This window comes from Quercus robur, chromosome 3 (assembly GCF_932294415.1).
Source record: "Quercus robur chromosome 3, dhQueRobu3.1, whole genome shotgun sequence".
Classification (NCBI taxonomy): Eukaryota; Viridiplantae; Streptophyta; class Magnoliopsida; order Fagales; family Fagaceae; genus Quercus; species Quercus robur.
The window spans coordinates 68760286-68832374 of NC_065536.1; the positions used below are offsets into that span (position 1 = coordinate 68760286).

At 36.4% G+C, this 72089-nt stretch overlaps 4 protein-coding genes across 20 annotated transcripts; 2 read left to right on the top strand and 2 right to left on the bottom strand.

Annotated features, from left to right (window-relative positions):
- Positions 1-8586: 8586 nt before the first annotated feature.
- LOC126719092 (uncharacterized) lies at positions 8587-11030 on the bottom strand. The gene is made up of 5 exons (XM_050421665.1): positions 10484-11030; positions 9835-9892; positions 9666-9749; positions 9394-9535; positions 8587-9294 (listed from the first exon to the last, which is right to left on the bottom strand). The coding sequence occupies exons 1-5, from the start codon at positions 10842-10844 to the stop codon at positions 9016-9018; spliced, it is 924 nt and encodes a 307-aa protein (XP_050277622.1). The 5' UTR covers positions 10845-11030; the 3' UTR covers positions 8587-9015.
- A 17961-nt stretch (positions 11031-28991) lies between these two features.
- LOC126719093 (putative pentatricopeptide repeat-containing protein At1g13630) lies at positions 28992-38842 on the top strand. Of its 17 annotated transcripts, none has more exons than XM_050421674.1 (12): positions 28996-29729; positions 29988-31711; positions 32606-32853; positions 33036-33362; positions 33454-33618; positions 33737-34386; positions 34527-34588; positions 35281-35335; positions 37148-37207; positions 37334-37567; positions 37906-38277; positions 38456-38842. In XM_050421674.1, the coding sequence occupies exons 1-3, from the start codon at positions 29408-29410 to the stop codon at positions 32678-32680; spliced, it is 2121 nt and encodes a 706-aa protein (XP_050277631.1). In that variant the 5' UTR covers positions 28996-29407; the 3' UTR covers positions 32681-32853; positions 33036-33362; positions 33454-33618; positions 33737-34386; positions 34527-34588; positions 35281-35335; positions 37148-37207; positions 37334-37567; positions 37906-38277; positions 38456-38842. The 17 variants fall into 17 exon arrangements, with proteins under 17 accessions (XP_050277624.1, XP_050277623.1, XP_050277640.1 ...); XM_050421678.1 differs by having other exon boundaries at positions 38206-38277; positions 38438-38842; XM_050421679.1 differs by having other exon boundaries at positions 38206-38277.
- A 977-nt stretch (positions 38843-39819) lies between these two features.
- On the top strand, positions 39820-41564 carry LOC126719095 (UDP-glycosyltransferase 89A2-like). The gene has a single exon (XM_050421684.1). The coding sequence runs from the start codon at positions 39920-39922 to the stop codon at positions 41336-41338; it is 1419 nt and encodes a 472-aa protein (XP_050277641.1). The 5' UTR covers positions 39820-39919; the 3' UTR covers positions 41339-41564.
- Positions 41565-56730: 15166 nt separating this feature from the next.
- Positions 56731-57531, bottom strand: LOC126716466 (uncharacterized). Its single transcript, XM_050417293.1, has 3 exons — positions 57377-57531; positions 57221-57264; positions 56731-57121 (listed from the first exon to the last, which is right to left on the bottom strand). Exons 1-3 carry the CDS (start codon positions 57453-57455, stop codon positions 56813-56815), a joined length of 432 nt encoding a protein of 143 aa, XP_050273250.1. The 5' UTR covers positions 57456-57531; the 3' UTR covers positions 56731-56812.
- Between the last annotated feature and the right edge of the window lie 14558 nt (positions 57532-72089).

A 72089-nucleotide genomic window follows, 5' to 3' on the forward strand; every position in this document is an offset into this window, starting at 1 on the left:
AAGTTTCACTTGGGCAGACTTTCTTGTGACCTAGTTTATCTACTTCTTATCAAGTGAATTCATAGACAAGATGAAACGTACATAGAGAAAAGAAGTCAAAAAGGAAAGACAAAGTTAAGGGCAAGGCACTTACTCAAAGCATATATTGGGAAAGCTGAAATGTATGTATTATTCTGTATGTGAAGAAAAAAGATCAAAAGGAACAGAAGAATTTTGCATGTGCATTTGACCATGAAAGTGAGTAAAGATGTACTTTTGCGGAATAGATTATAGAAAGCATAAGAAACATGGATCGAGTAATGTAATATCTGTGATTGAGGGGATTTGTGTGTTGATTTGGACTGCGAGGCATTGCACGAGCGTGTGTTAAGTTCCATATCAAATATGTACTAATTTAATATAGGCAGAAGCAAATTACGGAGAGTCCAATTATGACTAGTCATTTTGCGTATAGTGAAAATATAGACTAATATTTTCTCAAGTCATGGCTAATGGAATCATGGCCAAAATGATAATGTCATGTGACTCGAAGGTATCAGCATGTGGACCTTGACAAGGACATTAGGGATTTGAGTGAAGAAAGTATAATACCTTTTATTATTACTATTCTTTTCAAGCATAATGTAGATATGGCTAGTGTTTGCTCGAGTTATGACAGGAAGATGAAGGTGAAAAGGTTCTTGCCATCAATCACGCTTGGCAGGATCATTTAATTTATGAGAGAAGGGAGCCAAAGCTGGTCCAAAGTTGTAGGCCTGATGTATCAAACATCGAGGAATTTGGCTTTAAGTCATGGCTTTAACATAGTTTTTTACTAGTTTTAAAAATGGCAACGCATATATGTGCTACAACTACAACACCAGTGGTGCAAAAGTTACAACTCCACAAAAACACATCTCACACATGATAAGTGATAAATAGGATAACCTGCACAGATCTACAGAAGTCTGCAAATACATCATCATCCAGTAATTTCCACGTGGTAATTTGAGACATCATATCATATCATATCTCGTTTGGATTCCTATGTAATCAACACAAGTGCACCTACCATTCTTTGAAGGAATCCAAAAAAAGTGTACCTCTCTCAGTCAGTGTAACATTGCACCTTGAAACTAGGAAGCTGCAACACGCTTTGAGTCATACAAAACTCTATGCCCATATATAAAATAATAAAAGTGGACATTCTTCAGGGTGCCAATGATCATGCCAAAGAAAGACGCAATCTCCTTTTCCTACTTTGAAATATCCTTAATTGCAGAATTTTTCTCCACCTCATGCACTGTCATGTGGGACGGATAAATCCCAAAAACTCCTTCCTCGAAACACATATTCCTTAATCCAAACAACGCATATCCGACTAGCCTTCCCAGAAAGAACCCAAATTTCTCCTATAAAAACGTGGGTGACTCATCTTTTTGCTACTATATGATTTTGTTAGGTCTGACCATTCACAAACTGCCATTAATTAAAAAATGGCAAGTGTGACCCACAAGATAGGATGTCCAGACTGAAGACAACGTCCAGTGGTAGAGCTATAGATCGTGAGCAGAGTCTAGTGCCTATATGCTTGTTAAAAGTTATGCTAATCAACCTAGGCTTATATTAAGCTACATCAACAATCATATCATTCATCTATTCTCAACTATCTTTCTCTTTTTTTTAACTCTTTTTTTTTTTTTTATAATTAATTCCAAACTTATTGCTATATTTTCTCCAATATTTTTCATCGCTTCTACATTTTCATCTCCTTACTAATGTCTACCTTAATATCACTATTCTTCTATCTTTTTATCTTATTTTATTTTTGGCTTTACTAATTCTCATTTTCTTCCTATAAATTTGCAGTTTTCTTGCATTTTATGCATTGTTTTCTCTCACAAAAAAGGTTATCCATCTCTCTCTCAATTATTTTTTCATGTTTTGGTCGATTTTGTTTTTGCTTCTCTTCTTTAGGTTGATTAATTTTTGTGTTCATTAGAAATCTAATTTAGGTTGATGTAATTTATTTTTGTATTTTTAAGTTATTATCTTTTTTTTTTCTTTAATCTCATAGATATTATTCTATTGCATTAAATATAATACTATTTTATTAATGTTGTTTTATTAAGCCACATTAAAGGCCACGTCATCCTTTTTGTCCTCTCTCCTTTTTATTTTATTTTATTTTTAGAACCTTAGCATTATTTATTATAATTGGACTTCCTGTTTTCTTTCTTGATTTTTCCCCTCTATTTATCGTTTCTTTTCAATGTCCTTCCGTGTCCCCTTAAGTTTCTCCTACCAAATAGATCGACTTGAGAGTGTAAAACCATTGAAAAGTCTACCAAATAAATCGACTTGAGAGTGTAAAACCATTGAAAATTCAATGTTATGACAGGGAGGTTTAGATGACAGTAACTCTAAAGGAATTTGAATTTTAAGAGTTGGTTTGTGTTCATCTCCCATAATTGTAGCACAACGTGGCATTGTTCCACTTTCAACCAGTATCATATATTTAGAAGTGGGTTGAACTCAATTTCATGGAGAGGATTGGGTGGAATTGCTCAGGAAATGAAAAGAGATTTGAGGGGAATTAAGGCATTTAATTGTAAGGATAGCAATAGATTTTCCTATTGTGCAGAATAAGGGTCCGTTTGGATACCGCTTATTTTGTTGAAAACTGAAAATAATAAAAAAGTTACTGTTCACACGCGGGTTACTGTACATTTGTCTAAATGCATTGTTCATGTCCCATGAATAGTGCAAGAGGTGCTGGTTTAAAAAAAAAAAAAAAAAAAAAAAGGCAAACACAACAGGAATAATCTGAATCCAAATGCTCACTAAATAAAAAAAAAAATCCCATTAATTCTAATAGTCTTTAACATTAGCTATTTATCTTACACATGGTAGATGTGCAGAATAAAGAATTGTATAATGTTTTGATAATGACAGTATAAGATTGATTGACATGTGGAATGTTGAAAAGAACTTTGGTAATTTCCATCACCAGGGGTTGTTTGGTTTTAAAAAAATCATCACTCCTCACTCAATTTTCATTATTTATCACTCATCACTTAAAATATCCCAATTCCTTAAACCCCACACGTTTGGCACTCATCACTTAGTTATGTTTTCAACCAAAAAAGCTAAAAAAATGGGACCCACACACTGACCCATGTCATAAGACTTTTCTCTCTCCTTTTTTTTTTTTTTGGTTTTTTCTTTTTCCCCTGACTCTCATCTTTCTTTGCCTCTCCCCTTCGTTTTTCTTTGCCTATCCTCTTCGTTTTTCCCCTTGTTATTCTCCTAAACCCCTCCACAAACCTAGCGACAGAAATCAAGGTCTGTGAGGGTGACGACGTGCTCTGACCCGAAGAAGGCTTGAGAGTAGCAAAGCATAACTCATTTCCTTTTTCTTTCTTTTCGTAGTGATTTGTATGGATTTTGGACCTCTCTTTCTCTACATCTCTGCTATCTGTTGTTCTTGTTTTCATCTCTGCTATTTGGACTAATTTTGTGATTGGGTAACCCCAATTTGGGTTCCGAAGTTTGTTGATTTTGGGTTTGGGGTTTGTAAAATGAAAGGTCTTTTGGGTATGATTGTTTGGCCATGGGTTTGAGGGTGCTAGTGGTCTGGTGGTGTAGCTTCTCTCCCTATTTGACTCTATCTCTATTTCTTCTCTTTTGTACTTTTGGTGTTTGATTTTTGTGCAGTTGGGGTTGTGTTTATTTTGGGTTGAGGTTTGTTTTGGAGATTGTTTAAATTGAAAATTTTGTGGGTATTGTTTGTGGGTATTGTTTGAATTGAAAAGTTTGTTTCTTGATTTTGGAAGGATGGAGAAGATGGTGGGTCTGAGCTCTGATCGGTGCTGGTATAGTTTACCAAAAAAAAAAAAATGGTGGTATAGTTTACCAGAAAGAAAAAAGAAAAAAAGAAGAAGAAGATGGTGGGTCTGAGCTCTGATCGGTGGTGGTATAAAGATGGTGGTATAGTTTACCAAAAAAAAAAAGAAGAAGACGGTGGTATGAAGATGGAGGAGTGATCTAGCTCCCATTGATGAAGAGAGCCATTGCAAGTAGTATCAAAAGGTGCGCTGGTGTGATGTTGCTCTGACCGTGAGTCCCTTGTATGTGTGTTTAATTACCAAAATGCCATGAAAACTCAGTTTTGATAGCTTAAAAACACCTAAAATGTGTTTTCAGTTTCCATAACTCATCACTTAAAAATCAGAGAATTGAGTGATGAAAACAAAAACTGAAAACAAATCCAAACAAACCATTCAGCCATGGGACCCACCAGTTTTGAGTTATGGGTGATAGCAAACAACAAATCCAAACAGCCGCTATATATCTACAATGTTGCATGATCAATGTTTCAACCTAGATTGAATCAGATGGTTGCACCACAATAGGCCATGACCTAGTTTCTCCTAATGACTGGAAGCAGTAGCATAAAATTTCCCTTTTGTTTTTTTATGGTTGGTAAAGCTTGGAGATTGATGGAAATATCAATAGATTCAATAGATTCAATACCCAATCTTAGTGAAGCTCCAAGTAAAGTGATTAAAACATTACTTGTAGTGCAAGTATTCAAGCTTTAGGTTAGTCTATGGTTAATTTAGGATTTAATATATTATAAAAACGTTTTAACAGGCTAACGTTCATTCTAAAATGTAGATTTCAATTGTAAATATATAGCCATCAAAAGTTTTCTCTTGTAAATGTCATGATGGACAACGTAAATTTCTTACATTCTCTATTTATCATCTTTATTTTCTCCTTTGTATTTTCTTATACACTTTATCATGGTATCAGAATTATGTCTTGAAATTTACTAATATGATATCAAAGTTATGTTTTATCTTTTCTAATATGGTATTAGAGCAAAACTTTTGTGGCCTCTATTAATTCATATCTTAATCACAAAATCCCATCTAACTTCCTTCTCTCATCACAATTTTTAGTCATTTTGTAGACTTATCCTTATCAATGGCAGCGTTATTTCTCTCACTATCCCTGCCGGCCACTCTATAGGCTCATTCTAATAAATTCCTTATCATAGATAGCATCTTAACAACCTCATATGCGTCTTTCTCAAATTTGATATTTTCTTACAAGATTATCTTAATGATTTTCTTTCCAGTCACCCCTTTGTTTCATGTTTAGGTTGCATTACTCAAACCATGCCTCTAATTAGTAACTATTATTGGCTCTCTTTGGTCACACATCTCTATCATTTTTAATTAGAGTTTTTTTCAAATGACACCTTTGATTGGTAGCTTCCACTAGTATGATAAGTATTTACACCTCATTCACGTGTGCATCCAGCAGCTTGTCGTCTATGCCATTTAATTTGGTTTTTCTTGGTTCACTCCACATCTAATTTGGTCATGATTTCTTTCAAGGTCTCACTCTCTTTCCAAACTCAAGTTGTATTCAAGTTTCCATCTTGAGTTTGAGTAGATGTTAGAGATATCAAGGCCTAATCCTAGTTAAGGCTCAAGTCTGTTATATAATTCTAGCATATGTTCATTGTATCTAATTGTGTAAGAGCATTCTTAGCTCTCTCACTGTACTCTTCTTTCTTTTTCTCTCACCAGTGTCACTTCTTCTCTCATTTCTTCTTTCTTTTCTTCTTTCCTTTTCTCTCATTGGTCTCACTTCTTTTCTCTTTTCTTCATTCACCGGCATCCACAATTGAAAACCACGGTGGTAGTGGTGGTGTTGAAGATTTTTTTTTTTTTTTCTTTCTTTCTAGTGGTGGTGGTCTTTAGGGACGGCAATGGGGCGGGGTAGGTTCGAAGGATGGGGTCTTCACCCCCACCCCACAAGATTTTTTCTTGCCCCATCCTTGCCTCGCCCTGTATGACGGGGGAAAATTTTCTTACCCCATCCCCACCTTTTGGGGCCCCGCGAAGCCCCGCCCCACCCCTTAAAACTCTATTTTTTATTAATTTACCCTACAACTAGTACAAAATTTTTAATGAAACCTATTTCATTAATAAAAATATATTTGAAATTACAACTAAATTTATCCCATTAAATCAAATTAATTTTTAGAAAAAATTGAATAATATATCTAAGCGTTTAATAAGACAATCATATAAAAATAAAATAAAATAAAACTCATAGTATAACACATGACAAAATAAAGGCAGAGAACCACATTGGGTAGAATAAAATAAGCTAATATTAATATGTTTGTTTAAATAGTAGAGTTTTAGGGTATGAAAATTTTATAATTATAACCCTTAGCAACGTTGGGCTAGGCGGGGACGAGAAGGGGCGGGGTGGGGTCGGTCTAAAAAGTCTAAACCTATCCCCACCCCACCTTGTGCTGCGGGGCTAAAATATTGTCCAATCCCCACCCTACCATCTTTGCGGGGCGAAGCAGGGAGGAGCAGGTTAAGCGGGACAGAGAAAAATTGCCATCCCTAGTGGTCTTGGTGGATTGTTTGGGTTTTGTTGTTGTTTGGTGGTTGCTTTGGCTGGTGGTGTTGGTTTATTTTAATGGGTTTTGTGGTGTGTTATTGATGACGGTGGTTGTTGTGGTGGTGGTGGTTTTGTTTTGGGTTTTTTTTGCCATGGGTTGTGGCTGCCACAATGGTGGTGGTGGTGGCTAATGGTGGTTGTTTTGGGTTTTTTATGGTGGGTTGTGGCTACCACGGTGGTGCTAGTGGTGGTTCTAGTTTGTGAGTTTTTGGTGGTCCAATTTGTATTTTTTTTTTCCTCTATTTGTGGTGGCTGGTTGCAGGGGTTGTTGGCAATGGATGTGGGTTCTAATCGGAGTTATGGCAATAATGTAGTGGTGGTTGAATGAGTTATGTAGCTAGTGGGTTGTGGTGGATGGTGGGATTTTTTGTTTTTTGTTTTTTGTTTTTTTTTTTTTTTTTTGTGTTTTAGGTGGTGGTGGCTGGCGGTGGCTAGTGGTGGGTGTGACTGTGGGTTTGCTGGGTTGAGGGATGAGAAAGAAAGATGTGATGTGAGTGGATTGCTTCAGGAGGAGAGAGAGACATAAAAAATTAATATTTTAATGAAGTAATAAAAAATATAAAATTTTTGATGTTGGGTGTATTGTAAAATGAGGTGTTAAAATTGATAAAGTAGGTTTTTGAGATGGTAAATGCTAAATTTTTTAAAAGTTTTGAAGAGAACGCTCTAAGCAAAGTAATCCTAATCCTACTTGTATTGCAAGTATTACAATCCTAGTTTAGTCTATGATTAGCTAGTCTAGAATTTAGCCTACAATATACATAGATCTCAATAGTACCAAAGACCTTATAGCTGAATTGACACTTTTCCATGCACAAAGTGCTTGAGGGTCTAGGGCGGAAAGGGTTCCAGCTGCCAGGTTAGCAGCAAATTGTAATTATCTCTCAAAAAAAAAAAAAAAAAATCTCAATAGTAAAAATGTAACGGTCAATGACGTTGGTGTGTTCTTCTACATTCTCATTCCCTCTATCATCTTTATTTTCTTTTTTATATTTTTCCATACAATTTATCAATCATAGGATCTTTGATCTGCCCCAGTTCTCGAACCCAAGATATGGCACTAGTTATTTGTAACCAAACCATTGTGCTACTATGAGAACCGGTATCAATCATAGGATCAAAGTTATGTTTTACCGTTTTCTAATAAAACAATCATATAGAAGTTTTGCCATGCAAGTCATCCTCAATTTCATTATCACTCATGCGTCTTTACCTTAAACAAAATATGCATCAAATTCAACATACATTTCATTCATTGCTGCAGCTTACATGGCATAGCCTTTGCCAATCACTGGGCTAGTATGGATATGCTATGATAAAACTACTTGCCAAACGTATAGGGCTTATGGAATGGGCTACGTACAGACCTGATTTCAGTTGCGCATCACCTAACTTTATGCATCTACAATCTACTGCCTCAATAATAACTAAGTTGGATCTGATGGACTTTGCTGGGAACAATTTTGGGCTTTGTGTACAAAACATTTTACGAGCGTCCCTACTCAATTTAGAGTTTTTTTTTTTTTTTTTCTTAATTATTTTTTGAATTGTTTGATTCCCCAATGAACGTTAATTATTTATTTACAAGGAGTGAGAGAGGGTGGAGCTAAATCCAAATCTTCTCATTAGAAGAATCAGACAATACCACTAAATTATGGGTCCCTGGAGTTTTCGGGATGTCTCATTTCTAATAGATATCATTTGTTACTTATAACCCCACCAATCAGTGCAGGTTCCTCCTATTCATGACTTTGTTTGGGCTTTAGGGAGAGTTTCTGGACCATATTGGATGAAGAACATAAGATTTTGGTTTTGATATCAATAAAGTCCACTAGACTAGATAAAGGGCTTTCAGCCTGTCAAGCTAGGCCTTTGAGTTAGAGATGCAGCGAGTCTGGAGTGGAGGAGAGGCCGATTTACTAATTTGTCTTTGAGAATCGTTGACTTCCGTGGATTCTCTCTTGCTCTCAAACAAGCATTTGTATATTGCTACTTTGAGAATTAGGTACACAAATTAGTTGGCATAAGAATCTGCAATTTTATTATCAATGAAAACTTAATTAAACAGATACATTTGTGCATGCCTGTGTGAGAGAGAGAAACAAACCAAAATAACCAAACGGCTGTCCTAATAATCAATCTGAATCACCAGAACTTATTCAACTTACAAAGCTTTACCATACAAAAAAGGATCTATGATTGTTGGTTATTATTAAGGCATTACCATATGGTCCATATTCACCACCCTTGTCATTCTCGTAAGTACAACCGAATTATCTTGTAACAAAACAAGCGCTCAGATCCTCTACATGTTGCCACTTGCAAGTACACAACGTAATAATTACTATTTGCTTCTTCTTTTAAAGAATTAGTACATATCCATATGATAAATTACTAGTTGTTCCACAAAGCTTAAGCTTTTAAATAGGAAGTAAAGTGGAAACATGATTCCAACTCAGACCACATACTGTAATAAATTACCAATTATCCCAAAAGGTTAACTGTTAGGAAATGGTAAATATAATTAACCCCATATCCATGTTAGATGTGCCTCCAAGGTCTTTCGGCAAGGCTTACACATTCACTGTATCTATAACAATCAACAAGATGATCAATCGTCAATCCAGCAGCTTGCATGAAGGAATACACAATCACTGGCCCAACCAACCGAAATCCATGCTTTATTAATTCCTTGCTGACAGCTTCTGCTTTTGGAGTCCTCAGAGGAACATTTCTTGGGTATCTATACCGGTTGATCACTGGTTTGTGATTCACTTGACCCCACATATAGCTACCAAAAGATCCAAATTCCCTCACAATCTACATTTGAGGTCATAATTGAGCACAATGAGCAACCTATCAAGTACTATATTAACCAGCTGAGGAAATATGCAAACGAGTCAAAAATTTTAAGCTTGCCTTCAATATGCATTTGGCATTGTCTAGAATGCACCTCACTCTGCACTCTGTTAACATGATAGCCTTGTTGGAAGCTATATCTGTAATCTCTTTCTCCCCCATTTTGGCAACAAAGTTAGGATCAAATCCGCCAAAAGCTTCCCTATGTTACAGAACAAATCAATATTTTCAATCCCACATTGTTCAAAATTATATTAACATTGCTTTTCAATTTGTAAAACAAGTAATTTTAAGCTGCGCAAGTTTAATTCAAGTGGTACAAACACTGTTACCTGAACAGTTCCCTTCTTTTCAGGATTTCAGTCCAATTGTAGTCCATCAACATACCAGACATTGCAAGTAGCTCAAACAATTGGCTGTTGATAATTTACCACTTTAAAATTGGCAAACCACTCCATAATTAGTAGTAGACTTCCATTAAAAAAATTACTAAGGACTTACTTGTCATCATAAACTGGAACTCCCCAGCACTCATCGTGAAATGCCACGTAAACTTTATCTGTATAAAACATAATCAGTTCTAAGCAGAATTTCTTTATTTTGTACCTAGAATGCTAAATAAAGAATTGCCATAAAAGCCATGATTTCAACTCATGGAGTTTTAAATTTATAATTTCAACAGAAGAATTACCATAATATGCTAAATAGTTCCCTTCTTAATTTATGATGAAAGCTAGGTGACTTTCTTCTTTGTGAAACAAGTTTGAGTATTCTTTTCTTTTTAAGCAAATTCCACATCCCAAATGCTATGACAATGTTGAAGCGATTGAGCAATAGGCTCAGGAGATTATAGAAACAAGAGCACAAGTATTTTAGTTTAGGAGCAAAATTATAGCCTTCAAATTCGTTTGACACGAATGTTTATCACATGCCATACACAGATACACTCTACAGACACTGCAAGAAGCTGTATCAGTTTGACATGAACGTTTATCACATGCCATACAGTCTACAGACACTGCAAGCTATATATATATATATATATATATATAGATTCTTACATGCTTAACAAAGCCATATCCATTCCATAATGCTAGAAAAGTAAATCAAATGTTATTGGAAATTGATAAATTAGTATTCTAAAGCTTACCACTATTCTTTGTAATCCAGTTGCACCTCCTCAATTCCCCAGTACTAGTATCCTGACTTTGCTGCTGCACGGTTTTTGCCCAGGGGGCTTCTCTTCTTTCAGACGGTGCAATCAGTCTTAATGCTAAAGAAATCTTCTGGTTCAGTGGAGTAGTAGAATCTGTAAGCGAAGAGTCATTCGAGTTCTGTGACAAAGACAACGATAAGGATGATAGGGAGGATAACGATGAACCGCTTCTCTGAAGCCCAATTGGGTAAATTCTCTTAAGGTGTTTGGACAAAATGCTTTGGCTTGGCTTCTCTTTTTCTTTCGAGAGTTTGTTCCTCTCCAAATCATGTCTTCTTGTGTTTGCTTTAGACATGCTTGGAGAAGATGAAAGTTTATGGTTTAATTAGGATAGATGTAAAGGTGGGTCGAGAGGGGTTTTAAAAGGAGTTGGTGCCATGATGAGCAGTACTTAAACGTTGGTTGGTGAAATGTGAGTTTCACAATTATGGATTACCACTTGCTCCTTAGGTTTTAAGCAAAATTTGTAAGAGTATACACAATTGGAAACACATCAGTTTTTTTGGGGAAAGCATAGTTTTTAAGCAGAGTATAGCAGGCTCCAATTGTATGCATGTACCCTGACAGACTGGACTCATATATGGACCAAATGAGCCATCTTTTTTCTTCTTTCTATTTTGTATTAATGGTAAGGTACACTCATCCTCAAATATCTTATTTAAAAATTAGTTTTTTTTTTGAAAATTAGTTAGGTGAATAAAAAACTTCATGTTTACATCACACATCCAAATATTTAGGCCAATAAATGGTTCTCTGTAATTATTACTGGAATGTTTCTTTTTTCGCATGAAGACACAGAAATCACAACCAACCCTACCCTTTTTAACAAAAGGAATATGGTGAAAATGGAGGTGGACTTGTAGCTGTAGTGCTATTGGTAGTCCCCAAATCAAAGGAAATTAACTCTAATAATAACCCTTTTAGTTGTGGTGTTTGTCTCATTGTAAGTGTAATGGGTCCAGTTTATTCTTAACTCCTACTCTTTTTCTTGTGTCCTTAAGGTTTGAGGCATACCTGTTGCCTGTATAGACAAAGATATGCCATCCTTTTTTTTTTTTTTTTTTTTGGATGAAACAAAGATATGCCATCTATTATTCTTAGAACTGTTCACCATTTTATTTTATTAAAATATTTATGGGGTTATTTGGTAGCAAGGCCATGTATTCAAGGTGCAAAGGGGTCACTAATGTGCCCTGCGCTTCAATTTGCAGTGAAGATATTTTGAAACTCTAACTAATCTCTATACACAAACAATCTCTTCAAAATGCACTTTTTTTATTTATTTATTTTACAAACGGGGTATCCAAGACCTCTTCATTGCTCTTGTCCTACACACACCAAATTATTACTGATTACAGGAAAAAATTAAAAGGTTTCGAACTCAAAATTTTATATATCTGCCATAATATTCGAACTCTGAGCATAACTTTCTGAGATGTTAAACACTAAGTCTTAAAAATTACAAAGACTAAGTAAATTTTAGCACTCCCTTGTCCCCCCCCCCCCCCCCCTATGAAAATTTGTAGACCAAACGCATTTTGGATGAAACAAAAAAAAAAAAAAAAAAAAGTTTTATAAGATATCTAGTATCAAAGGATGACTGCAAGTGTAGGGCAGTTTTTAACATACGTTATCAACCTAAGATTAAGAATATTTTTGAAAGATAATTGTGTTTATTTTGCTAATTTAAAATATGCATAATTTTGCAAAGCTTCATTTGTTGCATGTGGGGTGGAGGGAGTTTTAATGATATCAATTGATGATGCAATTGATTATAGTCAGATTAAATGACAAACGCTTACAATAAATCACTTTATTGAAATGACATCAGTGTGGTGCCAAGGCCCCTTTGATGTTCAAGTCAAAAATAACTTTTTTTCTAAGACAAAACTCAAGGAATTTGAAAGCATTCACTCTCTCTTACCTAAATCAATGCATGAGATCTTGACTTATGCTAGGTTTTCGTGGTGTATTGTTATGAAACTTTTTTTGATTTTTAACTGTTGTGTTCATGACGGAGGTGAGATAAATGTCATGCCTTAGGAGAGAATTTTGATATTGATAATTGTTGCATACTCTTGATTGCTTGGGTTGATTAGGAGTCAAGTGGCCTTGTCAACCCTATCTATATCATTAACTATCAAAAAAAGAAAAAGAGAAGTGAAACTAATAATTATATTTCGACCCTCACTCTTTTCCCATCATTTGTTTTATTTCATTTTCAATCTTTCATTGGGGGGTTCATATGATATACCCAAGCGTATAGCAATGTCCGCTTCTTTTATTCTAGTTCTAAAAAAGCCAAACGATTATTAGTTTAATCAAATTTCTTGATTGATCGAGGTTTTCTGAGTTTTATCATAAAATAATTTATTAAGTTTCAAAACTAATCTAAAGTATGGTTCAAATCTACATCTTCTATTGTTGTAATTATCTCATAATTGTTAAAGATCTTGTAACTTAACTAATATCTTTTAATGTATAAATTTTTTTTTTTTTGAATCGGAACTTGATATTTCATTTAATGTATAGTTAAACTTTTACGATTCAAATTCCTTAGTGTGTGTCTATATTTATGTATATATATATATATATATATATATATATATTAGGTGGGTTGATTAGCCCCTTACATTCGAACCAGCCTAGTAGTTTTTTTAGTCAAATTTGATCTACAAAACTATTTTAACTAATTGTTCGTGGTACGGTAAGTTTAGCTCTTAGTTCTAGAGAGTCAATCAGGTTGTGCAAGCCTTACCAAAGCTCATTATTATTATTATTATTTTCTAAAAGCCGTGAGTCCTTGACCAAATATTTTGCAAGAAAAGAAATCCTATGAGTTTTTTCAAGCTTTTTCTGAGGTATTTTTTTATTTTTTATTTTCTTCATTTGGTAGACTTGGTTAATTGGTTTTATGAAGAGCAAACTGAGAGTAAATCACTTAAAGTTATTTGTAATAAATAAAAGAGAGAAACATAAAATATGCTAGATTAATTAGGATATTTGAGGTGTACTTTGTTTTTTTAACTGTTAAATTTCATACTATATATATATATATATATATTATATATAGACACACACGTGTGTAAAAAAACTCTAAATATGAAACCAAAAGTTAATTCTAAGGTTGTAATTGTCACAACTAATTTATAAAACAAGAGGATAATCTATAATGGGAGGACTAAACAAGTAAAAATCAAAGCATGAACGAACACTTTTCTGATTAATAAACACAAATATATTGTTGCCGAGGTTACAAGCAAGTTTCGACAGATACAAATAGTCTCTAGAAACTCTTACACTATCTCTTCTCAATTTTTCTAATCCCATCTAAGTGTAGGGGAAGACCCTATTTATGCACTTAGTTCATCCCCCAATAGTGGGTTACCATGCTAGATGTTAGAAGGTGTTTGTCTCATCAAGCGTCTCCTCCTTTCTCTTAACTAGTCGCGGACCCATGCGTTGCACATGATAATTTTTTATTTTATGATAGTGTTATTATTTTGAATATTTTTCAATGTATTACTACTTAAGTTGCATTATATATGTATGACCAATATATTGTAGGATTCATGATGATAGGAGGTTTTGGTCTTGGAATTAGATGCGGAAAGTTTCGGCAATGATGCCTTAAGCTTTAAATACCGGAATCCTAAATTACATCATACTATTTGAGTTTAGATTTTTATTACTTAATATAAGGTAACAAATGAGCGTAGATAATGATTTATATCTTGCACATGTACTTGCAAATTTGTTTATTACTGAATGTTATTAAAAACAGTCATTGGAGTACAAAGGATGCAACTATAATTTATTCATTTCAATTCGGCATGCTCTTAACCATAGCCCTTACTTAGTTGCCATACTCGGCCTTGTAGTCACTCTAGAGCTAATCAACCGTCTTCCCAAGCTAATAAAATTTAATTCACTTCAAAATAGATAGATAGGATTTTATAAATTTCAAGTTAGAGTCATGCTAGGTAAAAACTTTAGAGGACTGTAATTAAGTCCTTGTAAGTCTTTTTAAATAAAAAAAAAAAAAAAAAAAAAAAAAAAAAAAAAAAAAAAGAGATCTATTCTTTTGAAGATAGAGAGTAGTATTATGAATAGGATGAAGAAATTTTATTGTATTCTTTTTTTTGGCAACATAATTTCTACCAAACTCGGTTGGTTAATTTGTACATTTCCAAGTCAATTGAACACATTTTGCATATTACATGTAATTCTTTGTTTCCATAAGGTAAGGGCATTCACGATCCCAATGACCCACTCCATTTTTCTTGCATGCTTGGTTTTTTGGGATACGAAATGTGTTTGTTCCAAAAGTTGTATGTTGAAGGATTTGTCAATAGTTTTGTAGCAATTGTTTTCCATTTGGTTGATTTAGAATTGATAATAGTAGTTGTATTCCCTCATCATTTGATTCGCATAACAACGTAGTTGCCAGTCCATACTTTACATTTTTGTCTCCTTCTATGTTTGCTTGAAGAAGGATTTCTTTTCCTGCTTTAGTTTGATCTTGTACAAAATATTTGTGAGCTTTAACCCAAAATAGTGCTTGTTTGTTTCCAGCCCTAAAGCATTGATGAATGAGTTTTCTTCATCGTTTTGAAGGAATATAGAATTTTGGAGCAATCCAGTTAGATTGATGTGGTGAAGAACTTTTTTCTTTTTGGTTAGCCGATTGAATCGCTTGCAGCTATTTTTTAAAAACGAAAACCCATATTAAGAAACTAATGTGTTAAAAAAAAAAAATCAATTGGTGACAAAACCTGACAATAACCATATACTAAGGATTACACGTGAACATTATTATCATCACAATTGCAATATTTGATTGATGAAGCTAAAAAAAAAAAAAAAAAAATTCTTTCAAAAATATAACAACTCTAGAATTGTGCAAAACTTCATAGTATAAAGTTAATAAAAAGAGAAATTATAGGACTACAATATTTTGTGCCACAATTTCAGACGTGGTAGATTGTGGCGATTGCCTAAATATTTTGGCGATTGTCTTCCAACATTGGAAAATATTTCAAGCAATAATTCTATTGGTAATTCATGTTGCATGCTCATTTTTGTGATTGTGGAGAGAGTATTTTTATGATATTTTTGGTGTGTATTTTTGAAGTTGTTTTGTTTTGTAATTTATAGTGTTTTGATTGTTGTATGGATGAGTGATTGTTTAATTTATTAGCAATTATTTTTAATTGTTTTTTCGTGAATAGAAGCCTTTCATTGTTTAATTTATATATATGTATATATATATATATATAAATTGTAAATTATGTTTGACTGTTCAATGTTCATTTGGTTTAATTTATCTTTTGTGGCATATATATGTGTGTGTGTGTGTACAATTTTTATTTGTTGTGTTTAATTGATAAATTTATTTTTTTCTTAAGATTAAACATTTCAACAATATTTTTTAATAAGAAAGGGATATATCAACAACTTCACTCATTCCACATGATAAAACGATTGATTTTGAAAGATACAAGGAATAACTTGATGCAAAAGATTCATTGAAAATGAACATGATATTTTGGTGATAGGTTTAGGAACCAAAGGTATATTTCAATACAATTACTTACAAGCCTAAAAGAAATTGCACGTGAGCATTCTTAGCAATTGCTTAATTAAGTTGTATTTTCGATCACATGATGCCAGGCATAGTCTTGCTAGGAAATTAAGAAAACTCTTGTCCGTTACTTTTATTAATTAATGGTAAAATAACAGTTGTGGACATGTAACCTATTCAATAAATAGCCTGTTTATGTTGACAAACCTATGCCATACAACCACAAACTTGCTTTTCAGTTGTTTAAAGCAGTGTAGAAAATGTGAGAAGATAGAAGTTCACCTACAACATATGTATTGATGATAGTCCAATCATTAAATATTGCAAGCAAAAACCAAAAGAGAGCTGTCCAAAAACAAAAGCTACATAAGTTGTATCAATATATAAATAAATTATTAATAAATTTGAAATAGCTAAAAAATCTTTGATATCCATTTTAATTACTGAAGAAAAAGTTAATAACTTTCGTGATTGTCATGGCAAAATAGATTGATATTCCCCTTTTAGTTTTGTAGAAAGCATTAATATTCCCCTTCTAAAGAAGGGTAGAGGGAGGCCAAGAGAGCTAATTTAGGTGCCATTATACAATGTAATACCATAAACACATGGTTCCTCAATGAAATTAAATCCTCAATTATATGTGCATTTAATTATATGGTAAATTTATCCTATACTTCAACCAGTACATATTTTATATGCGAGATGACCTGAACTAATTTTCTATGTTTACGATTAATCTTCTACTATCTTATAGAAAGATTATAATAGGAATAACATTTATATATATATTATATGCTATGGATACAAATTTTTATAATCTCAAGAATGTTCTATATGACAAGAGAGAACATTCAAAGCATTTAAATAGAATTTTAATCAATGTTTTCTGCTAGTGGGTGGCTTAAGATTCATAAATCACATACAAATTAAAATAAAAACAAAAACTTTGAACAAATAGTCTGCTCTTGGGATCAAAAGAAAGAAGACTAAACATTGCCAGGTCTTTAGTTTTTCCCTTCAAAATCATATACTTCCTTAAAACACCTTCCCTCTAGAACCCAGCCTTCTCTAGCACCCTTTGGGAGCCCACATGTTCTACATCTACTATAGCTTCAAGGCTTTCCAAGTGTGGTTATTCAACAAATATAGTATTAGCCACCTGCTTAACTACTTTAGTTGCAATCCCCCTATGTCAGTACTTGGAACCCAAAACATAGCCAAGTTCACCTCTACACTTATCATTGTCTGAATTTTTGGTCACTGAAATGGCACCAATGGTCTGACCATTAAGGCAAATTGCCTTGAACCATGGGTGAGGAATAACTTTGGTATTGATAAAGTTGACTGCATCTTCTTTGTTAGTGTAAGGTTCCCATGTGCAGAAGCGGGTCCAATCGACATTGAGATCAGATTACACGGGAGTTTTCTGGAATCTAGTACGTTTTGTTTGGTAATCCTTAGCATGTATAGGCTAGATTCGGTACTGATATTGGGGTCTTGTTAATGAAATGCTAGGCAATGTTACATATCACAGCTCTTAATTAACTTATCAGCAAGTAACTTAAAATAAAATTAAAAAAAAAAAAAAAAAAACTAAAGCATTCATAGATCCAAGATGGTATTTAACATCAAGAAGACTTCAAATTAAAAAACTTCCCAAATTGAAATATAAGAATTGCTACATCCCATAACACAGCCAACAAAAAATAAACTCCAATCATTGAGATCAGATATTTGATACAATTTATTTAAATTTAAATATGTACACAGAGGAGATCTACTACAATATTTGGCATTGTAATAAACGCACAGAAAATTGTTTCAGCTGCAACAATATTGCCTTATTTTGCACAGACTACACAAACTAATCTAAGTCATATCACAATACTCAAGAGGCAGTAGACAGTAACAAAATTTAAGTAGGGAATAAAAAACATCAAGCAATCAAACAAAAAGAATAGAGCAGAAAAGAGACTGAGATTTAGAGATACCTAAATTGAAGCATCTAGTTTCTGTCACTATATAGGAAAGAAGTAAGGAAGATAAAGAGGCTACCGTTAGAAGGTGGGGAAGGGGAGGAACATGTGAGAAACAAAAGGGAAGAAAATCAAGAAGTTGTTGATGACGTCGAAAAATCATCACCAATGGGTCACACCGTACTCGCGACTCGAATCGAACCTGCACGACAAAACAATCGAAAGAATCCTTCAGAGATCACCGGTGTGGTGCCGGCCAAAGGCTCTCCGACGGTCAAGTTAGAATTCCTCTGTTTTACTTAGTGCGTTAGAGAGGGTTCATTAAAAGCGTACCTCGATTTCTGTGGGTATTAGGCCTTTTATAGTGATAAAGGGTTGACTTTTCCTTTTTGGTTTCCACATCTTTTCAATGTGGGACTCTACTCCCAATTCTTCTAGGCGTGGTGAACAAGGATTCCCATTTCCAGATCTTAGGGTTTTTCTGGGCTATGGACGTTTCGGATCATGGGCCCTTACTGTGTCAGTCAGTGATGGGCCTTCAAAGCTGGGACCATCTTCACACAGGCCCAAGAGACCCAATCCGTCAGGCCCATTAAGGTAAACCCATCAGGCCCAATATTTTATCATCTTCAGTTGCCCCCTTCACCCCAATGGTCCGTCGCCTTTTAGGTCAAAGGATCAATGGGGTGACGGTCCTTACGTATGGGCATGACGGTCATTTCATGACGGATTCACGCAAGATAGGACGACGGTTCCAGATGGATCAACCTGTCATAGGAAGATTCATCAAGTTGACGGTCACAAATTTGTTGGTACGTAATGACAGGTTGTCAGCATTTATTAAGCATGCCACGTGTCACTCTCTGAATGGTCGTTGTATAGGATCGAAGCGTCGCTTCGTCTTCCGTGCACCTCCTATATATATAAGGCGCCTCACTCTTTCATTTTTCACTTTTCACTCAGAAAACATTTGTCAGAGCGAAGCCGTCAACCTTGTCAGAGCAATCCGTCGAGGACGCATATCTACTGATTACACCAACCGTCACCTATCCTCTGCCAAGTTTGGTAAGTGCTTCTAATTTACTATAGTAAAGTTACATTTCCGTCCATGCATTGTTGTTAGGCTTTCCATACCCGTCAACACTTTCAAACCCGTCGGTCTTAGGTTTCATTGTCAATTGTAGGAAATGTCTAGTGCGTCAAGTAACCAGTCGGTGGTTTGTGATGGGACGGAATACGAGGATGTATACCCGTCCGGTCATAAAGACTAAGAGAGCCCCGGCGAAGATAGGAGTCCGTCTGCCTCCTCTTCATCCTCAACAAATGAGGATGTGGAGGTAGTTGAAATAGAGGGTTCCGATGACGACGGGGATCAAGCACTGGAGTCCGTTGTAGGTGCTGATGGACTAAGGCAGTTCATCATGTTGCCAGAGTGGACGGTGCATAGGTTTACATCCGTCATCAGAGAGAAACACTTCAGCACCTTCAGAACTAACTTCCAAATCCCTGACTATGTTTCCATCCGTCTACCTTACGCGTCGGAGAAGTGTTACTATGAAGGGGTAGACGGTGTCGGAGTGTATGAGCAGGCGTTGAAGGCTGGACTTCGATTCCCGCTTTCTACACTTCACAGGGAACTCTTACAATATCTGGGGTTGTCCGTCACCCAGATATCCCCTAACGCCTGGAGGGTCTTCATAGCCATGGAGATTCTTTACGGTGCAATGTCAGACGGGGAAAGGAAATTGACGGTCCGTGAATTTCTTCACTGTTACCGTCCAGACGAGATTTCTGGATCAAGGGGGATGTATAGTTTCGCTAGTCGGAGCCCCTTGTTGAAGGTGATCTTTGAGACCCCAGACTCAAATAGAGACTGGAAGAGTCGATACTTCTTCCTGGAGGGTGACAGATGGATGAACCATCCAGGGGAGACGGAGTACATGCCCGTCGACACAACTTGGGCAGTGATAAATCAGACACGTATGCATCCGTCTTAATTTTGTACTGCTTTTCATATCCGTCCAGTTTTATGTGTATATCTTGATCATCTTTCTCTGCAGGTAGATGGCGCCCACAAGTCAGCCTTGAGGAGTTTAGCTTCCTTGAAAAGATTTGCAGGAAAACTACGCCGGAGGAAAGGACTTGGGCTAAGCTGGTGAACCCGAGGACCATACATTGGTACTGTGACGGTCCTGAGCCCACCCAGGAGGCAATTAGATACGACGAACGAGTTCATAGACGTAAGCCCGTCAACTTTACTTTGCCATTTAACTGCCCTTACTTAGTTTTAATTTTATCCGTCACTATTTGCAGAGATGGACGACGCAAAAAGGAGAGCTTTGATCAAATCCCAAGCCGTCAAGAAAAGGGAATCCGGCGAAGTGGTTCCTAAGGTGTCGGCTTCAGCCCTTAAGAGGAATCCGACATCAAAATCGGACCGTCCATTTAAGCAACCAAAGGTCTCTCTTGAACCTGTGGTTGGTTTAATGGCAGAGGGTAACAAGACCGTCACCCCAGCGAAGCAGGGGAAGGGTAAAGGACTGATGACGGCCCCAGACAGTAAGCAAGAGAGACCTCCTTCCCTTCTCCGTGATGACTCCAAGTATGCTTTGGAGAAGCTGTCGTCCATTATCACGGCAGAAGACTATGAAGATCTGGGAAACCATTCGACGGAGGCCATGGGGGAGACGGGCCTCTTTGCCGTCGCTCAGGTTGGTTATGTCCGTCGAATAAGTTTATTTTCCTTTCTCGTTGTTATTTACATTATGTGACGGTCTCTTTTCTATTCGCAGTCCTTGGTCATGATGAAGGGACTACTGGACCGGTGTCTTAACCGTAAGAGTACCTTGGACCGGGTGCGCGCGAAGGCGGAGCAGACGGAGGAAGAGCTCGGACAACTTCATAAATGGAGGTCCAAGATGGAGAAGAAGCTGGAGCTTTCTGAGCAGGCGAGGAAGGAGCTGGAGGAGAAGACGGCCTCTGCGCTGACGGCCATAGAGAAAAAAGAGGCGGAGATCAAAGAACTCAAGGAAGAGATCCGTCATGCTAAAGAGGTAGCCGTCGAGGAGTACCGATGCTCGGAGACCTGTTTGGGCGAGCTGTCGGATTCCTTCCTTCAAGGCTTCGATGATTCTCTCCGTCAAGTCAAGAAGGCCTATCCAGAGCTGGATCTGTCAATGGTCAAACTTGAGGACCAAGCCCAGACTTCTGCCCTCCCCGTCGCCTCCGAAAATACGGAGGACCTCTTTGGCTACGGTGCTGCTCAAGGAGACGGAGAGTCCGTCCCGTCGAAGGAAGTCCAAGTTGCTGAACAGAAGGAAGGCTAACGTCTATGTAATTCATTTAGAGGACAATCCGTCCATTCTCTCTTTTTTTTTTTTTTTTTTTTTTTTTTTTTTTTTTTTTTTACATTTCAAGACAATCCGTCCTTTTTAATTGTATTAAACATTTGCCTTTGGGGCTTTTGGCTTAATGTTCACATATATGCTTTTTATAATTGTTTGGTACTCTGTTTAAAGCTCCGTCCTCCTTCTTGAGGAAGGATTTTTGCGAGAATATTTGTTTATCTGTGATACTCCGTCCGCATTGCAGACTTGTTACCTTGTGTTGATTGAGCAATTACATCCGTGAGGTTCGTTATGAGGAACCGTCTGCTTTGTAACGTACATCACTTTTTAAATGTAATGCCTATTTAATGGACTTGTAAAAAAATTTTAACGTAGTTAGTTGTCCGTCCACTTTTCGTACACGCTCTTCTATTATTTCCGTCCACCTTGGGACTTGAGCATTCGTCCCTGTAAGACGTTAATATCCCTGTAGGACAGTCCGTCCATCTCATGGACTTTATTTCATGTATTTCAACATCTTAGTGATCCGTCCACTTTGTGGACTTGTATTTCATCACCTTAGTGATCCGTCCACTTTGTGGACCTATTTCATCACCTTAGTGTTCCGTCCACTTTGTGGACTCATGTTTCATCACCTTAGTGATCCGTCCACTTTGTGGACTTATATTTCATCACCTTAGTGATCCGTCCGCTTTGTGGACTTATTTCATCACCTTAGTGATCCGTCCACTTTTTGGACTTATTTCATCACCTTAGTGATCCGTCCACTTTTTGGACTTGTATTTCATCACCTTAGTGATCCGTCCACTTTGTGGACTCATGTTTCATCACCTTAGTGATCCGTCCGCTTTGTGGACTTATTTCATCACCTTAGTGATCCGTCCACTTTTTGGACTTGTATTTCATCACCTTAGTGATCCGTCCACTTTGTGGACTCATGTTTCATCACCTTAGTGATCCGTCCACTTTGTGGAAGTGATAATCTTTGTAGGCTTCTCCGTCCATCTTGTGGACTTAATTCTGTATCCGTCCATCTTGTGGACTTCAAGTGATCATCCTTTAGAAGGATCCGTCCATCTTATGGACTTTATTTTGCATCCGTACATTTGGTGGACCTCGGTTATTTTGTGGGCAATTGTAATGACATCCAAGTAGAAAATCAAAGTTGATAGAAATGCGTATAGGAAAAGTACCTGCCCCCCCGGGCTTAAAAAGGCACAACAAGATTGTAGCAAAAATAGTTAAACAGTTAAAAGAAAAGCTAATAATGCCAAAAAGTCTTAAAAGAAAAACTGGTTGTCGTGTCACTATTACTGGTAATATTTCCTCAAATGCTCGGCATTCCATGGATGCGATAGCTTCTTTCCGTCTGTTGTCTCCAGGTGATATGTTCATTTCCTTTTCCACGACGTAACTCTGTAAGGTCCTTCCCAGTTGGGACCGAGTTTTCCCTGTGTAGGGTCTCTAGTTGCGCCCATGACCCTCCTGAGTACGAGGTCTCCTACTTGGAAGTTTCTGTGTCGGACCCGGGAGTTGAAGTGTCTGGACATGCGATCCTGGTATCTAGCGATCCTTTGCTCTGCTGCCGACCTAACCTCATCTATCAGGTCCAGCTGTAGCCTCATGGATTCGTCATTCCTGCTCTCTTCATGGTTGTGAACCCTGTAGCTTGTGAGCCCAACTTCTGCTGGGATGACTGCCTTGCTCCCGTATGTCAGTCGAAATGGCGTCTCTCCTGTTGGAGTCCTCGCCGTTGTCCTGTATGCCCACAGTATGCTCGGCAATTCTTCCGGCCATATACCCTTTGCCCCCTCGAGCCGAGTCTTGATAATCTTTAACAGGGATCGGTTCGTGACTTCAACCTGGCCGTTAGCCTGAGGATGGGCGGGTGATGAGTAGTGGTTTTTTATTCCTAGCTGTGTGCAGAAATCCCGGAAGTGGCCGTTTTCGAACTGCCTCCCGTTATCTGAGACAAGAACTCTAGGAATACCAAACCTACATACGATGCTCCGCCAGACAAAGCTTCTAATGTTCTTTTCTGTAATGGTGGCCAAAGCTTCCGCTTCTACCCATTTTGTGAAGTAGTCAATACCCACTACCAAGAACTTTAGCTGCCTTATCGCCGTTGGGAAAGGTCCCATGATGTCTAGTCCCCACTGAGCGAACGACCATGGAGCCGTTATAGGGGTTAGTTCTTCAGCTGGCTGTCCGATAAAATTGCTGAACCTCTGGCATTTGTCACAGCTTTTAACGTAGGATTCGGCATCCTTCTGCATGGTTGGCCAGTAATACCCAGCTCGTACCAGTTTGTGCACTAACGACCGCGATCCAGAATGGTTCCCGCATATCCCTTCATGTACTTCCCTCATCACGTAGTCTGCCTCTTCAGCCCCCAGACATCTAAGATAAGGACAGGAGAAACCTCTTTTGTAAAGAATATCCTTTATTAAGACGAATCTCGCCGCTTGGACTTTTAGCTTTCTTGCTGCCTCCTTTTCTTCTGGCAGTAACCCGTCCTTTAAGTATGAAGTTATCTGCGTAGTCCAGTTTCTTTCGGAGCGTATCTCCTGCATGTTGCCGGGGTCTATTAGCGGAAAGATTTGAACAAAGGAAAGAACATTACCCGGTGCCGTCATGTGTTCTGCTGAAGCGGCTTTGGCTAGCCGATCGGCGAGCTCGTTTTCTCCCCTGGGGATCTGGACGAACATTGCTTTTAGCCTGTCAACTCTCGCCCTTACTTGATCAAGATATCTCTTCAACCTTTCCCCTTTGCATTCATAATCTCCGTTTACTTGATTGGTGACGACTTGAGAGTCGCAATGCACGACCACACTTTCAGCTCCGGCGGCTTTGGCTAGGTCGAGCCCTGCTGCCACCGCTTCGTATTCTGCTTCATTATTGGTGATGGGGAAGTCGAGACGGACCATACATTCAATCTTGTCTCCTTCAGGTGACAGCAATACTATGCCGGCTCCTCCGACTCGCATATTAGATGATCCGTCGGTGTAGATGTTCCACTGGGGTGGTTCTTCTGCCCCCTTGTCCGCGTCCCGCGTAAACTCTGCTATGAAGTCGGCTATAGCTTGTCCTTTAATGGCCACACGTGGTCGGTACTTGATGTCAAACTCACTCAATTCTATTGCCCACAGCGTCAGTCGACCCGCGGCTTCAGGATTACTCAGTGCCTTTCGCAAGGGCTTGTCGGTCATTACGTTCACGGTATGGGCTTGAAAGTAGGGCTTGAGCTTGCGAGCCGCTGTGACCAACGCAAAGGCGAGTTTCTCCATAGGTTGGTATCTTTCCTCCGCACCGCAGAGCGCCCGGCTGGCGTAGTATACGGGCTTCTGTGCCCTGTCCTCCTCTCTGATTAAGGCAGCGCTGACGGCCACCGGGGAGACTGCCAAATAGAGGAAGAGTTCCTCTCCTGGTTGCGAGGGGCTCAGTAGAGGTGGTGAAGATAGATAGGTTTTTAACTCCTCGAAGGCTCGCTGACACTCCTCCGTCCACTCGAATGACTTTTTCAATGTTCGAAAGAAGGGTAAACACTTGTCCGTCGCTCTCGACACGAATCTATTCAATGCCGCTACCTTGCCGTTAAGGCTCTGTACTTCCTTCACGTTTCTCGGGGGGGCCATCTCCATTATGGCTCAGATTTTGTCCGGGTTAGCTTCAATCCCCCTTTGAGATACCATGAATCCTAGGAATTTGCCTGCCGTTACACCGAACGCGCACTTTCCCGGGTTGAGTTTCATTTTGTAGGATCGAAGCGTGCCGAATGTTTCCTTGAGATCTTCCAAGTGGTCTTCCTCCTTCCGGCTCTTCACCAGCATGTCGTCGACATAGACTTGGACATTCCTCCCGATTTGGTGTGCGAACATCTTGTTCATTAGTCTCTGGTATGTTGCCCCTGCATTCTTCAGGCCGAATGGCATTACTTTGTAACAGAAGAGTCCTTGACTGGTTACAAACGAAGTCTTCTCCTGATCGTTCTTGTGCATGCGGATCTGGTTATAACCCGAGAAAGCATCCATGAAGCTTAGCAATTGGTGTTGAGCCGTCGAGTCTACTAGGATGTCGACCCTTGGAAGGGGATAGCTATCTTTGGGGCATGCTTTGTTAAGATCGGTGAAGTCCACGCACATCCGCCATTTGCCGCTCGTTTTCTTCACCATTACCACATTCGCCAGCCAATCGGGGTAGTAGACTTCCCTGATGAAGCTTGCCTCTTCGAGTTTGCGGACCTCTTCCGCTATTGCTTGGTCTCGTTCCGGGGCGAATACTCTCTTCTTTTGTCGGACGGGTGGAAACGAGGGCAACACATTCAACTTGTGTACCATGACCGAGGGATCGATTCCTGGCATATCGTCATGGCTCCAGGCGAACACATCCTTATTGCTCCTCAAGAATGCTACGAGTTCTTGACAGATTTCGGGTTTGGCAAGCGTTCCGATCTTGGTGGTTCGATCTGGATTGGAACTGTCGAGAGTTATCTCCTCTAGCTTCTCTGTAGGTTCTGCCGTTGTTCGGTGTTCTTCTATGTTCAAGGCCTGGATCTGGTCTTCCACCTCCATCATAGCTACGTAGCATTCTCGTGCGGCAATTTGACTTCCGCGTAGCTCTCCTACCCCATATTCCGTTGGGAACTTGATCATCAGGTGGTAAGTTGATGTTGCCGCCTTCCACGAGTTGAGCGTGGGTCGTCCAATAATAGCATTGTAGGCTGACGAGCAATCGACCACCAAGAATGTTACGTCCTTGGTGATTTGTTGGGGGTAATCTCCTACTGTCACCGATAACGTGACTGCGCCCAAAGGGAATATTCTACTCCCTCCGAAACCAACAAGCGGGGCGTTTGTCGGTATTAGCTGCTCCCTATCAATCCTTATTTGTTGGAACGCCGGATAATACAAGATGTCGGCCGAACTACCGTTGTCGACCAACACTCGGTGGATGTTGTAGTCGCCTGCCCGTAAGGTGACGACGAGGGCATCGTCGTGTGGATGGTGTAGGCGTCTTGCATCCTCTTCCGAGAACCCGATAATGGGGCCTTCCCTTCTTGCCAACTTTGGCACTGTACCCGCCAACTGGACATTCTGTATCATCCGAAGGTATGTTTTGCGGGCTTTTTTCGACGATCCGGCCGCGGTTGTTCCTCCAATTATCATCCTTATTTCTCCTAATGGGGGCCTTGGTCGCTCGTTTTCTCGACGGGGGTGTTGTTCTTGTGGGTGTTGCTCCGTTCTCTCCTTGCTGACGAACTTCTTCAGCTTCCCTTGTCGGATAAGGGTTTCGATTTGTTGCTTCAAGTCGTAGCAATTGGCCGTGTCGTGACCATGGTCACGGTGGAAGCGGCAATATTTGTCTCTGGACCTTTTGTTGGGATCACTCTTCAGCTTTCCCGGAAACGTCAGGGATCCTTCGTCCTTAATCTGCATTAGGACTTGGTCTATCGGAGCGGTCAACGGAGTGAAACTTGTGAACCTTCCGCCCATTGGTTTTGGACGTCTCTCCTCCCTCCGATCTCCCATCCGTCCTTTCTTCCGCCCCTGGTCCTGTCGGGGGTCCTCTTGTCTGTCTCTTTTCTTGGGTCTGTCTTCTCGGGCTAATAGTGCGTCTTCAGCATTCATATACTTGGTAGCCCTGTAAAGCACCTCCGACATGGTTTTTGGGTCGTTTTTGTATAGGGAAAACAAAAACTTACCCCCCTTCAGCCCGTTTGTGAACGCTGCCACTAGTATCTTGTCATCGGCTTCGTCGATCGAGAGCGCTTCTTTATTGAAGCGTGATATGTAGGCCCGTAACGTCTCCTCCTCTCTCTGCTTAATGTTCATTAAACAAGCTGTGGATTTCTTATACCGATATCCTCCGATGAAGTGCGTAGTGAATTGAGCGCTCAGCTCCTTGAAGGTGCCGATGGAGTTTGGTGTTAGCCGGCTGAACCAGATCCTTGCTGCGCCCTTTAGGGTTGTAGGGAACGCCCTACACATAATTGCGTCTGCCACTCCCTGAAGGCGCATCAGTGTCTTGAAGGTCTCTAGGTGATCGAGAGGGTCCTTGATTCCGTCATAACTATCCATACTTGGCATGCGAAATTTACTTGGCAGGGGAAAGGAATTGACGGATGCCGTAAATGGCGAGTCTGTCCGGTTGACAAGGTCGTCAAGATCACTGGACACTCGCCCCTTGAGAGCGTTCATCAGTACTTCCATCTGTTCCTTCATTGCCTGCATCTCCGCGATGATGGGTTGTGGAGCTGTATCCGTCACTGAAGGGATGCTAGCGTCCCGTCGCACTTGTTTGCTTGGGGCGTTACTCTCTTGTGGTCCGTCATTATTTCTCCTTTCCCCACTGTTTCCTTCCTGATCTTCTCCTTGGCTATTCACCGCCGCACTCTTTTGATTCAGCTGCTCTACCAGGTCGTGGTTTCGTTTGGTGAGGCGCTCCACGGCTGCGGCGAGCGTCTTGACCTGTCTCTCAAGGGCAGTCGTGGGGGCTTCTTCTTGGACATCATTTGTGGTTGCCATCGAGCGTGTGAGTACCATGTAACTCTTTTGTCTAGGAAGAGATAATGTTACCGTACCCGTTTCCCACAGACGGCGCCAACTGATGACGTCGAAAAATCGTCACCAATGGGTCACACCGTACTCGCGACTCGAATCGAACCTGCACGACAAAACAATCGAAAGAATCCTTCAGAGAGCACCGGTGTGGTGCCGGCCAAAGGCTCTCCGACGGTCAAGTTAGAATTCCTCTGTTTTACTTAGTGCGTTAGAGAGGGTTCATTAAAAGCGTACCTCGATTTCTGTGGGTATTAGGCCTTTTATAGTGATAAAGGGTTGACTTTTCCTTTTTGGTTTCCACATCTTTTCAATGTGGGACTCTACTCCCAATTCTTCTAGGCGTGGTGAACAAGGATTCCCATTTCCGGATCTTAGGGTTTTTCTGGGCTATGGACGTTTCGGATCATGGGCCCTTACTGTGTCAGTCAGTGATGGGCCTTCAAAGCTGGGACCATCTTCACACAGGCCCAAGAGACCCAATCCGTCAGGCCCATTAAGGTAAACCCATCAGGCCCAATATTTTATCATCTTCAGTTGTAACCGTGGGTTTCTAAGGGTTTTTAGTTTAGAAGACTTGGGTTTAGGCTTTAAGTTAGAATTAAATTTAGAAAAAGTGGGCTTTATGGTGGAAATAGGTTGGAAATAACTTTAGTTTTATTAGTATTTTTAAATTGAGAAAACTAATTTAAAATTGTAGGATAAATTTAGAAAAAAAAAAAAAAAAAAAAAGAATGACATGGTTGCTGATGTGGTTGCATCTTCAGCTTTTAGTAATAATTTATATTTATATAGTTATAGATGATGAAAATGGACTTTTGGGATGTAAAGAATTTTTGATTGGTCATTCAATATTTAATGCAGCTTATAATATATTGGAGCATCTAATTAATGCGGGGTGAATGTCGCTTCGATTGCTTGCCACCTTTCCTGGCTCCTTGCTTTGTTTTCTCCACAACACCTTTGTTCTCGGCTACTTTATCAGTCCTCAGGTGAGACTCGACCGCGGTACAGCTCTTCTCAGCCCTATTGGGCCTTTGCCCTCATTTTCAATCTGGCCCTTATCCATGGGATTTGGGCCGGGCTTGGTTCCTCGGGCCGTCGTTCTAGCTCAACATATCCGGCCCGTAAAACCTTTTCTAAAAAACGACACCGTGTGTTGGGTGGGGTTGATTAGGCCCTGACATGAAGAAAACCAGTTGGGATAACCGCCGGCGCTACATCACGCAACGCAACAGAAGAGTCGCTCAGACCGAAACACATCAAGTATTTCCCGGGAGCGAAAGATAAAAACCAACCAACGGCTCTCTCTTTAAAACCTAAAATTGTCTCTTACATCTTTATTATGGATTGGATTACGAAACCCTAAAGCCGTAGGCATAGGCGAGTTCCAAATGCTCAAAAAACTCCACCAATGCCAATGGAACAAACCTCTTCTCTATTTCCCAATTCTCTCTTCCCTCCTCTTCTCCAAACCCTCCTCCTCCTCCTCCTCCGTCTCCGCCGCTATGCTCCACCACCAAGACCAGGACCAAGACCAAGACCACCAGTTGAGGACATTCGCCTTTGGAAGATTTGTGGGCCCCCGTCCCCATCTCTATCCACCAGCTGAACTGGATAGAAAGATTTCACAGTTCTTGCTTTCCCATGTTTTGGCGGGAAAAAGGAGCTTCAACGACTTGCACTCGCTTATATACCAAATCGTCCAACAGGAAGGTATATCTATCTCTATATCTATATCTATATAATAGGAATTTCGGAATTCCAAAGTTTCAACCTTTTAATTGTACTAGTAATTGTTTTGCTTATTTTTATAGGTTAAATTTGTGTTGGGTATTTTTATTTGCTCAATTCCATGTCTTCAATTTCTTTGCTTCTAGATAGGATATTTTGTTTTACATTATAATCACCCTACCCCTACATTAAAGATATGATTTTGTTGTTTATAGACTTCTTGTGAATTTCTTCTGCTAGGCTCTGGTTCTGCACCTTCAATTTGTGAGCTGCTCTTGAATAATTTCCAGGGCTGGGATTCGAATGTTGTGGTTTGGGATATGTTGGCTTTTGCTTATTTGAGATTTCAGCTCGTGCAAGATGCCCTCTTTGTTCTCGCCAAGATGAAAGATCTCAACTTGCGTGCATCAATACAAACATATAATAGTCTGTTGCACAACTTAAGGCACACTGACATCATGTGGGATGTGCATAATGAAATCAAAGATAGCGGAACTCCCGAGAATGAGTACACTAATTCCATACTTATACATGGCCTATGCGAGCAATCCAGGCTACAAGATGCAGTTTCGTTCTTGCAAATTTCCGAAGGGAAGGATACTGGTCTTTCTGTCGTTTCATTCAATACCATCATGACAAGGTTCTGTAAATTGGGTTATGTAGATGTCGCAAAGTCATTTTTTTGTATGATGCTCAAGTGTGGACTGCTTCCTGATTCATACAGTTACAATATTCTTATTCATGGATTATGTGTAGCAGGTTCCATGGAAGAAGCCTTAGAGTTCAAAAATGACATGGAGAAGCATGGGGTAGAGCCGGATATAGTAACCTACAACATTCTTGCTAAAGGATTTCATCTACTTGGTTTGATGGGTGGGGCTTGGAAGGTAATCCAAGACATGTTGCTTAAAGGGTTTAATCCAGATGTTGTTACATATACAATTCTAATGTGTGGGCATTGCCAGATAGGAAATATTGAGGAAGGCCTTAAGTTGCGGGAAGAGATGCTTTCTCGGGGATTTCAGTTGAGCATCATCTCATACAGTGTATTACTCAGCTGCTTGTGCAAAAGTGCACGGTTTGAAGAAGCATTGATATTGCTTTATGAAATGGAAGCTCTTGGCTTGAAACCAGATGTTATAACATACTCCATCCTCATTCATGGCCACTGCAAGAAAGGAGAAGTCCATAGGGCTATCCTACTATATGAGGAAATGTGCTTGAGGAGAATCTGTCCAAATTATTTTACACACGGTGCCATTTTATTGGGTATATGTGAGAAAGGAAATATATCAGAGGCAAGGAAGTATTTTGATAATCTGATAACAAGTGACTTGGTGGAGGATATAGTCCTGTATAATATTATGATGGGCGGATATGTAAAACTTGGTAATATTGCTGAAGCTGTACAGTTATACCAAAAATTAACTGAAAAAAAGATTACTCCTAGTATTGTCACTTTCAATACACTTATTCATGGATTCTGCAAAAGCAATAAACTAGAAGAGGCTTGGAGGCTCTTGGATACCATCAAGCTGCATGGGTTGGTTCCAAGTGTGGTAACTTATACCACTCTTATGAATGCATACTGCGAAGTAGGAAACATAGATGGCATGCTTGAATTGCTCCGGGAGATGGAAGAAAAAGCTGTAATGCCTACTCATGTCACTTACACTGTAGTTATTAAAGGACTATGCAAACAGTGGAAGTTGCAAGAATCCGTCAAATTACTTGAGGATATGTGTGCGAAGGGTCTGACTCCAGATCAAATTACATATAATACTATCATCCAATGTTTCTGCAAAGCTCGTGACTTGAGCAAAGCTTTTCAGTTACACGATGAGATGCTATTGCATAACCTGGAGCCTAGTCCTGTCACATATAATGTCCTCATCAATGGTCTTTGTGTATATGGGGACCTGAAGGACGCTGACAAGCTATTGCTGTCTCTTGAGGATCAAAAGGTCAGTTTGACAAAAGTTGCTTATACCACAATAGTTAAAGCACATTGTGCAAAAGGTGATGTAAGTAGGGCAATAATATTCTTCCATCAAATGGTGGAGAAGGGATTTAAAATTTCAATCAGAGATTATAGTGCTGTGATCAATAGATTGTGCAAAAGGTGTCTAATAAATGAAGCAAAATATTTTTTCTGTATGATGTTATCTTATGGTATTTCACCTGATCAAGAAATTTGTGAGGTGATGCTTAATGCTTTCCATCAGCAAGGTGATCTTTATTCTGTTTTTGAACTACTTGCTGAGATGATCAAATGTGGGCTGCTGTGTGATTGATCCATGAGAAATGATGATTTTCATGCATCTCACCAATAGAAAGAGCTGTTCCTTGGCTTATAAAGAAGTCAGTATGTGAGTATATAACATCACACTACATGCGTATCTGTCAATCAATTTTTAACTCTTCTATTAAGTTAGGAAGTGGTTATAAATCCTCTTAAATGATTTTTATTATTATTATTTTTTTAAATTTTTTTTATATCGATAAAAACATTAGACGTAATCAAATTACAAGAATCAGATCCAAGAAGACAATCCATATGTCATTAATCTTTTGATTTAACCATTATAGCAGATCTCGATCTGCATCACATCTATGAACACTTTGATGATTTGGCTTGTGCCTGGAGATAATTATCATGTTCATGGCCAGTAGGGATAACTTGCTATTAAATTTATGGTTGTACCATACAAGCTTCAAAGGCAATCCTACTGGGCCAATTAGCAAATGGCAAAAGCAAAACTTTCTTATTTTATTGGCTAGACAGTGCATATTACAATATCATTTCTGTCATCTCTGATTCTTGCAATTGAGACTTGTATTTACTATTTTCTTGGCAGTACAAAAGGATTTTATGTGCAGCTGTAATTGTCAAGTACCTTGGTCCCTCCTTATTTGGATATCTCTCAGGTTGAAAGGAAGAATATCACAATTGGCATGAATTATGTACCTGCCTGGTTATGTTCTTCCTGAAACTAGACTTGATATGGTAAGACATCAAAAAGGTTGTACCTAGTGCACAAAACTCTCAATTTTGTGGAGTCTGGGAGAGATCGGGCCTTGGTGCAATGGCAAGTGCCTTGATATGGTAAGACATATTGTATCAGTTGCTTATTTGTATATTTCTTCTGTTTGGAGAGCAGCTATCCAAGTTTCTAAGTTTGGTCTCCAGGGTTCATTCAATGGCTGTGTCCTCAATTTCTTCATATTTTTGAAAGTATGAACTTTAGTTGTTGGTTTCTTTTCAATTAACTTTCTTTATGTTTGCAGGACTGTTACCCTCTTTTGATGGATTAACGGTGAATTGTGGAATGGTGAAGCTTAGTATCTCTAAATGTGTGAGGTATTAATCAGCTAAGACTTATATACTTTTTTGCCAGTAATAATTTAGAATAATATCCTCTATTTTAGGCACTGTTAATTTAGAAGTTACTAAGTTCTTGGTGTAAAAATAATTTGCCCATGGGTTGCACACCAAAGTTGTTCATGGCATGTGGCCTACAGGAGACTTTTTGAAGGTATAAATGATATGGCTGTCTTCACACAGTCAGATTTTCGCAAGCCAAAGCAGTTGAGATTATGACAAATGTATGTGAGGTATGTATCCAATATGACTCACTAGACTTGTTTGACAATGTCATTGCTTTGCCAGCAACAGTTAGGAATAATGTACTGTTTTTTTGCACAGACTATAAAATTAGAAGTAATGATGTTCCTGGTGGAAAAAACATTGGCTAGAGTGCATCATGAAAGTTTTTCATTCAACATGGTGTATAGGAGAGTGTGCCAAAGATACAAGTCAGATTCTGTTTTCAGACGGTCAGATTAAGATTATCTCAAGTTCTTTTATTAGGTAGAAGGCAAGCCTAGAAAGTGGAAACAATGTTTTGTTGTTTGTGAATCTGTAACTTGGTTTGTGATTTTAGTCTATGCCGTGAGGCAAAATAATTTACTCTGGCAAGCGTGTGCAGGTGATTATTATTGATGTTCATGGTTGAATCCCCAAAGATGTGAAGTGACAGAAATTATTATGTACATGGTGTATTACAGACTTACAGTTCTCTCTATTAACTATATGAAAATGTGTGAAGATTCCTGAGGAATAGTGTTTGGTTGGTTTTAAAAATTTGGTGAGTCTCTGTCTAAACGCACCGATATGTCGAGCAGCACAGATGTTTTTGTTGTGCACCCACCAAAACTCACCATTTTATCACTATTCTAGAAAAAGGCTAAAATGAAGACCCAGTAGAAGAAGAGTATGTTGGAGAGAGAATGAAATGACAGGAGTAGAAAGAGAAGAGATGTGCTTCGACCTGCTCTGTATGGCCCTATTTGTTGCTTTCTGCGTTGAGATTGAACGAGGGAGAGAGAGGAGTGCTAATCACATGAATTCTCGGCTGAAAATCTGGGACAAGGGATGGGTCTTTTACCTTCTCCATTTGCATTAGGAGTTCTACAAGCAAAGCATATATAGATTCTTTCCATTGGCTTCTCATTCTTCTTCATGATATCTAAACGCCCAATTCATTCATCATTCCTATTTTAAAATTTTTCCCCAAAAAAGAACACCAGAGACTGTTGAGGACCTCATAGTTTCAAGCAATTCGTTAGTTATGATCTGGTATTACTCGGTCTGAATTACTCGAATTTGTTAGTCCTTTTTAAAACTTTTTCTTTCTCTTTTTCTAAGTTGTTGTTATTGAGAATTTTTGTTATTTCATTCTCAATTAATATGTTTTATTTTTCCCCTTCCTATGCCAGATAAATTGATAGATTGAAAGGATAAGAGCAGAGTAAAAGCTCATGGCACTAAATGCTGTCAGGTACTCTTTGTAATGTCTTATAAATAAAGATTTTATTACATGATGGTTCCTTGTTTCTAGCTCTCTTTCTTTTTCTTCTTCATTTTTTTGTTGTATTACTTTTATTTTTATTTCTTTCAGAAGAGATTATAATATAAGTAAAGGAAGAAATATCAGAAGTTAGCTATAAAATGAAAAGAAGGGTCTAGCATAGATTTCAGAACACAATTGCTGCAAACATCTGAGAACTTCATGGACACCAATGCAACGTGAAAGATGAGAATTATGGGATAGAAATAAGCAATTTGAGAAGTACAGATCAAATTGTAAAGATAGAAAAGTTCCTTAAAAAAAAGGAAAACAATAACATGATCATTCAGATACAAGAGGTCTTGAAAAATGTGAAGGTTCTGGTATTAAGCTTTATCACTAGCAGTCAACAGAACACAAACTTTGTCAATCATGATTTCTTTTACTCTCTCATTTATTCTTTACTCGTGTTTTCTTAAGTGATGCTGATTCACTACCTTTCCATCATAATTTTAATTTCAAACTTCTTTTTGTCCTTATCAAACCAAATTCTTGCAATGTCATGTTTTTATACTGCCATCTTCCCACATTTTTATGATTATTTCCTCTCTTAGTTCTGCATTAATCTTCGTTTTAAGTGATTATGATTTGAAGGCCTCTTTTAATTGAATTGTTTCCTTTAGATATATTGCAGGCCAACATATGCCTACTGTGAGGAAGGAATGTTGTCCAGCAAAGGTATTAGCCGTTTTCCCCTGAGAAATTACCTTATCCGTCTTATTTTCATGTCCATTTACTGCTGTGGCCTTGCCTATTTTTGGAGATTTTTTGTCCATCTGTGGTGCAATTGGGTTTTTACTGCACTGGATTTTGTCTTCACTTCTGTAGCATATTTGAAAACACGAAGAATGCAAAAGAACACCAAACTTTGTGCTTCTGCTGCATATAGTCAAATAAAGTCTCTTTTAATGGTACACTTTTATAAGCATTTCAAAAATCAAATGAATTTTTTTTGGTTGATCTTATAAATATATTTTAAATCTAACCTTAATTGCTAATCTTTATTATGGCAAGCATGTGCCTTGCACTTGTAGCCCACACTATATATTTAAAAGAGTGAAGAGGTCAAATGGATAGTATTTTGGTAGCTTTAAAACATTTTGTTAGTCCATCTTATATGCACTGTTTGGTGTGGTGTTTAGGTTGGTTTTTTAAATGGTGTGTTTGGCTTGGAAACGTAAAAGCTTGAATAGTGCTTTGGTTGGTTTTAAAGATTTGGTTAGTCTGTCTGTACACACTGTTTTATGCAGTGCTTTGGTTATTAGAAACAACACACAACACACTATAATTTTTAAGAAGAGGGGCTGGCACTGGCAGCCTGGCACAGAGAGAGGACAGAGAATATTGCATGAGAAATATCTCTCATGTCTTTGGATAGCAGAGAGAGGGTGAGACACAGGCACGGAACGATTGGCAAATCTCCTGCAAATCTGAGAGAGAGAGGGTTGGTGAGAAGAGTGCGTACGTTGGTAGGATTTGTAAAAAATTGGTGAGGTTTGGCATTGAGATAGCCAGAAGTAGAGAGGATATTGTGGGTTTGTAAGGGGAAAGAGAGGATTGAAATGACATGAGCAGAGGAGGAATGGGTATGGCCATCTTTGTAGCTTTCTGCTCTGAAATCGACGAGGTGTGGGTATTCCACCTGCTCCATTTTCTGCTTTAAGAGGTAGAACATAAGCAAACATCATTTATTTCTCTCCCGAAATTATTTCCATTGACCTCTTCACCACTAGCTTCTTCTCATTCTTCTTCATAACACCTAACTGCCCATTCTATTCCATTCCTATTTAGAAGAATTATTGAAGAAGAAGAAGGTAGAATCAAATGACAAAAATAGTATTTTGAGGGCCACATAGTTTGAGACACTTTGTTAGTTATTATTGGGTATTTCTCAATCCTAATTTCTCTGATTTTGTCTCTTGTTATGCCTTCCATTTGAGTATTGTGTTTGTGTCCATTCGTGGCAAAGCAACTATAAATATCAGCCCCCATAAAAGATTTAAGATTCATTCATAACTGATGATATTTGTTGACAGCTCAATGAAACAAAAATAGAAAAGAGTAAACCCAATAGAGAAAATGGTCACGTACTCTTGCTCTTCTGGAGGAATGAAGCTTGATTTTGAGATGTCTATATGGTTGGTATATGTGTGTGTGTGTAGCTTTTAGCTGTTTACCAAAGGAAAGGTAAGGGAACTACAAGTACAGTTAATTTATAGAAATGTAGAATTTAGGTTCTGGGTTTTGCACTTGAGAAATCATAGTTGTATTGTTGGGCCACGCAGCCTGTTTTTCTTTTCTGCTCGATCTATCGGTTGATCTTGTGATCAACACAATGGAAAATATTTTTGACAACTTTAACCCTCAGGGTATCACGAACTCATTATTTTTATGGAAGTAATGATAAAAAGTTTATTCTATGGTTTTTATAGAAAATCCTATTATTAACAAACTCTTGACTTTATGAATTTTGCTTCTTTGTAACCACAGATTGCAAAATGCCTGTAGTTGCTGCTGTAGAGGGTTGGAGGTGGCTTAGAATTTGCGCTGGTTTGTGTTTGTTGTTAGGCAATAGCAGTTTCCTTTATTTTACTCTCTTTTTTTCCTCTTTGCCCTTAATGAACTTGATTGTTAGAATCTTCGCTCAATTTCCTTATTCCAATTAGCCCTTTTCAGGGATGCTAAGCATGTGTTGCAACACCAAGAACTCAAGTTGGCTTGCCTGAGCTGACTCTTGTACATGAACACATGCAGACAATGGTGTTTTGTTTGCTTGATGTCTCTTGGGTGACGATGCCTAAGCAAGTGGTGGAGTTGCTGGTACACTAAATTGAAAAGAAAAACATCAAGAAAATATTTACTTGGGAATAGTACTGTAAACATCCTTCCTTGACCACACCATTCAAAATGGTAACTAGATGATTTTAATTGCAGAATTTATGTTGTTAGTGAATGAATTCTCCTTTTGAATATGCTCTATTATGTTTTGATAACTTAAAACAAATGACAACTATCTTTTACAATATCCAGTTATGTGTTCAACTGATGAAGTTGTTTCTAATTTGTGATGCAACTTATGTGTTCGATTCATGAAGTTGTTTCTAATTTGTAATGCAAGCAGTTTCTCTTTTGTACAATAGCAATTCTATGTTACTTAATCAGTTTGTTCTTATTTACTTTAATTCTTTGAAAGTGTCTCAATTTCTAATATTATAACCATTCCTTTTAATCCTTTGTGTTTTGCTAAGGCCGTGTACCTTCTCTCCGGTGACTTTTGGAATCAATTTCCCTAGGTCCCATTGGAATCAATTTCCCTAGGTCCCATTGTTTTGAGAAATCGTAGCCTACTTTGGCTAACAGTTTATATGCCTTTGGGTTGAACTGTTCTTTCTTCCGTTCACTTGGTAGAATACCATGTTTTGTCAGACTTTGTGAAGACCTCACGAATCCATTTAGTGGCTTTGAGGGCGAAGGATTTGTGGATGAAGTTAAAGGCATAGCATGATTTTCTTTCAATATGGCTACATCCTCCATCGTGAGTTTTGTAGGTCTTCACATGTCAACTGTAGATTGAAGGCATTCCGTGAATGATGATTGTCCCTTCTTGCGGTGTGATAATGGTAAATCTATTTTACTTATTTGATTTATTTCAAAATAAAAATTTAGTCGTCTACATATTTATTTTGAGAAGAATCTAGTCTTATATAATATGGGATTTTTTATTTATTTTTTAAGCATATATATAATATCTAAAATATGGGGTTGATGTTTATTTGCAAGGAATTTGTAATATTACAGATGCACTTGATAACTCCACAGCATGCTGGTAAGTCCGTTGCCATAGCATGTGGAAAACTGGTTCCAGGAGAGACACAGAAGGAGAAGAAGACGGCTACGGCATCATGAAACTTTTGACCAAATTTTGCAAGCGTGCAAAACAGGCTGAAAGAAGACAAGAAGATTGACCTCGTGGACCAATAATACTGCGATTACATTTATAGTCCACTTGCCTAGCTAGGCTTGAAGTTACCAAGGGACACTGATTCAGCTCGCAAGGGAAAATTCCCGTGACACAACTTTGTGTACGATACGTGGCGAGTTGTGCATAGAGTGCCACAACTCGCTTGTAAAGGACCACAATTTTCCCACTCTTTTATAGAGCAATAAGTTTAGATTGGATCGCCTTATCGAGTGCTCTTAAGATATTAATTAACAATCAATTTTAAGAAAGTGTGATATAATTTTTATGAAAAATAAAAAAAGCTGTTAAAATATTAATTTTTTTTTTCTTTTCCCATAAAAACTTTATTTAAATGAATTGACAACTAATGTTCTAAGGATATTTGTTAGTATTTTCCATTTAAATTTCACAAGTGGTTTTAGTTAGTTCAACTTGTAAAATCTCTGATAATTGAATAAAAAATCTAAAATTCAATCTTCGTTTATATCAAAAATTGATTGGTGTCTTGGTCTGATGATAAAGAGTTATCATTAGGAGCGGATGTCATAAGTTGAAACTATCTCTTTTGATATCTCTTTTAATCCAATTACTCGTTGACTTCTAAGTAATTTGTGATAAAGTGTGTGCTAAAGCTCTATATAAAAACTCGTTTTATATTGAGCATGTTTGGTATGCTAAATGAAAATTACATTATATATAGGAATTTTTATTACTATAAATAAAAGATATTATAATGAAATAACTATTAAATATTAATATTCATAAATTTAGTTGTTAAATACGGAAAACTTGTAAAATATGATATATAAAAAAAAATTTATATTTGCAAAAATATATTAATTTTAAAATTTATTTATATATACTAAAAAATAGCTATTATAACCCTTGAAACAATAATAGTTATTCTTTAATTTAAATAATAATAATTTTTATAAAATAACTAATTCCTGTAATAAGAGATGTCAGACATGACGCAAGATACATGACGCACGCACGAAAGAAGTGAATCTAGTATAAAGTTTTGTGTTGAATGTAGCCTGTATCTTGGGAGAACGCCTCTTGTCTGGTTGTTACACTGATAATTAATCATTTTTTTTCATGGTCTTTACTCCTAACTCCAACGGCTACTCGTTTCTTTATTTATATTGTATTATTATTATTTTTTATAGGATATATATATATATTGTATTATTTGTGTGTCCAGCTAGCGGACTTTCCACGCCAATAATAAACCCCTCTCTCAATAGTCAATACTCTCTTTCTCAAAGTTACCTCCACGGTCTATCCATAATCAGGCCATCATGTCTTCTTCTTCTTCGCAGTCACACATCCTGGTGTTCCCCTACCCTGCCCAAGGCCACATGCTCCCACTCCTCGATCTCACTCACCAACTCTCCCTCCGTGGCTTAACCATCACCATCTTACTCACCCCTAAAAACCTCCCCACTCTCTCTCCTCTCCTCTCTTCCAACCCTTCCATCCAAACCTTACTCCTTCCTTTCCCTCCCCACCCTCAACTCCCCCATGGCGTCGAGAACGTCAGAGACGTCGGCAACGCCGGAAACCTCCCCATCATGGCTGCCCTCACCAACCTCTACGACCCTCTTCTCCACTGGTTCACTTCCCACCCTTCTCCACCAATCGCCATCATCTCCGACTTCTTCTTGGGCTGGACTCTCCGCCTCGCCAACCAACTCAACATTCCCAGAATCGTTTTCTTCTCCTCCGGTGCGTTTTTGGCCTCCGTACTTTACAACTTGTGGCCTGCCACTAACGCACAAGCTCTTCGTTCTCTACCCACCCTTGATTTTCCTCATCTCCCCGGATCGCCCACCTTTAAGCAGGACCATCTTCCCTCCGTGTGGCGCTTCTATAACGAATCCAACCCCGAGACCCACTTCATCAAAGATGGTATGCTCGCTAATACCGCCAGCTGGGGTTGCGTTTTTAACAGCTTTCATGATTTGGAAGGTCATTACTTGGATTACCTGAGAAAGAACTCTCGGGTCTACGGGGTTGGCCCGTTAAGCTTGGTGGGCATCACTTCCAACGGTGTTGGTCGGGGCAACCCGGATTCTCATTCGGGCAATGATGACCACGTCAAAACGTGGCTTGACGGGTGCCCCGAAGGATCCGTTCTGTATGTGTGTTTCGGGAGTCAGAAGCTGTTGAATAAACAACAGGTGGAGGGTTTGGCTTCCGGGCTAGAAAAGAGTAAGACCCGATTTATATGGGTGGTGAAAACGGGTGCGGAGGTCGGGTTTATCCCGGATGGGTTTGAGGAGCGAGTGACAGGGACTGGGAGGGGTGTGATATTAAAGGGATGGGCCCCACAATTGATGATACTGAGTCACAAAGCAGTGGGTGGGTTTCTGAGTCACTGTGGGTGGAACTCGGTGTTGGAAGCGATAGTGGGAGGGGTAATGATATTGGGTTGGCCAATGGAGGCGGACCAATTTGTGAATGCAAAGCTATTGGTGGAGGACATGGGCGTGGCCGTTTGGGTGTGTGAGGGAACCAACTCTGTGCCTGACCCGGACCACTTGGCAAGGGTCTTTGATGAGTCAATGCTTGGGGATAGTGCCACTAAAGTGAGGGCAAAGGAGTTGAGGGACAAGGCTTTTGAAGCAGTCAGTGGTTGTGGTAGCTCTTCAACGGATTTGGATGCACTTGTCAAAGACTTGGGTCAACTCAGCTCAGCTCCCACCGTGCGTGAGTGAGATTAGGCAAAAATCTAGGACTACACCCTTTGTACCACAATTCATGGCAAACTATATATACGATATATGATCTTTGCACTATCACTGAATCCATTCTCAAGTAATAGCCTTTTTATAGGTTAGGCAGGGTGCCAAAATTGGATTCTTTCTTGTAAAAGAGTTCAATATTCTCTTCAGTCTTTTATTTTTAAAAATCATAGAAAGAGAGAATTTTTAAGGTTTGTAATTTTGTTTTCGCAGCAGTGCCGCACACTATCTTCATTTTTAAGTATCTGAACGTACCCTTCAACGCAAATGTGGTGTGGCTCTATGTAAGGTCATTCATGGGCTCATAAAAATTATTTTATGAGGTAGTTGCGTGAGATATCTCTCTTACAATATATCATGCGTCTCAGATACATGAATCTTATATATTGTAGGAGAGGTATCACGAAACCGTCTCATGAGATACCTTTCATTTGAATGTTTGAATCACTTTTTGAAATACAGAGCTGTCTAAACTTGGGTAAGATGGTGCTTCATTCTTTGTGGTTGCAGAGTGATAGTGTAAGGGGAATGTGCTCTTCTTTTTTTCTACGAAGCACAGAAACCTATCTTTGCTCCTAGTGTGGACTTGGTTAAAGATATAAACAAAGCAGCCATAGTTGCAAGAGATGTCTATTTTAGTTTTGTTAATCTTGTTGTAGGTTGCAACATGCAGCTCATGTTCTGGCAAAAGAAGCTTTGCTGAGTTGTAATTCCCAAATTTGTTTTTTTTTTTTTTTTTTTTTGAATGAAAAAGGAGGTCTCCAGTGTGAGCTCATGAACCCCACACCACGTGACAGTAATGGGTAATATCACATGTACCACATGGGCCTTGCTGGTGCTATTGCTCAAATCGCTCATCTTTAGGTGCTGGGACAAGGACTCCTACCATCAAGCCACACCTCGTGTTGTATTCCCCAAATTGGGTTGAAGACTATGTCTTAATTTTTAGTAAAAATATGTGGTTTTATCTTGGAAAAAAATAAAATGTCTCATGCTCTCTTTTACCTAGAGCACGTGAAGGATTTTGATAAATCAAGAATGTATTGAACCCTTTGGTAACTTAATCAATTAATTTAGCCAAGTGAAATTAATTAGATTCAATTACATGCAATGAGCATGATAGCATAAACAAATCACCAAATAACTAAATGCAGTGGAAATTAAATTTGACACGGGTGATTCGTTTATGAATGGAAAAAATCACCGAGGCAAAACCTCACCGAGTGAATTTAAGGTCACCACTCCCGAAAATTCACTATTATCAAAACAAGTGGTTACAAGTAAAAGGAATCCTAGTACCTAATACCAACCTACAATTAAACCCTTACCCCAATACCCAATTAGACTTGCAATGTAGTGACAATCTCTCCTTTCAATGCACGACTCCAAGTACGTGACTAACTAATCGATGCACAGATCCAAGTACGTGACTAACACACTAACTTGAGAAAGATGTTGGCTGTAAAGTTCTTCAGTTTATTCAAATAATGAAAATCGAGAAACTCCATGATTACAAAACCCTTGGCACAAAGACGCAATAGCTTCTACAAAGAATATGACAAACTAGGGCAAATTTGTCTCCGGTCACAATATGCGTGCAATAACAATTGCAACAACCTTTGCATCACCTTTGACGGCTCTTAAAATAATCCTTATATATGTCTAGGGTTGTGAGAAAAGGAACCCTACACAGATACACTTGGATATGCATGAAAACAAATCTGGAAATCTAAATTTCGTAATTCTCGATAGATATTGTTTCTGTCGAGCAGCTGTCGAGTATCAGCATTAAACCTCGATAGATATTATTTGTCAAGCTATTTATCGAGATTTAATAAACAACACTTTTTTACTTGTTTCTTGAACATATTTGTATGGATTCAATACTAGACTTAAACTCTTGTTCCTTGAAATACTAAACCCATCTTAGATCTACCCAATTACAAGTAAATTGCGTTTTATTAAAGAATTAGCCAATTTATAATAACATATGTTCTAACAAGTTTCACATATGTCCTAACAGACTTTAATATTGAAAAGTGAATAAGACATACTAATGGGTCCACCATTTGTCGGCCCACGACTTTTGAAGGTGTAAGAGCATTAGAGCCTTTTAGCATCTAGACTTCTAAAACATATCTTATTTCACCATCTCAAAAGCTACTTTTTCTATTATACTGTACCACTTTAGAGTATTCACATCAAGAATACTATAATGCTAAAATTGCTATTAATAATAACCAACACATAAAAAACACACTACATCAAACATGTTAAATGCCATAATTTTTTAGGCCTAGCTACAGTGAGCTGCCATCTCTAACAACTCACTGTAGCAAGGTGTTAAAAAAAATATTATTTGTTTAATCCCACACGCGTGCTCTTTCACTTATTTTCATCACACGCTGCCTCTCTTCCCTCTTCTTTTCTGGTTCTCCCTTCTCCCACGCCTCATCGGACTCTTCTCCTCTCTATTTTTTTTTTTTGTTGGTTCTCTCTCAATCCAAGCCACGATGCTCCGTTCCTTTCACCCATGCCTCATGTTGCCTACCTTCATTCAACCCATGCTGCCAAAAACTGAAGTTCTTCCCTTCTCCCTTTGACCGAACCCAAAAACCAAAGCTTTTCTCTTCTTCCTCAAACCAAAACCAAAAACCCAAGCTCTTCTCTCCCTGACCGAACTGAAAACTCTCTCTCTGAACTCGATCTCCCTGTGGCTTCTGATTTGTTTTAGTGGGTTTTGGTAATGGGTCATGGTGGTGGTGGTTTGTGGGTCTAATTTGGAGGCATGGTGGTGAGATTGGTCGTGAGGCATGGTGATGAGATTAGTGGGTTGGATTGCTGGGTTATAATTTTGTTTTGGTGGATGGTTGTTTTTGGTAGATGGTTGTGGTTTTGCTTTGTTTTCTTTTCTTTTCTTCCTATAGTGGGTTAGATCGGCCATCGGTGAGTGCTTGGTTGTGATTCGTTGGAGGATAGAAATGGTATCGGTGAGTGTGTGGTTGAGATTTGGTGGAAGAGGAAGGTGGCTGAGATTTTGTTTTTGTAGTGGTTAGTAGTTTATGTGGTGGTTGGTTGTGATTTTGATGGATGTTTATGGTTATGCTTTGGGTTTTTATTTTTCTTTTCTTCCTATAGTGGATTATGGTTGCCACGGTGGTGTCTATGCTTGTGGTGGTGATGGGTTGTGGGTTTTTGTTTTTTTTTTTTACATACGATGGGTTGTGGTTGCTACAGTGATGGTTGTGGTAGATGTGGTGGTGGTGGAGGAGGTGGTTGCTATAGGTTGTTATGTAGTTGTTTTTTATTATTTTAATGAATAGTTTATATTATTTAAATGAAGTAGTATAAAAGATAGAAGTTTTGGTGTTAGATCTATTTTAAAGTGAGGTGGTATAATAGATAAAGTAACTCTTTGAATTGTTAAAAGCTAAAATTTTTAAAATCTTTGACGTGAATGCTTTTACAACACACTCAACATCCCAAACTCTATTCTTTTACCACTTTATTTAAATATTATTTTTTTAATCTTTCTTTATTTTTTTTTTCCAACGGTCATAATTTTAAATAATCATCTTATTGTAACGGTCAGTTTTTTAAACTTGACTTTCCTTAACATATATATATTTTTTGAATGATCATATTTTTGGAAATTTGTTTTTTCATGATAATCATTTTTTATTTGAAAATTTTTCCCTTTTTCGATCAAATAGGTTCTTTGAAGAGTGACAATGGAAATTCATTTTTGCTTCAACTAAATTAAACTATCAACTTATCAAAATCCATTTATGCGAAATATAAAATATCAACCTGTCAAAATTCATTTACACAAAACATGAACTATTTTTGAAGAGTGACAATGGAAACTCATTTTTGCTCCAATTGAATTAAATTATCAACTAGTCAAAATCCATTTATGCAAAACAAAAACTGTTAACCTAAATATAATATAAACAATCAACCTATCAAAATTCATTTATGCAAAACATAAACTATCTATGAAAAGTGACAATTGGAAACTCATTTTTGCTCCAATTGATTTAAACTATCAACCTCTCAACCTATCAAAATCCATTTACGCAAAACAGAAACTATCAACCTTTCAAAATTCAGTTACACAAAACATAAACTATCAACCTGTCAAATTTTATTTACGCAAAACATAAACTATCAATCTGTCAAAATCTATTTACGCAAAACATAAACTATCTGTGAAGAGTTACAATGGAAACTAATTTTTGCTCTAATTGTTTTAAACTACCAAGGTAGAAACAAATTACTGTATAAAATATGATAAAACCTTGAAGACAACATTGTTAAGAAATTATCACCATAGATAAAAGGAACATAAGCAAAATAAGTTCAAAACAAGACATAAGTGTAGAAGATATGATATCAAACATAGAAAATACATAAGTATTTTATATAAACTAAAATGTTGTGATTACATAAGTGGAATATGATAACAAAATAATAAATCATTGCCACAACCTACTACCAAAATAAAGTTGGAACAATACATCATCTACATGTGTCAAACCTAAGCTTAGAATAAGCCACTACCAAAATAAGGTCAGAACAAGATATCATATACATATGCCGAACCCCAAGCCTAAAATAAGTTACTACCAAAATAAGGTACGAATAAGACATCATCTTCATATGCCAAACCCAGCTATTTACTCTAATTTTCGTCTTGCAAGGATTTGATCTTGGAGATTAAAAAAAAATGTATTTTTTTTATTTATTTAAAAACATGCCACTTGTATCCCTCATCTTTATTCTTTCATCATCTTTAATAATTTCAAGACGAAACCTTTCCTATTCAATATCAAATCATTGCTCATCCACTCGAACCCTTTCCTCTTTGATATGAAAAGCCTCTTTTTCTTGTTCAAGTGATTCATGAATATATTGCAATTTCTTTGCCAAGTATTCTCCAAAATCTTTCTCACCATCTTTTCTCTTTCGATTAGCCTTTTCAGCTTTTCTACCAATTGGTCTCTCGAGCACCATTATGTCATCATCATTACTACCAACTAGATCTATTGAACTCGGAGTATGAGGTAACCCTTTTAATCTTTTCTTAGGCATACTCCCCTTTGGTTGGTTCTTCAACACAAGCCAACAATGTTCAAATAGGAAAACTGCATTTTGGATGATGCTTTATATAGAGCCTTCACTTCATCCAACTATTTTTATTTTTATTTTTTATTTTTTTATAAATAGAACATAATTAGTATCTTCAAACTATTGGTAAATTAATATTGTGACACCATTGCATTAATTTATTCCTTCTTTTGGTCAATCGCACCATTTTGATTCTGAGCTTCAACTTTAGTTATGAACCCAGCAAATTTACTTGTCTCCCTATTAATTGTTCCCCATCGACTTGATAGAGGGGAAGAAGAATGTGTGGTTCCAAAGGTATTGTTCTTGCAAAAGTATTGCCAAACTTTCTCACAAAATGTCTCTTGCTTTTACTCATTACCATGCATGGCATCCATGCTAATGTTAAGCTATGTAAAGACAAGAAGGTTTTCTTCATCTACACTTAAGTTGCCACCCTATTATGTTGTCTTAAGGGTGACTATTTCAACTTCTGACAAAGAATCTTGTATGGTCATTGAAGTATTGTAAGACGCACTTAAAAATGGTACCACGAAATTGGAATCCGCTTGTAAGATATTAGCATATAGTTATATGTCTTCTTATGAATCCATCCCTTTTAAATAGGTAATGTAAATAATAACAGAACCTACTTAAAGACACTCCTACAAGGCACCCAAATCACAAAGAATATAAAATGATAAAATAAGACAACTAACTTAAGAAAGCATTTAAAATTTCTCCCATAATTAAATTCATAAATGTAAATAAGACAACCAAGAGCAAAGAGATCACAATACAGTTGGAACTTGGAAGAAATACATAGAGAATGGAGTTTTAACAATGGTGCATGGAGTTTTAACAAAACTAAATTCAAGAATCATTCATAAACAACAAAGGGCCATGTTTAAGATAGCATTCTTAAAACGAGCTACGTCAACATCACAAGCTATAATTGACTTCCCATTTACTAAGTTGCATTAAGCTTTCCAATGTTTTAAGCCGAACTCGTGGGGTAAAAAAAATGGTACTGTAGTGTGTCATTCCTCTGATTTGGTATTCAAATTATAGCATGAAAACTTTAAGAATTGACAATGGGAAGGAGTGTGTGAAAGCAATGTTAATGTTCTGGTAGGCTACTAAGAACTAGAACTAGACAAAGTGTGACAATTAAGGTTCAAGACTAAAGGGTCTCTCTCTCAATAGGTAAATTTAGATATAAACAAAAACTTAGTGTGTTAATCATTACAAAAGTAGGTCCCACATATTCTTGGCCAATTAGGTCACGATTATTTTGTAACTTGGTTTAGTAGGATTCAATTTTGGCTTAGCTACCGGTTTTAGTTCAATTAAAGGAATTTTGTAAGGGTTTAAAACTAAACATTTGGATGCATCCTAAACAAACCTATGCAATTACAACGAATTTCAATAAAACAAAAATTTTGGCTAAACATTAATTAATTCTACCTATCCCATACAAATAGGAACAAAATTAACCCCACTACTACACACCCCCTTCATGAAAACCAACACTACTACAATTAGTCTAATGGACCCACAATCCCAAATATAGTATCAATCAAATGAAAGATATGGATAGCGATACTTACTGGTAATTGAAGTTGAATCTGTGAGCAAACTTTCTAAATCAAACGATTGGTAAGCACCTGAAGTGTCCAATCTTGTGACAAAAAGCAACAATCTACCGTGATGAAGTTGAGATACTTAACCCTGTTGACCCAAACGATTGATGACCCAAACGGTGAGAGACTATCGCATTACTGAGAGGACCTAAACAAAACCCCCAACATCGACGGAGCTTCAATTTGAGATGACCCAAATGAAACCTTAACCCAAACTCAAAAACCCTTGAATCTTCTGTCTAAAGAGAGAGTGATAGTGTGGGCGCAAGGAAGTACGCCTCAGCCTTGGCATGGACCGAGTGGAGGGTGAAAAATGGAATCGCCACCAAGATTAGGTTTAGGAACCATATTGGGTGTTTTGGGCCACTCACTTACATACATAGGTCTGCATATCAGATTATGGGTCTAGAGTTTGGGTACGGCTTGGGAAGGTGTTAGGCACCCAAGACCACTTGGCTTGTGTGCCGGCCTTCATTATGTGTTGCTAGGCCATATTTGAATAAAGAAACTATTAAAAGAGCCGTAATCTTTAACCCTAAACATACATTATGCACTTAATTAAAATAACACACACAACGTGTTAAATACCATATAACAAAATAAAAGGAAACAAATAAAACACAAATCAAACATTATTTTAAAAATGAATAGATAACAATTAAATAAAACACACAAGGAAAATAAAGTAAACTAAACGGCAAAAATACCAAAATAAACATGGAAAATAATTAAACATAATTAATTAACCTAAAATAGAGTCAAACAATATCAAATAATATGTGAAAAATGATTAAAATAATAAAAACAAGATTTTTGTCAAATCTGGGTTCGAGGTGCATACGCATGGTCAAAACCATGCACATGCCTACTCAATGATGCGTACGCATCCTTTAGCACAAATCCTTAAAAATTACATTTTGCAAGTTGTAACAAACAAAGATATAACATGTGAGATCAAATAAACATGTTAGAAACCCTAAATGCTTAACTAACATAAAGCAAATAATATAAATATCAATATAAACAAATAAACATGAAACAAAATCAAGTAAGCATACCAAACTAACATAAAATAAATAATTATGTTAAACTTTACATAAAACCAAAAAAATAAAACAAGAACAACCAAAACAGATTATAAACAACCTAAAATCAAATTAACACATATAAAAAGAATTAAAAAAAATAAACAAATCAAATATAACAATTAGAAAAGACTATATTAATAAACTCATGTGAATCCTATTAAACAAAGAAGGAGTTCATGGAAAGACCACTCATCTTGCTTAAGATTATGAGTTTAGAGTTTGTTTAACCGATCCCTCAGTACCTACAACACAAAGATTAGATTGAAAGGAAAAAGATAATTGAAGAACACAATAATTGTTAGTAATCACAACTCAAGAACAAAAGGTTTTGTAAAACTAATTTAAGAATGTTGAGGGCCATTTGTGGAAGCCCAGGCAGGAAGAAGGCCCAATAATGAGGGCAACAAAAAACTGACAAAATAGATAGCAAAAACTCATTAGGCCCAAGCGGTAGGAATAATGGATCACAGGCCCAACAAATAAATAAATGGGTCTTGAAGAGGCAAGCGGGCTCAAAGAAGCCAGGAAAGAAAGATATAGCATCCCATGGGCAGTGTATGAGGTAGAAAAGTAAGAAAGGGTCGCTGCAGGCCCAAGGCAATGCAAACTAAGAGAGTAAGAGGTTTATGGCAGGCCCATGAACCCCAAAGATGAGAATAAGGTTATTGGGCCAAGGAAATCCAATGAAGTTGGTAAAAAGCCCATGGGAGTGTGGAATTAGCAAACGGACCGAGGAAGCCTAAAGAAAGCAATCGGGCCGTGGATGCCTAAAGGAAAGCCCAAAGGGACATAAGAGCCCATGAGTAAAAGCAAAACAGTGCCCATGACAGGCCACTGAGAAAAGGGATAAACGGCTGGCCCAAAAAAGAGGTACAGCAGGATTAAGTTATTACGGCAGGAATAACAGTTCAACGTTGCAGGAAATAAAGAAAATCAAAAAAGGGTCAAAGAAACGTAAGGCCCATCATCATATAAAGCCCAGCTCCTGAATGGAGTAGGAAACTAAAGAAAAGCCCACATGAAAGGTTAGAAAACACAGACAGAGAGTCTCCAGATCACGGCAGACGCATGAGCAGCAGGCAGACTCTTGGACATATCTGGGAGGGAAGCACGCGCAAGGCCCAGGCACCACCAGCCTGTACCCAGTCAATATAGGACATGGTGGGGCCATGGGCCAGAGGTAAGAGGTAAGGGGGGTATGGTTTGGTGGTGGGGAGAGGGGAAAATATCTATTTTACGGCTCCTGCCCAAGCCCTTTTGGGAGATACGTTCTGCTGGGATGATAAACCACCCAAAAGAGGCAAGTTTGAGGGAGAACCGTTGGGTGCATGCCTTGAGAGTAGAGAGAGAAAGTATTTATACCGTGGCAGGAAGAAGTGTTACGGTATACAGAGGAACAAAACAAACCTACCTCTGTCTGGCAAGGGTGAATGTCGCACAGACCTGGTGGTCGGCAAGTACGCCCAAACCAGATAAAAGCGGTTAAGGGGCAAAATGGTAAAATCTTGGTCATGGCAGGCACTATAAAAAGGCCCTTGCGGTGCCCTGAAAAAGGGACGGAAAAACAGAGCATTTACGAAGTAGAAAGAAAAACAGAGTAAAGAAAGAGAAAAAGATAAGAAAGACAAACATAGAAGAAAAGAGAGGAAACTAAGGGAAAAAGAGAGAGATAGTTCAATGGGCATGTACCAGTAGATCGGTTTCCCTCTCTCCCCCTTCAAATTCTGCTCTCTTCCAAAACGTAACAAAGATTATTTGTGGGCAATAACCATTCAGGTCCGACTCCCTCAAAGCCATTAATCCCCACGACAGGATCTTTTCCTGGGAGATTATTTGCATTGAGAAGAAGTGTTCTCCCCTCTTTGGCTTTGCTTCAGCAGACTAAGCTTAAAACTTGATTTATGTCTATTTGATTAGTTCGTATTATTTTCTTTTCTCTTTTACTTTCTCTGAGAATGACATTATCACAACTGTAATCATGCTTTATGCTTTATAAGTAGGGATTACATAGCCATTTGTTTAAATAATCAAAATACTCTGTTTTTTGTTATTGTTATTATATCTGTCTGCCGTAACTTGTCTAAAACAGTTCTGCTTGCTGTAAGTTTACTCCTGGCAGACAAGGCATAAGTTTGTGCACAAACCGGCCCAAGTTAAGTTACAATTGGGTCGACCCCAACTCCCTTACTCAGAAATATTCGAGCCCATCACCGCAGGAGGCAACCCAACACACCATACACAAAAAAAGGCCCCTACAAAGAACAAGTTTCTGGCTTAGAACTAACTAAAGAGTGGTTTTTCGATCATTAAAAAACATATTCAAGTCTGTGTGTGAGTTTAGAAAAGATGAACTAGGGTTTTAGAGAAGATGGAGACAAAAAAATAAACTCACTCTAGCTAGGGTTTTGATTGGAGACATAAGGTGAGTATTTATAAGTTAAAATTAGAGTTTTCAGGACTTTTTAGAGCTCTTTAGAAGTTTCCAAAGGTCTAGGGGCTGGCCCACATCAAAGAATGATGTTTTGAGCCCTTAAAAATGAAGTTCCACTACCCAGAAAATGAGTGTGCATATGCATCTTTCGAGTGTGCGCATGCACACTTGATTCATGCGTACAGATACCCTAAATTTTACTGCTCGAATGACCCAACTTCAAACGGTCATAACTCACTCAATATAAATCTAAATTAGGCAAATTTGTGTTTAAATTGAAGCCCATAATGTTTACTTTCCAATGAAATAAACTTCGCTTAAAAATTATTTGTGGATCAAAAGTTATGGTCAAAATAGTAAGCAAATGTCATTTTTCAGCATCGTTTTCAAAACAATTTGAGCACTTTTGAGTTGTGATTACTTCCAAACTATTGTGAACTCTTTAATTACCATTGATTGACATATTTCAAGCTCATCATTAGAGTTGGGGACCAAAATTTATTAATGAGTACAAAATGAAGTGTCTATAGATAGAGTGATAAAGAGAAGAGAAAATGGGTAGAGGGACAGTGTGCTAGAGTGCTAGGTTGAGCGGCATGGGGAGACAAAGAGTGATCAGTAGAGGCATAGGAGAGAAAGAGAAAGCGGCTTGGTGAGTTTTGGAGAGAGAGAGAGAGAGAGAAGATGATAAACTAAAGAGAGAGAAAGAAGGCATATATTTTAGGAGGATAGGGAATAAAAAAATATATTATTTTAGGTTTGGAACATTGCTACAGTGTTTTGTAAATTTAGGATGGTTCTGTAGCTAAGTTGTAAATTTCTTTACAACTAGTCTCCTGGGTAATGCATCTATTTAATGGTTTAATGCTAAAATTTAGCATATTCGGAGTTTTACAACTCTAGATATGAATGCTCTTAGCATTGGGTGTTTAAACACTCAAAATGCTTTTTTGGCACACTAAACAACAAAAAACAAGCTTCATTCAATGTGCCATTTTTAAACAAATTTACAAGTATGCTATAGTGTTATGCTTTTAGTATTCGTTACTATAGCATCTCTTAAACATTTTCTTTTATAAATTAAACTCTCTCTCTCTCTCTCTCTTGCATCGATCTTTGTGGGTTGTGGCTACGATTAGGTTGCGATGGTAGGGTTGATTTTGGGCTCGGTTTAGTTTTGGTGGTGGGTTTGTGATTTGCAATATGTTTGTGGTGGTGGGTTTGCATAGTGAAAAACTTGATGGATTTGGTTTGATTTAGGACAATTTTGTGGAATTTAATGGTGGAATGGTGATAATTTTGGGAATAATCGTTGGTGGGTTTGTGAGGAATTTGTATATTTTTGAATATTTTTGTGGTGGGTTTGTGGTTTTGCCAAAGGGTTGGTTTTATTTGGGTTTTGGTTGGAAAATTTGTGATGGATAGCTTGGTTTTTTTTTTTTTTTTTTTTAATGGTAGGGTTATTTTAGGTTATTTTTATGAGTGATGTTTTAAAATAAGAAATGAGATATATGGTGAATTATGAAAGTCTATTAAAGTAGCATTTTGTTGTGCTAAGAAGCATTTTTTTAGCACACCAGTTTCTAATGCTTTTAGTATTTATTGCTTCTCACGACAATAATTCTTCCATGGACTATATGAATGTCAATAAGAAGAAAATGCATAGGAAGACGTCTCATGCATCTTGCATATGTATCTAAATTTCTATCATTCCCTGAAGTTTGATTTTGAAAATCTTAGAGTGCCTTACATTACATCTAGTGGCATAGTTAATTATACATGAATTTATAATCCCAAAATTAAAAATTTTCTATTCTATAGGTCATGCTTCTTTCAAATAAATTATTGTATTATTTATCCCAAAAAGATAAATGGATGCTAACAGCCTTAAAACTCAATTGGTTGACATCTTCTGCATGCTTTCAATGGAGACATTTATGTTTCAAATCCCTCATCCTCTATTGTAAGTGTAACCATCAAATTATTTAAATAATAGAAAAAGAGATAAATAGATGAGATGAGTTAACTCTTTAATTAATATTCCAAAAATTATTATCTCATCTCGTTGGTTTTTTATTTATTTATAATTTAATAGTTGGGGAGAAAGGATTTGAACCCTAGTTTATTTAATAAAATGATACAAGAAATGAAGAATAAAGGGCCGATAAACCCAAGATAAGGTCTTAGAGCATTCATATCAAGCTCAGTACATTTTTAGCCAAATAGCTAGGTAATCTACTATTCACATACAACTATACCAAACTCAATACACTATCATTATTTTATTTCTATTTTATTTTATCTCTCAATTATTTATCATTTTTTTTTCTCATCCCATCCTTTCCAAAAACAATGAATGTTCTCTCAGCAAACAAAAACACAACCAAAAACACAAACGCCGCACTAGAAACTCATTTACACACACACACACACATCTTTTTTTTTTTTTTTGTCATTTCATCCTTTTCAAAAACAATGAATTTTATCTCTGGAAACAAGAGCACAACCAAAAACACAAACGCCACACTAGAAACTCATTTAAACATACACACACACCACTGCCAAGTCGCCGAATGGAAGGTTGATCTTGCTAGAGCACCAAATTTAGCCATCAGACTCAAGTGACAACCATATCTCGATGGAGCACTAGACCAATGCACGAGATTGATGTTATGCACCACCATGATCACTAAGTGCCCGTTTGGTTCAGCTTTTTGGGGCAAAAAGTCACAATTGCTTTTTCAAACTGTGATTTTTTTTTTTTTTTGGGGGGTGTTTGGTAAGACTTTTGGATGTTGCATTTTGGGCCCAAAAAAGAAATTTCTTTTCTTGATTTTTTGTATTGGACCCTTGGAGCTACGATGCGAAAACGCCATATGGTTTATAAATGTTACCTTTGGTCATTTTAAGTACTATCCCTAAACTACCCTTGTTTTTATTTTGAAATTCCAATTTTACCTAGATGTTACCTCGAGACACACATACCACTACACACTCTTGGTGCAATGGTCACCCCACAAGTATAAGTGCTTGTGGGGTGTGGGGAACAAGGCTAGAGTTCAAGTCTCCAAGAAGGAGATTCACATACATATACACTTAGATTAGGCTAGAGTAGAATTTCTACTTTGTATCAATATATATATATATATATCATTTTTTGGTAATTTATAACTTAAACATCCGCTTTTATAAGTGCTAGCTAAACACTCAGCTTAAAAAAAAAATGACAACTTTTACCGAACGCTCTACTTTAAATAAAAAATTTAATTTCATACCGCACTTTTTAAAACTGTCAATTTTTCAAAAAGCATAGTTTCAAAAAGCTAAAACAAACTCATCCTAAATCAACTCACCATTGGTTGGATTAGAAATTTCTCAACTTGACATTAGTGGATTTGGTTGAAAATCCCTCCAACCTGACCTTGCATACACGCTAAATAAGGATGTTAAATTAGATCGTCAGGTTGGGAGTGAAAACTGAAAGAAAAAAAAAATCATTTTTTAAAATCATAGGGTTATAATATGACAAGCGACATTGCAAATGTTGCACAATATATGATGAGCAATACTAGGACCATACCATTTTACACAACTTTGACCACAACTTGCTACGCCGCAAGTTGTGTACTACTAACTACTTGCAAGACAACTCACGATGTGGCGAGTTGTGAGTGGTAGCATTGCTCATAAATGATACATAAAATTCGAATAACATGTCTATCTTTTGTTACGTTGGAGAACACCATTACAGCAAGTATATTTTATAACTCCTATATTGTTCTTTTTTTAGCTAAAATACAGGGATATCAATAATGTAGGCAGGTCTTCTTAAAAAAAATATGTAAGTAGGTAGAGATGTCTTTTCTCATTTTTTATATTTAACAATTACCACTTACAACAACCAATAAAGTTTTTTTTTATCAATGAATAAGATATTTGAGATTCAAATTCTTCCTAAAAAAAACTAAATTGTTTTTTTTTTTTTTGTTGTTTGTTAGTTTGCCTGGCTTGTATTTGGATATTTCTGTTTCTTAGTCTTTTGAAAAAAATTTCAGTCATTTCTCATCAAAAACAAACAAACAAACAAATCTTGGTGTCTTCTAACATGATGATAAAAACAATTATTATAGAGTGGACGCTATATATAGGAGGTTTAAATTTCACTATATCTAAAAAATATATACTTCTTATATAGAAACAAACTTTCCTATCATTCCATTTTAATCCGCTACATGGTAAAGATAATGTATCTCATGCAAGTGCAACTATTGCATGTAGTCACAATCTCAAAACTTGGGAGATATAATTATTAATATGAACAATTATGGTACAAGGCTTTTCACTCATTATTATTTAGTTAAATTGCAATTGATAATTTGAATTTGATATACGGTATTAAAATTGATTCTTCCGAGGTTTAAATATTTAATTTTGGATAATGAATTTCTTAGATATCATAATTTCATAATACTTCATTTTGGGGCATAAAATATTTTCAAAGTAAATTTAAACTTTACTAGTTCAACTTGTAACCATTAAAGGAAAATTCGAAATCCGCCACTACAAGTAGGAATCAACCGAAAACCAAAACTTTTTTTTTTTTTTTGAGAAATGTCGCATATATATAAAGAAATTTGAAACAAGGAAACAAAACTTTTGGTTATGTAATTTTTTTTTTTTTTTTTTTTGATATACCAGACCGCCTGGGAATTTATTCAAAAAACGAAATCAATGAACATCACAAAACAAAAGAGGAGCAATGTCAGCAAGAAGGTCTCCCAACCAAACCTTGCGAGCCGACAACAGAACTAGCTTTCTTAGCTAAAGCAACAGCAACAAAGTTTCACAAGGAAACTAATAGTCTAATAGATCAAGTGTTTCATATCTTCGTACACAAGGAAACTAATAGTGAGATAAATAGATCTTAATCTTGAAATAATTATCAAACACAGAACTGCATCATTTTGCATCAGTCAAATCACCCCATATTATCATCACAAAATTCATCTGTGAGAACTATTCGCAACACTTATACATACAAGTACTTAAAAATTAACTAGACGAATTTATAAAAGAACAATAGAGAAGAGAAATACCAAATGACATACTTTATTCATTAACAATAATTACTAATTTTTCATTTTTCCTTTTTTTTTCTCTGCTAACTGATTTTTCATTAGTTATTCTTAGGTGGGTGGTGCTTTGGGGCATGGTAATCAGCATTGAAAGCTATAACACCTGCCTCATCAACCCCTTCAGAAAAATGACTAAAGCTTTTCTTACATTCAAAATTTGAGCCATTGTTCTCTTCACCCCCACATTTCCCAGCAACTTGGTTTGAACTTGAAATCATTGAGGTCCCTCCAACTGCATCATGCTCATTTTTCTTTTCCGGCTTCATGACATTGGCAATCGCCATTTTCCTTCCCCTGATTCCTAAAATATTGGTGGAAGCAGTTGCAGCCTTAAACTCACCGAGAAGTACCTGATAAATACATGAAACCTTTAATCAAATTTAAGCAAAGAATGAAACCTAGAGACTAATAATATGCAAAACAACATACCTATCAAAATATCTAATTACCTTTGAACTTGTACCAGCAATTAGTTCCGTGGCTGCATTATCATCTTTGAAGAAGAAAAAAAATAAAAATTTTCACTTAGATAAAGCTGCTAAAAATTTCATTGTATACACGAAAATACATATAAATATGAAAAAGTAAGAAGTCAAACTTAATACCTATGGTTGAATGTGCCAAGGAGAGCAATGAAGTACTGAGAAGTACAAACAAAAGGCATCCGAACTTTGTAGGCGTCATCTGTCTCTCTCTTAATTTTCTTCTTTGTATATGTATGTTTCCTAGTTTCAAAATGTAGCAGAGAGGATTAACTGAAGCAGGATTTGAGCTTTATAGAGAATTACAGGCACTTAGTTCCCTAGTCAAATATAGGAATTAACACAAGTCAAAGCTTGCTAGGACTATTGTTCCAACATCCACCTGCTTTTCCATGTATATATATATTTTAAAAATGATTGGTTATTAATTACAAATAGGTACAATCACACTAATATAAAAGCACGATGTGTCAGTTGGATTGCCAATTCGAGAATCTCAATGTAATTTAAATGAAAAGAATAATATGATAAACTGATATTTCGCATGATCAATGGTTCTAGAGAGAGAAAAAATCTTATTGATGTGCTACATTCGGTATCGTGGAATAGAAGATGAGTGTGTTTTGCGCCTGTCTGCCGCCATGCAATCAACGAGAAAAGGTTTGCTTGGAACACCGAGGTTGGCAAAGTCCAAGGCTAGCTCCAAGGCCCCATGCATGCTTTTCTATTCATTTTTTACTCCTTCATTAGCTAGCTAGTTTCATTGTTTTAGGCTAAGTAATCTTCGTTGACATGTACTTATATGTGAAACTTGTGACTATAATGGAAATAAGTTGAAGAACACGCCCTCATAACTTGCCCTGATCGGTTTAATACAGAGATGGCCAACGTTCCTTTTCTTTATTCCTTTAGTTTCTACACAACAAGCACATGCAGTTCCATATCTAGTCTGTGGAAAACGGGCAATTGTTATTAGACATACCAAGTTAATTGCCTGGAATCACTAAATAAACCATTATGGATTGGACCACAGAGTTGTTATGGAAACTATATATAGAACATAGGAATTAGCGGACCGTAAGCGTTCATTCCAACTTCATTTCAGTGGGTGTCCTAGAGGACTGTGTTTGTGTGTCTTACTATGGGGGGTGCCTAAACTATCTCACGTACTTTTGCAAGTATCTTTCTTGGTCGGAAATTGTGCGATATTGTTATATTGAATGAAAATAAGCCTATATACTATATTCACAAGCATTTTCTTCCATGGCCCCCCGTACATATCAAGCACATAAATACAAAATTAGTTTTATTTGGTAATATATATATATATATATAAACAAAAATAGAGAAGTAAACAAATACAAAACGCAAAAAGGTCAAAGCAAATATACCAGTTAGGAATTAGCGGACCGTAAGCGTTCATTCCAACTTCATTTCAGTGGGTGTCCTAGAGGACTGTGTTTGTGTGTCTTACTATGGGGGGTGCCTAAACTATCTCACGTACTTTTGCAAGTATCTTTCTTGGTCGGAAATTGTGCGATATTGTTATATTGAATGAAAATAAGCCTATATACTATATTCACAAGCATTTTCTTCCATGGCCCCCCGTACATATCAAGCACATAAATACAAAATTAGTTTTATTTGGTAATATATATATATATATATAAACAAAAATAGAGAAGTAAACAAATACAAAACGCAAAAAGGTCAAAGCAAATATACCAGTTATGAAGTCCTTCGTTGGATTGGTATAAGTTCTCTCTCCGTACTTGAATGTTACTAATCTATGAGGCTTCTTCTTTATATACTACTCCAAGTGTGATAAGCTTTAATTAGGAGAAAATAAAGAAAAACATTAGTTTCTTTGAAGTGTCTCCTCGTTCATTTCATGCTCATGAATGATCAATACAATACCCCATGAGTCAATACGCTGGTTCGGTTCACTTAGACAAATTGTTTAATTTTGAAGCCTATATATTGAACTTTCTCAACATTGTGCTGCGTCTTTTACGATTCTTCATGCGCATGGGAAAGAGAAGTCTTTAAGAGGGTCACAGTCATAGAGCAACATAGTATTGGGATGTGAATATGGGTGAGTGAGGATCACAATACTGATTACTCTTGTTTCAAAAAATAAAATACTACTGATTACTCTCTGTCCTTATTTTCAGGGAACAAGTACGAATATGGGCTTTAGCAATTAACTTGGCTCTGCTATAATTAACCTAGCTAACAAATAGTTACAGAAAATACAGTACTTTTTTATTTTTATAATTGGGTCGATAGTTGGGGAAAGATGGATATTGAACTTTGGATTGGAAACTTCAAGATATGTCAATTAATTGAACTATAAAACTCTTGATAATTATAAAAACAAACTTAAAATTAAAACAATTAAAATTGATAATTGCATGTTACTGACTTGTGATTGGATCGAATTTGATTTAACAATTTATAATTTAAAAAATTAAACTTTACTCAAACTTTTAATTAAAAAGAAGTATAAAATTGTTACAAAATCTTAAATCTCCACCTCTGAATAACATTCTTTGAAAAGTAAAGTTAAGTCTAGATAACAAAATAGCAACCTCATTACAATCATAACACTACTTTAGGTTTATGAAAACCTTGAGGGGCTAAAACGAACCTTTCTAAATCATAGGTTGACAAATCGATTTTGAACTCAAAATAACTGTAGTTATAGTGTAATTAACCTGGGAAGTAATAAGAATATTACAAGAAAATGACATGAATATTGGAATCGTAGAATTTGTAATAATTAATCAATTATTAAACAATTGGTAGACACATTTTTTTTTTTTTAATAATTAATTGGTAGACACATTTACACTCAACTAAGCAAAGTATGTTATGATATAAACTCAATTTCCCACTTTCAAATCAACTCAATATAAAATATTTTAGAATTACTTTACCTGCTTGCCTTTGATAAAAACAGCAATATGGTCAACATGTTCATCTATGAAAGTCAAATTTTGCTATCTGAAATTCCTTATGTCTTCTGGGAAAGAGAGCTTCCAATTCCAAGTAATAAGAGTGACTCAGATATTTAATAACTAACATACCCTTTGTGAAAGTTCAAAAAATTATAGAATTTGATCAAGAATGTAGGAAGTTTGGATTGTTTCTTTTTCCTTTTCTTTTTGAGAGTTGGCGTATAAAGGTTGTATTAAGTCTCCAAAGCTCCCTATTTTGTAGTGTTTGGGAGAGATGATTGGTAGGCACTCTTACCATCAATTCTTTTTCTTTTTAAGAGATTAATTCCTGGTTCGAACCCACAACCTGTTGCTTTGGGTAGAAGACAATTGTTATCACATCAAGATCTAACCTCTAAAACGAAAAATTTATATACATTTAGATTAGGTTAGAGTAGAATTTCTATATTATATATAAAAAAATAAAAATAAATAAATAAAAACATGAACAAAAAAGTTGACAATTTGAAGGAAAAAAAAATTCTAAAATCCAAAACTAAATTAATCATGAAAAAATATAAAATATATTCCATATTAACAAAAATGTAAGCAACATAAAAGATATATATATATATATATATTTTTTTTTTTTTTAATTACAGTTAAACTTACTCATTTGGAACTTTTTTTAACTCATTATCATTAATGTTTGATTTTGTACTAAATTTTGAGAAAATTTCTTCAATTTACAAAATCAAATAATCCATTAAAAATCATCTTTTATCTGTTGCAAAGTAAATAAAAGTACTAATTTTGAAAATATTCATAATTAACAATGTTTTTTTCATAATTGTAGCAAAACTAGAAAAGTAAATAGAATTATAACCCTTCTATGATGGAAATAGCTTTAACTACCAAAATAAATAAATAAATAAAATCATATATTACATTATAAACAAACAAAGCTACACATAAACAAAAAATAAATGCTCATGTTTTGGAACTTGATTTTAACAAAATCAAGTTTTGTGTAAAATTCAATATTCTCAAAATCGAGTTCTATGTATATTTTTAAGTAGAACTCAACATTAGCAATTTCAAGTTTTACTTAAATTTTCAAATAAAAATTTAAGTGACAAAATATGCATAGAACTCGACATTGCTAATGTTGAGTTTTGCTACATAGTTTTTAAATTAGAAGTAAATATCCATTTTGGCCCTTATATCTAAACTTTTTTACACACACACTAAGAAAACTTTAAAAAATTTTCAGAGGGGAATGCATAGCCTCTCTCTCTCTCTCTCTCTCTCTCTCTCTCTCTCTCTCTCTCTCTCTCTCTCTCTCTCTCTCTCTCTCTCTCTCTCTCTCTCTCTCTCTCTCTCTCTCTCTAAAGATGCTAGAATAGGATAACATTTTCCCCTTACAATAAGTGGGGGTGATTTGAGTCCAAATTCTCTCTATGGAGAGGTATAAACAATGCCATTAAGTTACACAACTCTTGGCACACACAAAAGATGATAACTTTACTGGAAGGAAAAAATGGATAATCCAAATTAAGTATTTAGCAATAATAGATCTTGGTTTAGTTGATCACTAATCCAAACTCCATGGACAGAGTCATGTTATGGCCGCGAGGGTTGGGGGGCATGCCCCCCCTAGACCAACGAGCTCCCCTCTTAAGTAGACATGACAAAACAGGTTATAATTTTTTGACCAATCCGACCCGGCTCAAAAAATACCTGATCTGAACTTGATTTTTTTTACCCTAAGCAAAAACGAGTTGACCCGTGACCCAACTTGTGTTTTTTGCGAGTCAACCGACCTGTGACCCAACCCCTTTTTTAAAACTTTATTTTTTTGGAAAAATAAAATAAAATAAAGACAATATTGGTTTAATTATTTGTTGTAAGTTTTAAGGAAACAATTGAGACATTTACATAACTTTATACAAATGAATTGAAAGATGAATAGTTAAGCATTCTGTAATGAGTAAAGATTTTTAGATATCAAATAACAAAGTACATGCCAAGATAATCTGGTTATAGTAGAGTTAAAAACATATATTTAAAATTGTAGACATTTGTGAGAAACATTTATAAGTATGATAATAGTGAAACCAAAGTATCAAATTAGCATAAATTATGAATGATTAGACCTGTTTTTTAATAATTTATGTCCAAAATAAACGACTTTTCAAAATAAATTATGATATTTCCTAGAGTGTGTGTTACTTAACAATGATATGATATTCATAAAAGAGACTAAGTATAAATAAGTAAACAATCAAACTTTAATGTATATTCTCAAATTGAAATAGAGTGTCAATCACAATTGATAATAGATTATAAAATTAATTTTCAAGATTGTAAATTTCTTATATGTTTTTGTTTTTTGGCAAGTGAGTTATCCAATAAGTCATTTGTAATTTTGTTTTATATTTTGGGATGTTGATATTGTATAGAAATAAAACTTGTGTATTTGTTTTACTTATCTTTGTGTTATTTTGTTTTAGTTAGCAATGTTGGGATTTGTATAATTTTAAAATTATTGAATAATTATTGAATAAGTATTAATAAGTTTAACTAAGTTCTTTCTTGATATAAGTGGTAAATTCAAAGTATTGCATTCTACATTTAGTAATTTACTGCATGACATTCTAAATGGCAAATACATGTTTTTTTTTTTTATGTAATAAAAAAAAAATTATGTGAAAATACGTGTCAACCCGACTTGACCCGCAACCCAATTAAACTGAACTCATTTTTAACCTGCTTAAAATGACCTCACAACCCATTAGACCCGCAACCTAATTGACCCGACCCAAACCCGCCCCGCCCGGTTTCCATGTCTATCCTTGAGTAATCTAAATTATTATAAAACAACAATGCTATATCCTCTTCTCAACTGGGCAGCCACCTGCCCTTCAGGCATGACTCTTAGCCATGTGTAGTGAAGTAACAATCACAGTAAGACATACGGTAAGGACATATGAAGTAAACATTTAGCTATCAGGTAGGAACTTTCATTTCTACATCTTGCATGCTTGCTTATTACTCCATTAGACAGATCTTGTAGTTTGAAAGTCTTGCTGTAATTTTTATTTTTTTGGCTAAAATTATTCAGTAAACATATATAATAATAATAATAATAATAAGTAGAAAATGAAGGACAAATTAAGAAATAATAGACTAAGGGTCTTAAAGTAAAATTAACTCTTTATTTTTATTCAAATTTAGTTCTTGAACTTATATATGCATGTGAAAGTGTCCGGATGTGTGCTTCTTCTCTCTCTCTCTCCTTCAAAATTTTTATGGGATAATAGTAGATTTGAAGTACACATTTTTCTTCCTTTTTATTCTTGGTGCCGAACAACAATACGTTGTTAAGAATTAGAAGATCAACAATCTACCAACTTGTTTATAAAGTGATTATAGTTTCTACTATAACTACAAGATGAGCCATTTCAGTCATAAATATTGTCAAAACTAGGTTTTGTAAAAAGAAAAAAAATAAAGGCTACTTGATTTTGTAAATTAAAAAGGAAATTGCTTCAAAGTATATAATCAATCATAATTTTTTTAGGAATTGAAAACATTTTGAATTCATTTTCTATAAATGATTGTTTTTTATTTTTTTGGTTGAGAAAACAATAAATGATTTTTTAAAAATTGATTGAAAAATAATTTTTTTGTACCTTTTCTTGATTTATATTCCCCCCCCCCCCCCCCGCCCCCAAAGTTAAAGACCTAGCTCCATCCCTATTCCCTATCGAGCTCCAAGAAAAATCTACAAAAATAAAAAAGGGTGAGAATTTAGAATGGTGTCTAGCAATTGATATGCTTAAGTCAAATCTATCTCTTTTTTTTTTTAGTGGAAGTGTGGAATAAAAGTTCATTCAAGAATGGCTTACCATATTATTCTGGAACTAGTGTGTAGCTCCGTGTATATGCACGAATACAATTAAAAATAATTACAATTATTCGGTTCAAATTATGTTTTTTTTAGAAGAGGTTCAAATTATACATGTTATTAGCTTACACTTTTTTTAAATCATATATTTTTAAAATATATATGATTTAGAATTTAATTGGTTTTAGACTTTTCAGTTTTTATATCTAATAATTCACTTGCCACAAAAATTAAAAACTTAGATGGACATGTGGTGAAAAATTGGATTTCAATTGAAATCTAATTGGATTTGGAATTTTTTGCTTTTTAAACTCAATAATTCACTTGGCACAAAAGTAAAAAATTTAATGGGACACGTGACACAAAATTGAGAATCTAATTAAAATCTAATTGGTGCTTATGCACGGGAATGATGAATTGTAGTGATGCTATTGATATTAGTTTGGGTTATAAACATATAAGATATGGTTTGACCAGGACATTTGGAGGTACTAATATAGTTTTTCCTTACAATTTTTGTGGTATTGGTTTTACCAAGTTTCTTATTACATTTTTATTACGTATATAATTTTGAAAATCACTATTGGATACTATATATACAATATCAATTCACAATTATTATTTGTGAAATTCTACTAAATACAACAAAAATTAAAAAAATAAATTTGTCAAGTAGTATCTACTAAATTGAATTGGGATAGATGCATGGGATCATTTAACTCAATTAAAGTTTGTTATGTTCAATATCTTCGCATACAAAATATCTAAATAGAAACAATATAAAAAATATGCTCATTAGTTCAGAGAAAAAATAACAGCAAAAGTCTAAACAATTTAATTTGTATATAGATCTAAAAAAAGCAAAATCCAATTTTCTCTAAATTTTGGTGTAGACAAACAAATATATACTACCTAGTTAGTAATGGACTGTACATAATCATAGTATATGTTAGGTTCTAAGACTTTAGGTGTAAATGTATTAGAACTTCATTTTGTAATGTTGGCAAACTATGATCAAAACGTTTAGTTTTGTTTTAGACTTGTTCAAAGTATGTTTATGTGTAAAGTTGAAATCGAGTGTACTGCAAGATTTACTGTGTAAATCTGCCTAGCTCAATCGATCGAGAATTAGACTCGATCGATCGAAACTCATGCAGATTGTTTTTCTGCAGAATCTTCCAACTCAGCCTAAACCCGTTTGACATGTAGGGTTTTATGTTTTGCCTTAAGTATAAAAGGAAAAACCCTAACCACGTTTTATAGTTGTTGTTTTTACTATGTGTATGAATCTCTTGTGAGATTTATATGTATTTGCCTTCATACATACTTAGGGTTTCCAAACTCAAGATTGATGTTGAGAGCTTGGTGATCATTTTAGTTGCTACATAAAGAGCTTAAAGAAAACACAAGTGGGAGTACTTGTGGTTGGTGTGAATTTAAGAAAGTAGTCTGTGGACTCGGAGCTGTCACGTGGTCGTGATAGTAAGTTTCCTACTTGAGGTAGTAATAGGATATTAGTGGTCTAAGTCGTTATTGTGTAAACTTCAATTCTTTCATAGTAGATCTGTTTTACCTTGAGGATAACTAGGTTAAATCTTCCCCAGGTTTTTTACCGGTTTGGTTTTCCTGGGTTATCATATCGTTGTGTTATTTATTTTCCGCACTTTACAATGATATGATATATTTTTGTTAACCTAGATTTGCATAATTTACTTAAGTTAATCACTTGGCTAAATAACTAGGTTAATCTATTTGAGTTTAAGGGGTCTAAAAACGTACAAGTGGTATCAGAGCAAGTTAGCTCTAGTGTTTGGATCCTTTGATCTAAGAGTTGATCCTTGACCCTTGTTGTCATGGAACACGGTCACTCTCTTGTGATCTCACTTCACTTTGATGGGAATAACTATACTTACTGGAAAGTAAGGATAAAAGTATTCCTGAAAATCTATTGATGAGAGAGTTTGGAATTCCGTTGAATACGGATGGGAGAAGCCCACTACTCCATTTAGTGAGTGGCAAACTTCTTAGAAAGAAGCAGTCACTTTTAACAGCAAAGCCATGAATGCTATTTTTAATGCTGTTTTTATGGAGGAATTCAAGAGAATCTCTAATGTTGAGGTTGCTCATACTACTTGGAATATTTTCCAAACTGTGCATGAAGGCACAAAGGCAGATAAGATTAACAAACTACAGTATTTAACTTCTAGATTTGAAAGTATTAGAATGTCTGATGATGAATATTTTGATGAATTTTATGCTAAATTGAATGATATTGTTAACTCTGCTTATAATCTAAGTGAAATCTATGATCAACCTAAAATTGTTAGGAAGATTCTTAGATCCTTGATTGGGGACTTTAGACCCAAAGTGACTGCCATCACTGAAAGTAAGGATGTGGACTCCATCCCTATTGATGAACTTGTAGGATCTCTTCAGTCCTATGAGTTGAACCTACCTAAGACAAGCAAATCCAAATCAATGGTTCTTAAGTCTGTTGATGATGTTGATGTGAATGAATTTGATGATGAGCTCTCTGCTATAGAAATTGCTTACCTTGCCAAGAACTTTAGAAATTTTCTTAGGAACAATAACAGAAGGGTAAGAGGTAAAAACAATGCTGAACCTTGAAATTTTAGGAGGAATTATCCCACTAAGGTGAATAATACTGAAAAAATCTAGAGAGAAAGTAGGTCAAACCCCTAATAATTCTATGGGTCAACAATGTTTTGGATGTCAAGGGTATGGTCATGTGAAATTAGAATGTCCTACATTCTTGAGGTCTAAGGGTAAGGCTATGGTTGTAACCCTTAGTGATGATGAAGTTTCTGACAATGAGTCTGGTAGTGATGAGGATGGAACTTCATTGCTTTCACAGCTACTGCTAAAGTTGATGAAAGTGTTGTTGTTGAAGAGATTCCTTCTGATGGGGAACTCTCTAAGAATGCAGATTTGTAAGAAGCCTACAATAAATTTTGAAAAGTTGTTGCAAAGGATGCTATGAGTGTTGATTTAGGCTTAAAAAAAATTGCATCTCTTGAACTTGACAAGAAAAATATGCTTTTGAAACTATTTGATGCTAATGAATTGATAAATAATATGAGGACCGAGAACATGCTTTTTCTTGATAAAGTTAAGAATTTGGAACTTGAATTATTTGTTGCTAGAGAACAAACAAATAGATCTGCTAGTTCCAAACTTGATCACATGCTGAGTGTTCAAAAGTCTCCATCAGACAAAACTGGTTTAGGTTTTGTAGAAAGCATCTTTGTGCCTGAAACTCATTTCACAAACTTTGTTCCTTTTTTTGAGCCCCTTGTGAGTGAGGTTGTCAAATCTGTAGAAGTTACACCTCCTAAGAAGATTAGGGTTGATCTTAAAGAGTCTAAGCCTAAGAATTCTACCCTTTCTAAGGACAAGTTGAATGATAGGCCTGCTTGGGTTTGTCATTTTTATGGAAAATCTGGGCATATTCATCCAAATTGTTTTAAGTTACAAGCCGCTAAACGAGCAAATAAACCAAAAGTACCTGTGCTTCAAGCACAAGATCTTCTGGTACTTATTGGTGAGTTGGTAAAAGTTTTAAACCTTTATTCCAATCCTGGAGTTGGTCATCATTCTAATGTGAATAATAACTCCAATGCTAGAGTTACATCTAAAAAGTTTTGGATGCAAAAGGCTCAATCTAATTGAGTTCTTTTGACATGATTCTTATGCTTCATCGCTCTACTCTTTGTGACTATTCTTCTTTGCTGTTTTTGTTCTCTTTGTTTTTCTAGGATTTGCATTGCATAACATTCATGCATTTCATTCTAGGTTGTTTTTGTTATTTCTTTTCAAAAATTTTAAAAAAAAAAAAAATAGAGGAAAAGGGAAGCAAAATGTGTTTTGCATTATTTTTTTTGGATTTGAAATTAAGGTTGGCCATATTATCTTTACATAACTTGTCTATGTATCTTGTTTAGCTTGGATGAGCATATTTATTGGACTTTACTAGTTTGGGCTTTGTAGTGCATGCTGTGTGGGAAGATGTTTATAGTTTTTGATCATTTGATTTTGATTTTGAAGTCACATGTCTTTGATTGTTGGACTTAAACTTATTGAGAAATGCATAAATAACCATCTCATCACTGTTTACTAGCCAATCATGAACACCTTAGTGCATATCATAAAATTTTGTACTCGAGAAAAAGTAGCACATGAACAAAGAGAACATAAGGTGTAGCCTTGGTTTAAATGCTAAAATTGGTGTGTACATTATTTGGCTATAATTATTTCAATCAATTAAAATTGGTGTGTACATTATCTTGGCTATTTTAATAAATTTCTAATCAAATAAATTTGGTTTGTACATTATGAGGCAAATCAAGAAACTTACATGATTGCAAGCTTGTTTTCTAGGAGATGTGAGAGTTATATAATGTAACTCTTTAGGTGATAGTCTCTTTCAAATTTATGTGATGAATTTTGTAGAAATTGTGATTGCTTACTATTCACATATCACCGCACATATATCTCAAGCTTTTGCTAGTTGCACACACTATACAAGTTACTCTTTGCTAAACTTTGTACATGTTATTATGTGTAATTTTGTTGTGGCCATCCAAGATTGAAAATTTCTTGATTTTAATGCAAAATGTGTTTGAAGTTTGAGATTTAAGGAAATATTGATTGAAAATCTTATTTTTGGGAGATCTGGGTTCAATACAAGTGTTTTTGAAAAACATTTCATCTCATACTCATGTATTATATTCATAATATATTGTGCTTTGAGGAGTTTCTGCATTAAAATACTCTATTTTTCAAAAATTTGTTTTTTCTAGAATTTCGATCGATCGAACATGTTTTTCGACCGATCGAAATTGTGATTAAAAATCTGTTTTGAATCTACCTGGCTCGATTGGTTCTGGATCAATCGAATGCAATTTTTGATCGATCGAATCTGTTTTTTGATCAATCGAAAATCGTCAGAGAGTTTTTTAAAATCATAAGTTTTTCATGTGTTCTATCACTATTCAAACTTTTTCAAAAGTTCTTTCTCTCTCTCTCTTCGATTGGTCAAGATTCAAAGCGCGATTTTTGTCGTTTTCCCTCAAAAATTTCAAGGGTTTTTGTCTTTCAAAGCTAGTAAGACCCTTTTACCCCTCATTTTTCATTTATTTTCATATTTCATGCATTTTGGGGAGAATTTCGAACCTATAGAAAATTGGGGTTTTTGGTGTTTTCAATCAATTCTTTCAAAATTGATCATTGGGTTTTTGTTATGGGATGTTATTAAACTAATCTTTGTGGTTTAATTTGATCAATTTGTTGAATTGAGAAAATTTGAACTTTCTAGGGCTTGAAACTACCCAAATTGGGGCTTTTGTTCAATTGAGCATTAATTGATGAAATTGGCTTGTTTAATTGATTGATTTGGTCATTATATTCTATTATCTAACTTGTGTAATGATCAATTGGTCAATTTGTTGGAATTTTTGAAAGTGGGTTTTCAAAATTTGGGGTTTTTGGTATAAACTCTACGTTCAAGCCAATTTTGTGTTTCTAAAGTGTTATTGGACTATTCTAAATGCATTAGAGCATGCATGATGTATTAATTCTATTTATGCATCATATAGATTGTTATTTTCTATATTGTTTTTGCTCCAACTGTGTTTGATGCAATTTGCCCTTGGTTTTTTCTTTCTTTTGTGTTTTTGTCTTTTGTCTCTTTTCTGTCTGTCCTTTCTGCTCTTTAGCATCATGGTTAGGAAGACTAGAGCCCATAGGACATCCTTTTCTTTTTCTACTCCATCCTTTGATATTGAGAGGTTTTTGAGTGAGAAAAACCAAGAGACGTATGAGAAGTTGAACATTCTTAGGAATGTGTGGGTTGAGCAGAAGGTAGTTTTAGATGAGCTTGACCTGGAAATTAGGAGAAACTTTGAGTGTGAGGGCTGGTTGCCTTTGTTGGATGTTGATCACCCTCCTCCGACTACCTTGATCAGAGAGTTCTACTTGGACCTCTCTGTCCACTCCAATGATTCCAACACTCAGTATGTGAAGAGTTGGAAACGGGATGAAGAGTACACCATTACTCCTACGGTAGTGACCTCTGCTCTTGGGGTGCCTAAGGTCCAGTATCCTATCTATCCTTACGATGAGTCTCCTCTCCTTGATGACATCATGTCATATCTTACTGGATCTTCTATCCAGTGGGGTTCTTATTCTCTGATTACCTCTCACGAGTTGACCAAGATTCATTATCTCTTTTTTCGAATTTCTTGCCATTTGATTTGGCTCATCTCTCATTTACATACTATTCCTTTAGAGAGATGTGCATTTTTGTATGCTCTTGTCACAGACGCTTCTATGAGTTTTTCTCATCTTTTCATTCGTTCTTTGGTTGAGGTTCATAGGAGTAGTTCTACTGCTTATGGTTTGTTTTTCCCCGTTTTTATTCATTGGATTTTGTTATATTTAGGTTTAGAGGAGTTTCCGACGTTTGAGCCTGTTCATATCATAGCTCCTATAGGTGCCAACTTTCTTAGGCAGAGGGCTGCTCAGATGCAAGCTAGCTCTAAATGCCCTAGAGTAGAGTCTTCCTCTGGTGCACCTCCTCCTCCTTCTTCTTCAAGTGATCTGGCTGCTAATGCATTCATTGATTCGACTGCTATTGCTGATCCTCCACCTTCTGCTTTGGATTTTGCTAGCATTCATCGTACGTTGGACACTGTCATAACCATTCAGGCGGCTCATGGTCAGCTTTTGGTGGATGTGCTTACCGAACTTTAGGCCTTGAGAACAGATTTGGCGAGCATTAGATGGTCACCTCCGCCACCTCCTTTTGATGATGAGTGATTGCCCTTTGGCAATTCGTCATAAAAAGGGGAGTACATTATAGGAGATTTTGTTGATAGGGGGGGATTTTTGTTGTTTTGGAGCTTTGGAGCCTTAAGTAATTTTATCAACCAACACTTACTTGAAATCTTGCTAGCACTACTTCAAAAACCTGGGGAAATACCCACAATGTTTACTTTTATGTTCCTTCAAGCAACCTTTTACAAGGCCCACTTAGTTCCCCATTTGTGACCTTAGGAGCTACGTCAAATCCAAACTCTATCTTACACTTAGAATATTTCATACAAAGTTAATTTACCCTAAGCTTTTGACCCGAGAAGCCAGACAAGGCCTAGGTTCTGTTTAAAACTTCAAATTTTTTTTCTGTAATGCTGATTTACCCTAGGCTTGTGACCCGAGGAGCCAGACAAGGCCTAGGTTTTGTTTAACACTTAGAATTTTTTCTGCAATGTTAATTTATTCGAGGAGCCAGACAAGGCCTAGGTTCTATTTAACGCTTAGAATATTTAATGGATTAACTGTCTCAGCAAACACATCCATAATAAGATATAACCAAGCAAGACATGAAGGGTAACAAAAATTATTAATAATAATAATGTCGTAAATTGTTTACATTCCCAGGGTGGGGAATTACATTTTCATCCAAATCTTCCAAGTAGTAGCCCTAATGCTAGCAATGGAAGTGATCCTATATGGCCCTTCCCAGTTAAGGCCCAACTTGCCCCAAGTAGGGTTCTTGGCTGTCCTTACCACTTTCCTCAAGACCAGGTCTCTGGGAGCCAATGGCCTGGACTTCACCCCCTTATCATATGTCTGCTTAAGTTTTTGTTGGTAATGTACCATCTTTACCGTTGCCACCTTTGTTCTTTACTCAGCCACATCCAAGCTGTCTAGGAGTAAACGGTTGTTCTCTTCAACATTGAACTGACCAGTTCTCAGAGTTGGGAATCTAGATTCAAGGAAAATTACTACCTCTGCCCCATAAGTCATTGAAAAAGGGGTCTCTCCTGTTGATCTTCGGGGTGTGTTACGATAAGTCCACAACATGTGAGGCAGTTCATCCACTTATTTTCCTTTAGCGCCATCCAACCTTTTTTTCAGCCCAGACACTATAACTTTATTGGTAGCCTTGGCCTGCCCATTTTCCTGA

Coding starts and splice junctions, on each gene's coding strand:
- LOC126719093 (XM_050421666.1), top strand. CDS start 29,408: ATGCTCAAAAAACTCCACCAATGCCAATGGAACAAACCTCTTCTCTAT. Junction 29,730..29,987: donor CCAAATCGTCCAACAGGAAG/GTATATCTATCT, acceptor TTCTTCTGCTAG/GCTCTGGTTCTGCACCTTCA.
- LOC126716466 (XM_050417293.1), bottom strand. CDS start 57,455: ATGACGCCTACAAAGTTCGGATGCCTTTTGTTTGTACTTCTCAGTACT. Junction 57,265..57,376: donor CTTGGCACATTCAACCATAG/GTATTAAGTTTG, acceptor TCTTCTTCAAAG/ATGATAATGCAGCCACGGAA. Junction 57,122..57,220: donor TTGCTGGTACAAGTTCAAAG/GTAATTAGATAT, acceptor TGTATTTATCAG/GTACTTCTCGGTGAGTTTAA.
- LOC126719095 (XM_050421684.1), top strand. CDS start 39,920: ATGTCTTCTTCTTCTTCGCAGTCACACATCCTGGTGTTCCCCTACCCT.
- LOC126719092 (XM_050421665.1), bottom strand. CDS start 10,844: ATGTCTAAAGCAAACACAAGAAGACATGATTTGGAGAGGAACAAACTC. Junction 9,893..10,483: donor CTGGATTACAAAGAATAGTG/GTAAGCTTTAGA, acceptor TGTTTTATACAG/ATAAAGTTTACGTGGCATTT. Junction 9,750..9,834: donor GTTCCAGTTTATGATGACAA/GTAAGTCCTTAG, acceptor AATTATCAACAG/CCAATTGTTTGAGCTACTTG.